At 34.3% G+C, this 55,871-nt stretch overlaps 2 protein-coding genes, 1 long non-coding RNA gene and 1 pseudogene across 4 annotated transcripts; all 4 read left to right on the top strand.

Annotated features, from left to right (window-relative positions):
* Positions 1–702: 702 nt before the first annotated feature.
* Positions 703–25,376, top strand: LOC146931001 (uncharacterized). The gene is made up of 9 exons (XR_015006554.1): positions 703–1,201; positions 1,569–1,742; positions 1,840–1,883; positions 2,556–2,750; positions 3,099–3,175; positions 3,790–3,860; positions 24,636–24,794; positions 24,900–25,004; positions 25,095–25,376. It is a non-coding gene; the product is annotated as an uncharacterized LOC146931001 (long non-coding RNA).
* Positions 11,703–18,873, top strand: LOC146931002 (uncharacterized; annotated as a pseudogene). Its single transcript, XR_015006553.1, has 2 exons — positions 11,703–13,428; positions 18,653–18,873. The product of XR_015006553.1 is annotated as an uncharacterized LOC146931002 (transcript).
* Positions 25,377–33,710: 8,334 nt separating the features above from the next.
* Positions 33,711–36,194, top strand: LOC146931000 (arabinosyltransferase RRA3-like). Its single transcript, XM_085702490.1, has 2 exons — positions 33,711–34,432; positions 35,041–36,194. The coding sequence occupies exons 1-2, from the start codon at positions 34,235–34,237 to the stop codon at positions 36,130–36,132; spliced, it is 1,290 nt and encodes a 429-aa protein (XP_085558616.1). The 5' UTR covers positions 33,711–34,234; the 3' UTR covers positions 36,133–36,194.
* Positions 36,195–42,242: 6,048 nt separating this feature from the next.
* On the top strand, positions 42,243–47,530 carry LOC146930999 (arabinosyltransferase RRA2-like). Its single transcript, XM_085702489.1, has 2 exons — positions 42,243–42,646; positions 46,370–47,530. Exons 1-2 carry the CDS (start codon positions 42,449–42,451, stop codon positions 47,471–47,473), a joined length of 1,302 nt encoding a protein of 433 aa, XP_085558615.1. The 5' UTR covers positions 42,243–42,448; the 3' UTR covers positions 47,474–47,530.
* The last annotated feature ends 8,341 nt before the right edge of the window (positions 47,531–55,871 follow it).

Raw genomic sequence — 55,871 nt, 5'->3', positions numbered from 1 at the left:
AGAATGGGTAAATTTGTGCCTGAAGGAAAGGTCATATTTCGAAGCAATACATGCAAGAAAATTTTTTATACCAAGATTATCTCTTACTCCTTCTGATGTCATGCTACCTTTCAAATTTCAGCGGAGACAGTTTCCGATAGTTGTTTCTTTCGCAATGACTATTAACAAAAGTCAAGAACAATCTCTGAAGAAAGTTGAGATATATTTGCCAAGTCATGTGTTTTCACATGGTCAGTTATATGTTGCAATATCAAGAGTTACCTCCAGAGATGGATTGAAGATGCTTACAATGGATGAAAATGTTCAAGATGCCAATGTGACTTCAAATGTAGTATATCCAAAAGTATTTCATAATGTAAGATAAGTTGTGCTAAAAATCAATGATTTTTGTACGATATTTTGATTTATTGCATTCCAATGGTAGCAACAAATTATATTACTAAAGTCACCATTATGCGACTAATATTTATCGTAATTGGAATTTTATAAAATATTACTTCCATATTGATTCAGTTATAACCAATTAATATAGGAAGAGACTAATAATCGTAACTTCAAACGCGCATGTGTAAGCTGGTAGGACCCGTGCGGAGCACGGGTCGATGGTCTAGTGTTGCTTAATTCAATTCACCAAAATGGCTCCAAGATATTTGAATTTCGAAATCAGCTATTCCCTCCATGATTAATTGAATGAAGTGTCTTGGAATGACAAAACTCTAAGCCTTCTCCCACAGAATTTATTTCGGCATGTTTTTCATGTCTCACATATCAATACACGTGTTTCCTTCTTTCTCAAAACAAGCTCACATGTTTCTTCTTCCTCTTCTCATCATCACCATCGCCAACCCTCTCCATATTTATCCTCAATAACCAGACTTTCTACCATATCTATCCTCCATCATAGTCGTATGTCTCCTCTCATCCCTCGCCGTCGTCGACTCGATCGCCACCATCCGTCGTCTACCGCCTCAGCCTAAACAGACTGCAGTCATCCGCCTCAGCCTCAACAGACCGTCGTCGTCTTTCCTTTTCTTGATACTAGGTATTTCTTTGAATTTGTTCCCGATAAATCAAATTCAAATCCCCAAAAAAGCATCACCTTTCTTCTCTTCCGCGCCGGCAAACCTGAGACGGACGGCCACGGTCCTGACCTTATCAGGAAAATTCAATCCATGGCAACACATTGAATTTTCCTCTCTAGGTAATCAATTTATTAACCCTTTTGTTTTGTTAATCAAGTGCAGTTAGTTTGTTTTATTTTTTATTGTATGCTTCTTTTTCAATTTCAAAATAAACGATAATAATTGAGTTTGGTTCTGTTCCTGTTTCATGAGTTAACATTAAACAGCAAAATTTTCATTTTTTTGTGTGTAATGTGTAACCATTGTTGTTGTTCAGAATGAAAAGTGGTGTGCGGCTCTACTACCATTTTCTTTGATCAATTTTCAAGAAAAAATTCATCTTTAACCTTCTCTTTTGTTTACCTTAAATGATTCTGGTATACATCGTTTATACTTCTCCTATTCTTCTGCTCCTACTTATTGTCTGTTTGGTTTACTGTTGGGAAGCAAAACACACATTTGTGCCGATGCTGGAATTCTCAGCTTCTAATTCCACGGCCAAAAAGTGAATTGGACGCGATTTTTTTAGTTGCCGCAGTTTCAAACTCCACCCCAGACACACGCCTAATATTTAAGATCGTTTTCATCATTGGAATTTGAAAACCTATCCCAACTATTAAGGTACTTTTTGTTCTTTGTTCTGATCCATTTCCAAAAAATAAAAAGCCCTGATTTTATTATATGAAGAAACTAATAAATTGGACTTTTATTTTTGTAGTTATCAGCAAATTAGATTGGAGCCATATCAGGAGTAAATTAAAGGTGAGTTATTATTTTAATGGCCTTTACTTTGATGGTTTTCTGAGCCATAATCCATAAAAAAGTTACTTGGGATATTACCATTTATTTCAAAGTGACTCGCACCTAATAGTTATTGTTGTGTTCAGGGTTTTGGTTATTTGAAGGAGTCGTTTACTTTTTATCTTTTTTTTTTGTTGCTGTTTAGCATAAGGCAGTTTAAGTTTTTAGTTTGTCTACTTTGATCGTTTTCATTATGTTTTTGTGTGTTTTGGTGTTGTTGGTCGAATTTTCCCTTCAATTATTATGAATGATGTTTGTTGTCAGTTCTTAGACAAAATCCATTTGCAATTTATTAAAATATGTGTCGTTTCAAGTATTCTATATTGACCGTGTACTACTCTGGTGGATGACAATTTTCCATTTGGAGACTTTGTTGATAAACATTTCAATGCAAAAAAGGTAGAGCAAGCATTTAAGGCGTGGGGATTAGAAAATTGTGCCCAAGTTATGTTAGAAGATTATGTTCGATGGGTCTGTTCCAATTTGGTCGAATTATGTGTTTTAGTGTTTGTTTAATTATCTGTGGTTTGACTGATGTTGAATATCATTCTGACACTGTTCATGTTCCATCACTTTATCTAACAAGGTTAGAACAGAAAACACACTAACACATTCTCCTTTAACTTTTTTCAGGTGGCCATGCTCTTGGTTCTTTTTATTGAATAGCATTGAGCAACAAAATTGAAAAATAACACTTGCTTATGCCTTGATTTCGACGACTGATGTTGAGCCTCTCAAGCGAGCTGGCTTAATGAAAAGGCAGCCCCTGAGATTCTTCGTTTTGAATCTGATTTGATCAACCGCGTCAAAGGACAGATTGAATTGATGGTAATGTTTCAAAAACTGATTACCTTTTACTTTTTGTGATTTCTTATGATAGCTTGCCAACTGAAATGAATTTCAGTTTTGAACAATTCTAAACTCAATTATATTATTTTCTGAAAGGATTCTTCATAAAATCTTTAGGCATGAACCAAAAATGTATGACACATTTGGATCTTAAAGCAACCTATAACTCAAAAAGTTATTTAGCATGATATTTTATGTTGAGAATGTGTCTTGGCAGATGGTGTTATGTATCTCATTTTCAAATTGCTATATAGTGTTGGTAGTTAATGTGTTTTTAGATCGTATTTGAATTAAGAATACTTAAGTTTATATGTTCGGACATGATAGGTTGAGGACCACTTCAACAATTTTGGAATGGACATTTGCAGAGATCTCGAAGGTCAAGATGAAATAAGAATTTTCAGGTATGAAATGGAAGTAGATAAAATATTGTGAATGAAATGAACTACTTGAATTGTGTACAATCAAAGAAACTTAAAGATTACTACTCTTCTTTGAATTCATGTGTAACCACTCCCTTTTGAGTTCCAACCCCTCCAATTATATAATTTAAATAATATCATTACCTTTGATTGCTGTCAAAAAACATGAGGATCATTTAAGATTTCAATAGAGTAAAATATATGTAATAATGAAATTATTGAAGATCAATATTAGTAAATTTTGACCACTATTGGAAACTCTGACATACGCCTATTCCATGATCATTGATTGTTGTCAACAACATGAGAATCATTTAAGATTCTAATTCTACTGTTAATTTTCAAAAAAATTAAAATAAAGTTGGAAACTTGGGATGCTTAGGCTGAGAGAAATTGTTTTTCTTGGTTCATGTATATATTTCTTATTAGTTTTATTTGTCTTCCCTTGAATCCTTTCCAAACTTTGCCTTCTTTTTCTTCTGTGTGTTTCATATCTGCAAATATTCATCTACATATTGCTTACTCTTTGTTACTTCTTCATCTTTGTTTTTTTTTATTCATTGCTACTGGAATAAAATGGTTATCTAATGAATTAGGATACGAGTGACAATGAGCTGGGAGGAGAGTTCATACATTGATAAAGTTGGGAGAACAATTATTAATGCTGGTAAACTCTTCTGACTTGGCCTCTTTTATACGTAACTCTAATGATTATCATAAATTACTGTGGTGAACATGGACTAATGATTTAGAACGCATTAAGTTTATGTATGCTTATTCTGTAATGCGAAAAAAAAACTGAATGCTAGCTTATTTTCTAATAATTCAGAATGCATTAAGTTTTTGCAGGTTTATGTTAAGTATGTTGAGATAAAATCCAAAAATCCCTTTTAAATTGTTTTAATGATAACAAAACATTTAAATTATATTAAATGAATTCTGAGATTATTTGTTATTTAACATGTGTTCTTGAGTGATTTAAAAGATAGGTTGCAAAACAAGCAAATATTTTCAAGAACATTCTAAGAACAAAGCTCATCACAACTCTCTTACTATGCCACGCCAAAGTCAGCCCAAGCAAAGACAAATAAGAAGATTTTGGTATTTAAGAAGAATTTATGTGTCAAGGATCTTTGTGGAAAGAAGGAACAAAAAGAACAAAAAGTTCTATGCTACAAAAGGAGCATATTTATTATAATATACCTTCAAGGGAATGAAGAGAAAATAAATAAATATAGATCCTATGATAAAACAAAATGGAACCCATGAGAATTAGACAACACATCAAGAATGAAGTTCCAAGCCAATAAGAAAGAGACAACACATCAAGCTAAAGTATGGGTTAATGTCAAATCTCCTTGTACTTGTTTCTTTACCTCCAAGGCGTGAGAAGTGGTTACAGCAAAACAAAAGAAAGCTTGTGGGCCAGCTAACAAACATATTTCTGCAGAGTACTATTCACTTTGTTGCAAGCTGTCCAAGCAAATTTGTGAGAACGTTCTCAGAATGAACCAGAACTTCAGCAAAACATTTTTCTTTCACAAGAGTTTCTTACGTAAGTGAGTTGGCAAACTTTTCTCTTCCTCTTTTACCCTCAAGAGCGTGTTTTTATTACTGCAGCAAGGGACTCTCTCTATCTATAAATACAAGGGCTTGCAAAGAGGAATTCATTGAGTCATTCAAGCAAATACAACATACTTGATTTTCAAAGCATCAAGAACACTTCAAAGACTCTTTCATTGTGAGCAATAGCAAAATCCAGCAGCAACTCTTTTTCTCTGAGTTCTTTACAAAGGCAAAAACATTTGTATATCAAAAGCAAAGAAATTTAGGAAAATCACTAAAAGTGTCTAGTGATTTTTGTTTGTAAAAATCTAGTGAGTGAAACTAGTGAAAATCCCCAAGGGATGAAAAGAAAGAAATTGTATAGATCAAGGAAGTGATCTAAAAGAAAAGAAGGAATTGAGGTTAAGTTATAACTCAATTACCTAGTGGATAATCTCACAAGTATTGTGGGGACTGGACTAACCCACATTAGGTGAACCAGGATAACTTCTCGTGTGTGATTTTCTCTTTCTCTATCTCTTTTACTTTAAACAATATCACACACCTCACAATATTATTGTATTATTTACTAACGCACTAACCTAATCCAAGTATACACTTGAGGTTTTTATTTGGTAATTTTTATTAGATCACAATTCAAACCCCCCCCCCCCCCCCTTTCTTGTGATATTATTTTACTTCAATTGGCATCAGAGCACTGCCTCTAAGATTCGAGCACTTAACAGTGTACGAGGAAAAATCCAGGAAAAACAAAAATGTCTAAAGTCAAGTTCATGTCTGAAGGAGGATCCTCAACCAGACCACCTCTCTTTGAGGGAACTGATTATTATTACTGGAAAGACAAAATGGAACTATTTCTACGATCACAAGACAATAATATGTGGCCTGTATTAGAAGATGGAAATTACATTCCATATGATGAAGATCTAAACGTCAAGAAAAAGGAAGACTGGTCAGAAGAGGAAGGTAAACGCGTTCTATTAAACTTTAAAGCTAAATTATTTCTAACCATGGCTTTAAGCAGGGAAGAATTTGATAGAATACAAGAATGCAATACTGCCAAAGAAATCTGGGAGACACTAAAAATACATCATGAAGGAACCAGTCATGTGAAAGAAACAAGAATTGACATAGGTGTACGCAAATTTGAATTATTCGAAATGAAGGAAACCGAAACAATAGATGAAATGTTTGGAAGGTTTACCATCATAACAAATGAGTTACGATCCCTTGAAAAGAGTTTTTCTGTTCATGACAGAGTCAGAAAAATTCTAAGATGTCTTCCAAAATCTTGGAGACACATTGTAACTGCTATAACAGAAGCAAAAGATCTGACTAAACTCAGATTAGAAGATCTCATTGGATCTCTAAAAGCTCATGAAGTTCTGTTACAAGAGGACAAATCCTCAAACAAAAGCAAAATGATTGCACTCAAAACAGATCAAGAATCACAAAATCAAGAAACAGAAACAATTTTTGAAAATCAACAACAGGAGTTTGATGAAGAAGACCATCAAGATCAAATCATTCTTCTCACCAGAAAACTTCAAAGAATGATACAAAGAAGCAATCAAAATAGAAGAAATTTCCCAGCTAGAAAAGAAAACATGAAAACAGAAATTGACAAAAGTCAAGTCACTTGCTACGGGTGCAACAGACTGGGACACTACAAAAATGAATGTCCACAAAACAAAAGAAAATCAAACAACTACCAGTCAAATCAAAAATCATTTCTAACCACGTGGGATGATCCAGATGAACCAACAAATGAAGATGAACAAGCTAATCTTTGTCTAATGGCAATAACAGATAACGAAGAGGTAAATACTGAACCTTGCTCATCTTGCGAAAAAACTGAATATCTGTTTGATAATCTTTTTCATAGTTCTCAAATTCTTGAACAAACATGTGAAAAACTAAGAAATGAGAATAATCAACTTAAAAAGGAAAAAGAAGACTTGGAAAATCTTCTTAAAACCTTTCAACAAAAAAATGCTTTTGATAAAATAGAAAAAACAAAAGAAGAAAACAATATTTCAAAAGAAAATGTTCATCAGTTAAAAAATGACATCACAAACTTTGTTAAATCCACTGAAACTTTTCAAAATATCATAGGAGCGCAAAAAAAAATGCTTCTGATAAAAGTTGCATAAGTTTTAATAAAACTAATCATAAAATCAAGCTATATGAAAATCTTTTTATTCCAAAAAAGGGGACGGAAAGATATAAATGTACATATTGTGAAAAGTATGGACATCTTGAACCCTTTTGCTTTAAGAAAAAGAAAGAACAAGCCTTTAAAAAAACAAGAAGTGTTTACAAACCAAACTCTGTTAAAACCTACAAAAGAGGATATCCTAACACTAACAATCAAGGACCCAAAAAGATATGGGTACCTAAGACACTACTAACATCTACTGCAGGAATGTCTCATGACAGTCAAGAAAAAGCCCTGGTACTTGGACAGTGGATGCTCCAGACATATGACTGGAGACAAACAAAGCTTCCTATCCTTCGTTGAAAAAGAAGGAGGATTGGTGACTTTTGGTAACAATGAACAATCTCGTATTAAAGGTAAAGGTGTTATTGGTAAGATAAACTCTGCAAAAATTGAAAATGTCCAATATGTAGAAGGATTAAAACACAACTTGATCAGCATCAGTCAATTGTGTGATAGTGGCTTTGAAGTAACATTCAAACCTCACACATGCGAAGTAAGACAAGAATCTTCAGGAAAAATCTTGTTTACTGGATCAAGAAATAAAAATGTTTATGTTTTATACTTAGATGAACTCCCTGTTGCATCCTGCTTTATATCTCTTGAAAAAGACAAATGGATTTGGCACAAAAGGGCTGGACACATAAGTATGGAAACCATTTCAAAAATTTCAAAACTTGATCTAGTAAGAGGACTTCCTAAGATAAATTTTGAGAAGGACAAAATACGTGAAGCATGTGTCAAGGGAAAACAAGTCAAAAGTAGTTTTCCTCCAAAAGAGTTTATTTTAACAAAAAGACCCCTTGAACTGCTACACATAGATTTATTTGGACCTATCTCAATAGAAAGTCTTGGTGGAAAAAGATATGGTTTTGTAATCGTTGATGATTTGTCCAGATTCACTTGGGTTTTATTTTTAAAACACAAATACGATTCTTATGAAGCTTTCAAAACTTTTTAAAAACAAGTCCAAAATGAGAAAGAAACCAATATCATTTCTGTAAGAAGTGATCATGGGGGAGAATTTGAAAACTCCTCTTTTGAACAATTTTTCAATGAGAATGGAATTTCTCATAACTTTTCTTGTCCTAGAACACCTCAACAAAATGGTGTTGTAGAAAGAAAAAATAGGACATTACAAGAAATGGCAAGAACTATTTTAAATGAATCAAATGTTGAAAAATATTTTTGGGCAGAAGCCATAAATACGTCTTGCTATATCTTAAACAGAGTTTCAATAAGAAAAGTTTTAAACAAAACCCCGTATGAACTTTGGAAAGGAAGAAAGCCAAACATTTCATATTTTCACATCTTTGGATGTTATTGCTACATTCTAAACAACAAAGATAGTCTGGGAAAGTTTGACTCAAAATCAGACAAAGGAATATTTTTGGGATATTCGTCCACATCAAAAGCTTATAGGATCTACAATTTAAGAACAAGAGTTCTTGAAGAAAGCATGCACATCAAATTTGATGAATTTGAAGAAATAGAAACTCAAAGAAAAATCCTGGAAGAAGAAGAAGATGAAGCTCAAAATATTTCAAATCCTGAAAATTCAAATCAAACGTCTTCAAATGAAGAAACTCCTCAAAGTCCTCCAAGATCTTGGAGAACCGTTGATTATCATCCGCAAGATCAAATAATTGGTCAAACAACAGATGGAGTAAGAACAAGAAGATCTTTTCAAAATAATGACATGGCAATGATCTCTCAAATAGAACCAAAATCCATAAAAGAAGCAATCATTGATAACTCATGGATAGAAGCTATGAAAGAGGAATTATCACAATTTGATAAAAATGAAGTATGGACACTCGTCCCAGCTCCTCAAGATCAATCAGTCATTGGAACGAGATGGGTCTTTAGAAACAAACTAGATGAAGAAGGCAAAGTTATTCAAAACAAAGCCAGATTAGTGGCACAAGGATATAATCAACAAGAAGGGATTGATTATGATGAAACTTATGCCCCAGTCGCTAGATTAGAGGCCATAAGAATCTTACTTGCATATGCATCTCATAAATGTTTTAAACTTTTTCAAATGGATGTCAAAAGTGCTTTTTTAAATGGTTATCTAAATGAGGAGGTGTATGTTCATCAACCTCCTGGTTTTGAAAACTCCGAAAAACCAAATCATGTTTTTAAGCTCACTAAAGCACTTTATGGACTCAAACAAGCTCCAAGAGCTTGGTATGAAAAATTGAGCACTTTTTTAATTAAAAATGGTTTTTCAAGAGGAAAAATTGACACCACACTTTTTCGAAAATTAGACAAAGATGATTTACTAATTGTTCAAGTGTATGTTGATGATATTATTTTTGGAGCCACAAATGAAAAAATGTGTGAAGAATTCTCAAATCTCATGCAAAGTGAATTTGAAATGAGCATGATGGGAGAGCTCAGATTCTTTTTAGGTTTGCAGATCAAAAAAAATGAAGATGGCATCTTCATATGTCAAGAAAAATATATCAAAGATCTTTTAAAGAAATACAAAATGAATGAAGCAAAAATGATGTCGACGCCAATGCATCCTTCATCAAGCCTAGACAAAGATGAAACAGGAAATCCTATATCTGAAAAGGAATATAGAGGAATGATTGGATCACTTCTATACTTAACAGCAAGTAGACCTGATATTGTCTTCGCAGTGGGATTATGTGCTAGATTCCAAACTGCTCCTAAAGAATCTCATCTCACAGCAGTCAAAAGAATTTTTAGATACCTTGTTGGTACTACTGACATTGGTCTCTGGTACAAAAAGGGTTCATACTTTGATCTTATAGCATATTGTGATGCTGACTATGCCGGTGATAAAATTGAAAGAAAAAGTACATCTGGAGCATGTCAACTTTTAGGAGAAGCACTTGTCAGTTGGTCGTGCAGAAAACAAAACACAATTGCTTTGTCCACAACTGAAGCTGAATATGTCTCAGCCGCAAGCTGTTGTTCTCAGGTATTATGGATAAGAAATCAACTTGAGGATTTCTCTTTAAGGTACACAAATATTCAAATACTCTGTGATAATACTAGTGCAATTAATCTGTCAAAAAATCCCATTTAATGTAACGCCCCATTTTTATTCTAATATTTTGGTAGATGTGTGAATATTTTATATATGACTTTAATTGCTATATAAATGATTTTATGTGAAATATATGTTTTATATGATTTTTATATGAAATAGGTTATGATGCAATTTTATTATATGAATATTGGGATTGTGTACTATTTAAATGAATGTTGTTATTATTTGATAGAAATAATATGAGAAATAGAAATATTATAGAAATAGTATTTATTTTTGGTTAATGGGAATTAAGTGAAAATTAATAGAAATTAAGGGAGTTGGGTGAGAAAAGAAAAGAGAGATATTTTTGAAGTAAAAAGAAAGAAAAAGGGAGAGAAACATTTTCACGTGAAAACATTAGAAGAAAACTGCTTTTGGAGAGAAAACCTAGAAGAGGCAAAGAGAGAGCTAGGAAGGAATCGATTGCGGTAGCTTGTCGTTTGGTGTTGCTGAATTAAGGTAAGGGTGGGATTCCTTTCAATAATCTTGATATATAATTTGAAAATTGATGAAATTGTTGTTCTTGAGTTTAGGGTTGGAGAGATTATGTTAGATGATAATTTATAATAAAACATGTTTAATTGTATGAATATAGGTTGTTTTACCCCTATGATGTATACTAAACCTGTAAACATGTCTGTAAACCAATTTGGGTGATTAAGGGATCAAAGCTAGGATTTTTGGGGTGAAACTATGTTGAAATCGCAGCATTTTTCTGAAATCAGAAGCAGGACGCGAAAGCGTCGCATTAGCGTCCAGAAAGCGTCCACACCTTGTAGCTGCCCAGAAATTTTTGTAGAGGACGCGAAAGCGTCGCATTAGCGTCCAGAAAGCGTCCACACCTTGTAGCTGCCCAGAAATTTTTGTAGAGGACGCGAAAGCGTCCCAAAAGCGTCCAGAAAGCGTCCCTCACCTGAGTTACGACATTTTGGACGCGAAAGCGTGCGTTGCTCGCGAAAGCGTCCTACCCCCTTTTTGCAGAGGACGCGAAAGCGTCCAAAAAGCGTCCAGAAAGCGTCCCTGTTCTGTACTACCATTTTTTGAATTTTGTTTAGTGCACCAAATGTCTATTCTGATCATTTTAATATGTTCCCTTGATTTATTAAGGATTGTTTATGAGGTAAAAATTATATATGGAAGTAGAATGATGTGAACTCTTGAATAAAATGCATTCTAATATGCTATATTGATTCCTTTTTGTCGTTGACGTTGTTGTATCATCTGATGTCGAAGTTGGGGAGTGTGTCATAATAGTTTAGGCACATAAGTTGTTGTTGTAGTCGTTGTTGAAGTTGTATGTTGATATACACAAGTTGAGTCCATTTGCATACTCACATCTGTTGGGGGCTTATGCCCTGGAATGTTCATCATTCAACCCGTTGGGGGCTTATGCCCTGGAATGTTTATCATTCACCTGTTGGGGGCTTATGCCCTGGGATGCTTTAACCATCCAATTTGTTGGGGGCTTATGCCCTGGAATGCTTAGCATTCAACGCGCGTAGATTGGTACCACCTGCATGATGCATTAGTTGTTGTTGTCGTAGCATTGTTGGGTTGTTGTTGTCGTTGTAACATTGTCGGGTTGTTGTCGTTGTCGAATTGTCGAGTTATCGGTGTCGTTGTGGATAATGTTGTTGTTGTTGTTGTTGTTGTACCTTGTTGCTGAAAATGATTATGTTGTTGTTATATGTATTCTTTATATACATTATTAATGATGCATGTTGTGATATATTGTTATTTTCATTAATTTGATGAATTATATATTATTATTATTGGATAAGTTTCTCACCCCTTCTGCGTATATGTTGCCTCGACCGTGGGTAATGTGCAGGTAATGATGGCTTGTAGGTTGATTGGCTCAAGTGTCTAGGGCTCTGATACATATTAGGATGGGGATCGTCGCGAGTGTCTTCTCATTTCTTTTATGTATCACATATTTTGGAAAAGACTTGCTATTAGAATAAAGCTGAATTATGTTGTGGCCTTTGTGCCAAGATTTTTATTGATGTTGAATTTGGTTGAATTTATATTTTAAAGAATTATTCCGCTGCAGTTTGTAAGATAATGTAAATGTTGGTATTTAAATAAATAGACAATTTTCTATTATGAAATTTTGATTAGCAGTGTGACACTCCGTTGTGTGATTACTCTGATTTTATTTATTAATATTACGTTGTTGGGAGAACGGGGTGTTACAATTGGTATCAGAGCAGGTCGGTCCGTCCGGCCAATTAGTAGAGTCGTGTCGAGCCATGTAGAGTTGTTTGACAATTTATATTGTCTCAGTTGTGCTGATTTTTGTTGTTATGTAGATTAGAGCGCTGGAGGCTGCGAATATTATCTGTTACAAGAGAAATAGAATGGCTGGAAGAAACGATGCTGCGGTGGCTGCTGCATTGGAAGCTGTGGCCCAAGCTATAGGACAACAACAGAATGCTGGTGCTGGTGTTAATGCTGATGTAAGAATGTTGGAAGCCTTTCTGAGGAATCATCCTCCTACTTTCAAAGGAAGGTACGACCCTGATGGAGCACAGACATGGCTCAAAGAGGTTGAAAGAGTTTTCAGGGTTATGCAATGCACTGATGACCAGAAGGTGCGTTTTGGTACGCACATGCTAGCTGAGGAAGCTGATGACTGGTGGGTGAGTCTCTTACCTGAATTAGAGCAAGGTGATGCAGTTGTGACTTGGGCTGTGTTTAGGAGGGAGTTCCTAAACAGATATTTCCCTGAGGATGTTCGTGGAAGGAAAGAGATTGAGTTTCTTGAGCTAAAGCAAGGAAACATGTCGGTGACTGAGTATGCAGCCAAGTTTGTGGAGTTGGCTCAGTTCTATCCACATTATACTGGAGACAATGCTGAATTTTCTAAGTGCATAAAGTTTGAGAATGGTTTGCGTGCTGATATTAAGCGAGCCATTGGTTACCAACAGATCCGTGACTTTTCTGCTTTGGTGAGCAGATGCAGAATCTATGAAGATGATACGAAAGCTCACTACAAGGTGATGAGTGACCGTAGGGGTAAAGGACAACAGAGTCGTCCGAAGCCTTACAGTGCCCCTGCTGACAAGGGCAAATAGAGGATGCCTGAGGAAAGGAGACCCAAAGGAAGAAATGTTCAGGCTGAGATAGTTTGTTACAAGTGTGGTGAGAAAGGCCACAAGAGTAATGCATGTACTCAACAGGATGAGAAGAAGTGTTACCGTTGTGGCAAGAAAGGGCATACGATGGCTGAGTGCAAGCGTGGTGACATGGTTTGCTTCAATTGTGATGAAGAGGGTCATCTTAGTTCTCAGTGTAAGAATCCTAAGAAGACTCAGACTAGTGGGAAGGTGTTTGCATTGGCCGGTACACAAACAGCTAATGAAGATCGACTTATCAGAGGTACTTGTTTCTTTAATGGTACTCCTTTAATTGCTATTATTGATACTGGTGCTACACATTGTTTCATTGCTGTTGATTGTGCAAATAAGTTGGGTTTAGTTATGTCAAGTATGCCTGTGGAAATGGTTGTTGAAACTCCAGCTAAGGGTTCAGTAACCACTTCGTTTGTTTGTCAGAGTTGCCCTATATCCATGTATGGTAGGGATTTTGAAGTTGATCTTGTATGTTTGCCGTTGACGGGTATGGATGTGATTCTTGGTATGAACTGGTTGGAATACAACCATGTGCATATTAATTGTTTTAGGAAGACGGTGTACTTTTCTTCTGCTGAAGAAGAGGGTGGAGCGGAATTTTTATCTACCAAGCAACTGAAACAGTTAGAACATGATGGAGACTTGATGTTTTCCTTGATGGCGTATCTGTCTGTAGAGAACCAGTCGATAATTGATAGATTGCCCGTTGTGAATGAATTTCCTGAAGTTTTTCCTGATGAGATTCCAGATGTGCCACCAGAGAGGGAGGTTGAATTTTCGATTGATCTTGTGCCGGGTACGAAGCCTGTGTCGATGGCTCCTTACCGTATGTCAGCCTCCGAGTTGGTAGAATTGAAGAAGCAGTTGGAAGAATTGCTTGATAAGAAGTTTGTAAGACCGAGTGTCTCACCTTGGGGAGCGCCGGTATTGTTGGTGAAGAAGAAGGATGGTAGCATGAGATTGTGCATAGATTACCGTCAGCTGAATAAAGTGACGATAAAGAACAGGTATCCACTTCCGAGAATTGACGACTTGATGGATCAATTAGTGGGTGCTCGTGTGTTTAGTAAAATTGATTTGAGGTCAGGTTACCATCAGATTAAGGTGAAGGATGAAGATATGCAAAAGACGGCATTTAGGACACGGTATGGACACTATGAATATAAAGTGATGCCTTTCGGTGTTACTAATGCGCCTGGAGTGTTCATGGAGTATATGAACAGAATTTTTCATGTTTTTCTAGATAAATTTGTTGTTGTGTTTATTGACGATATTTTGATTTATTCTAAGACTGAAGAAGAGCATGCAGAACATTTGAAGATTGTTTTACAGGTGCTGAAAGAAAAGAAATTGTATGCAAAACTGTCAAAGTGCGAGTTCTGGTTAAGTGAAGTAAGTTTCCTTGGCCATATTATTTCTGGTAGTGGTATTGCAGTTGACCCGTTGAAAGTTGAAGCGGTATCGCAATGGGAGACTCCTAAGTCAGTTACGGAGATCAGAAGTTTTCTTGGTTTGGCTGGTTATTACAGAAGATTTATCGAAGGATTTTCGAAGTTGGCACTTCCATTGACTCAGTTGACCTGTAAAGGTAAAGCTTTTGTGTGGGATGCTCAGTGTGAGAATAATTTCAATGAGTTGAAGCGAAGATTGACGACGGCTCCAATTTTGATTTTACCAGAGCCGGATAAACCTTTTGTGGTATATTGTGATGCGTCCAAGTTGGGCTTAGGTGGTGTGCTTATGCAAGATGGCAAGGTAGTAGCTTATGCTTCGAGACAATTGAGAATACATGAGAAGAATTATCCTACACATGATTTAGAGTTGGCTGCTGTGGTTTTTGTGTTGAAAATTTGGAGACACTATTTGTACGGTTCCAGATTTGAAGTGTTTAGTGATCATAAGAGTCTGAAATATTTATTTGATCAAAAAGAGTTGAATATGAGGCAGAGAAGGTGGCTAGAGTTGTTGAAGGATTATGATTTTGGTTTGAATTATCATCCGGGTAAAGCCAATGTGGTTGCAGATGCCTTGAGTAGGAAAACGTTGCACATGTCGGCAATGATGGTGAAAGAATTTGAATTACTGGAACAGTTTAGAGACTTGAGTCTTGTTTGTGAATTGGCACCTCAGAGTGTGCAGTTGGGTATGTTAAAAATTAATAGTGATTTCTTGAAGAGTATCAAGGAAGCACAGGAAGTTGATGTGAAATTTGTAGATTTGATGACTGCTAGTAATCAGAATGCAGATGGTGATTTTCAGGTTGATGATCAAGGAGTGTTGAGATTCCGAGGCAGGATTTGTATCCCTGATAATGATGAATTGAAAAAGTTAATTTTAGGAGAGAGTCACAGAAGTAGCTTGAGTATTCATCCGGGAGCTACAAAGATGTATCATGACTTGAAGAAACTGTTTTGGTGGTCTGGATTGAAGCGTGATGTCGCACAATTTGTTTATGCATGTTTGACTTGTCAGAAATCGAAAGTTGAACATCAGAAGCATGCTGGTTTGTTGACACCATTAGATGTGCCGGGATGGAAATGGGATAGCATCTCCATGGACTTTGTGACGGGTTTACCAAACACTCAAAGAGGGCATGATGCCATTTGGGTTATTGTCGATAGATTGACGAAGTCGGGACACTTTATTCTGATTAATATCACCTATTCAGTAGCTCAGTTGGCGGAGATCTATATCCATAATATTGTGAAGTTGCATGGTGTCCCATCGAGTATTGTGTCGGATAGAGATCCGAGGTTCACTTCGAGATTTTGGAAGAGCTTGCAAGAAGCTTTGGGCTCTCAGTTGAAGTTGAGTTCAGCGTATCATCCGCAAACGGATGGTCAGTCAGAAAGAACGATCCAATCATTAGAAGACTTGTTGAGGGTGTGTGTACTTGAGCAAGGTGGAGCTTGGGACAGTCACCTACCATTGATAGAGTTCACGTACAACAATAGTTACCATTCGAGTATTGGTATGGCACCTTTCGAAGCTATATATGGTCGAAGGTGTAGAACTCCTTTATGTTGGTTTGAGTCGGGTGAAAGTGTTGTGTTAGGGCCTGAAATAGTTCAACAGACTACGGAGAAGGTCAAGATGATAAGAGAGCATATGAAAGCGTCGCAGAGTCGACAGAAGAGTTATCATGACAAGCGTAGGAAGGACCTTGAGTTTCAAGAGGGTGACCATGTGTTCTTGAGAGTCACTCCTATGACTGGTGTGGGTCGTGCATTGAAGTCCAAGAAGCTGACTCCAAAGTTTATTGGTCCTTATCAGATATCTGAGAAAATTGGCACGGTGGCTTATAGAGTTGGTTTGCACCACATCTTTCGAACTTGCATGATGTGTTTCATGTGTCGCAACTTCGGAAGTATGTAGCGGATTCTTCACATGTCATTCCTAGAGATGATGTGCAAGTTAGAGACAACCTTACGGTAGAAACTTTAACTTTGAGGATCGATGATCGTAAGGTGAAGACGTTGAGAGGCAAGGAGATACCTCTAGTGAGAGTTGTTTGGGGAGGAGCAGCTGGTGAAAGTCTTACTTGGGAGTTGGAGAGTAAGATGCAGGAGTCTTATCCTGAGTTGTTTACTTGAGGTAATATTTCGAGGACGAAATTCTATAAGTTGGGGAGAGTTGTAACGCCCCATTTTTATTCTAATATTTTGGTAGATGTGTGAATATTTTATATATGACTTTAATTGCTATATAAATGATTTTATGTGAAATATATGTTTTATATGATTTTTATATGAAATAGGTTATGATGCAATTTTATTATATGAATATTGGGATTGTGTACTATTTAAATGAATGTTGTTATTATTTGATAGAAATAATATGAGAAATAGAAATATTATAGAAATAGTATTTATTTTTGGTTAATGGGAATTAAGTGAAAATTAATAGAAATTAAGGGAGTTGGGTGAGAAAAGAAAAGAGAGATATTTTTGAAGTAAAAAGAAAGAAAAAGGGAGAGAAACATTTTCACGTGAAAACATTAGAAGAAAACTGCTTTTGGAGAGAAAACCTAGAAGAGGCAAAGAGAGAGCTAGGAAGGAATCGATTGCGGTAGCTTGTCGTTTGGTGTTGCTGAATTAAGGTAAGGGTGGGATTCCTTTCAATAATCTTGATATATAATTTGAAAATTGATGAAATTGTTGTTCTTGAGTTTAGGGTTGGAGAGATTATGTTAGATGATAATTTATAATAAAACATGTTTAATTGTATGAATATAGGTTGTTTTACCCCTATGATGTATACTAAACCTGTAAACATGTCTGTAAACCAATTTGGGTGATTAAGGGATCAAAGCTAGGATTTTTGGGGTGAAACTATGTTGAAATCGCAGCATTTTTCTGAAATCAGAAGCAGGACGCGAAAGCGTCGCATTAGCGTCCAGAAAGCGTCCACACCTTGTAGCTGCCCAGAAATTTTTGTAGAGGACGCGAAAGCGTCGCATTAGCGTCCAGAAAGCGTCCACACCTTGTAGCTGCCCAGAAATTTTTGTAGAGGACGCGAAAGCGTCCCAAAAGCGTCCAGAAAGCGTCCCTCACCTGAGTTACGACATTTTGGACGCGAAAGCGTGCGTTGCTCGCGAAAGCGTCCTACCCCCTTTTTGCAGAGGACGCGAAAGCGTCCAAAAAGCGTCCAGAAAGCGTCCCTGTTCTGTACTACCATTTTTTGAATTTTGTTTAGTGCACCAAATGTCTATTCTGATCATTTTAATATGTTCCCTTGATTTATTAAGGATTGTTTATGAGGTAAAAATTATATATGGAAGTAGAATGATGTGAACTCTTGAATAAAATGCATTCTAATATGCTATATTGATTCCTTTTTGTCGTTGACGTTGTTGTATCATCTGATGTCGAAGTTGGGGAGTGTGTCATAATAGTTTAGGCACATAAGTTGTTGTTGTAGTCGTTGTTGAAGTTGTATGTTGATATACACAAGTTGAGTCCATTTGCATACTCACATCTGTTGGGGGCTTATGCCCTGGAATGTTCATCATTCAACCCGTTGGGGGCTTATGCCCTGGAATGTTTATCATTCACCTGTTGGGGGCTTATGCCCTGGGATGCTTTAACCATCCAATTTGTTGGGGGCTTATGCCCTGGAATGCTTAGCATTCAACGCGCGTAGATTGGTACCACCTGCATGATGCATTAGTTGTTGTTGTCGTAGCATTGTTGGGTTGTTGTTGTCGTTGTAACATTGTCGGGTTGTTGTCGTTGTCGAATTGTCGAGTTATCGGTGTCGTTGTGGATAATGTTGTTGTTGTTGTTGTTGTTGTACCTTGTTGCTGAAAATGATTATGTTGTTGTTATATGTATTCTTTATATACATTATTAATGATGCATGTTGTGATATATTGTTATTTTCATTAATTTGATGAATTATATATTATTATTATTGGATAAGTTTCTCACCCCTTCTGCGTATATGTTGCCTCGACCGTGGGTAATGTGCAGGTAATGATGGCTTGTAGGTTGATTGGCTCAAGTGTCTAGGGCTCTGATACATATTAGGATGGGGATCGTCGCGAGTGTCTTCTCATTTCTTTTATGTATCACATATTTTGGAAAAGACTTGCTATTAGAATAAAGCTGAATTATGTTGTGGCCTTTGTGCCAAGATTTTTATTGATGTTGAATTTGGTTGAATTTATATTTTAAAGAATTATTCCGCTGCAGTTTGTAAGATAATGTAAATGTTGGTATTTAAATAAATAGACAATTTTCTATTATGAAATTTTGATTAGCAGTGTGACACTCCGTTGTGTGATTACTCTGATTTTATTTATTAATATTACGTTGTTGGGAGAACGGGGTGTTACATTTAACATTCTCGTTCAAAACACATTGAGATTAAACATCACTTTTTAAGAGATCATGTGAACAAAAAGGATGTCGAGTTAACTTTTATTGACACTGAAAATCAACTCGCAGACATTTTCACTAAACCAATGGTTGAAGACCGTTTTATTTTTATCAAAGAAAAATTGCATATTATAAAAAATCCTAGTTAAAAGTTAATCTTCATAGAAATCGTTTTTTTTTTTAAAAAAAAATAAATAAATAATTGATTTCTTGATTTTTTGAATTCTTTATTTCCTTTTTGTTTTCCACAAAATCCTCCAACCTTTTCCCTTCTCCTCAAAAAACGAAACAACTCTGCATTTATCCTCTTTACTGCGCGCGTGTGGCACCTCACGGCTTGTATCCACCAGTTTTCTGATACATCTGTTGGATATCCAAGAGTTAATCATTCCTACTCTAGTTTCCAGCAATCTTTTCATCTTTCCCAATGCCAATTCTTCTCAAGTCTATTCTCTTTCTTTCTTATTTCACTTTCTTCTTTCCCAGACAACACTCTTCTCTCACTCTCGTCGCCCTCCATCCTCTCTATTTAAACCTTCATCTTCTACCAGAAAAAACCATGCCTTCCAAATCAAAAATGGCTAGAAGCAAAACAACTCCTGCATGTCCTGATGATGTTCTTGCCTACCCTCAACCTCGATCACACCCACCATCTCCACCTTCACCAAAAAACTCTGATGTTTCAACACCTTCTCCTAGGAAATCATCTGATTCACGTGAACCTTACTCTCTTTCACCTCCAAAAAGCACTACGACATCAGCCCCTTTCAAACCCTTTAAGAAAACTTACAAACCCAGAAAAGCCAAATCAGTTGATATCCCAAACATTCGCAAATCCACAAGAATTTCTAAAAAATACAAACCTCGAAATCAAGAACCAGCCTTTGTCAACCTTGATGATGTCGATTTAGATAAACCTAGCCCTCAACCAAAAGAGAAAACCGCTTCCTTATCTCAAAAGATGACCTCTGAATCCAAAAAACCAGCCAAAGGAAAAGAGCTTCTGAAAGATTATCTCATCAAAAGTAAAAAGAAGGCAACTTCTGTACCTGCTTTCTCTCCTCACTTGGATTCAATCTTTGCTGAAAGTTGGGCCTTTCGACCAGTTGCCGTAGGAAAAATCTATGACTTTGAAGATCTGCTCGCAGGAGGTTTCAACATTCTCAATCCAGTGAAGCATCAAGGATGGATCGATTTCCTGCGTATGAAAGATGTCTACTTTCCAAAACTGGTTCGTGCTTTCTACTTTAAAGCTAAAGGGTATCCTGATAAAAGCATCATTGTATCCAATCTCAAAGGAATTGAGATAAGACTCGAGCCTGATATTCTTGCTGATATCATTGGTATTCCCAAAGGGGGAATGCAAGTTATGGGTCCAAACTGGTATACAAAGGTTATGACATGCAAAACCGACCTAATAAGAAAAATGTTCAACGTTGGTGAAGAAAGAATCACTGAAATTCCTTCCTCTTCTCAACTGAAACCTGAGTTCAAAATTCTTCACAGTCTCTGCTTGTTCAATCTTCTTCCTCACACAGGTAACAAAAACAAGGTTTCAGATAATGATCTTCTCATCATGCATTGTTTATCTAGTCCACCCTCTGAGCAAAACCGCCTTGATCTTGCTTATTTAATCATTCAGCATATGATCATCGCTTCGAATTCCAAATACAAAAATTTCACTGTTCCTTATGGTATGCTGCTGACACGAGTATTCGATCATTTCAAGATCGATCTCTCAAATGAACACTGTGAATCTGCTGTCAAGACTTACAATCTCAAAAATGTCAAACATATGAAAAACCTGCCTGAAAATGACAACCCTGTTTCTCCTGCTGTGTCTGCCGATGTTCCTAGCCCTAAAAGGCAAAAAATTGAAGAAAATCCTCCTATATTTCAGACCGAATTCTTTCCACAAGCTCCACCAAGTCCTCCACTTGTCAATCACAATATTGACCTCAACAAAAATCTAAACTTCAACAGTTTCTTTCCTGACTTTGAAAGTCCTACCCGTGACGCTGCACACATTCTTGAAGGAATGCACGCTCAAAACACAACAACTTCTGTTCCTCTGTTTTCATCAAATCAAAACTTTTCCACCTCAAGTTTTAGCTCTGATTTTCTGAATAATCTTCTCAAAAATCCAACTCCAGGCTATTTTGCTTCTGGTCCAAAAGCTAACTTTGACACCTCTCTTCCATCCTTTCAATCGAACTTTGGTTCATTTGAATCCTTCAGTTCTACTGGTGCCTCTCTCAATCCACCACTGACTCAACCACAATTTTTACCAACAATTCAATTCCAAGCTTCTTCTAATGCTCGTGAATCCAACGCTTCTGGTACCAACAATTCTGTCCCAACTCTGTCTATGCTTTTGGAGCAAATTCAAGTTTTGCAGAACAATGTTCAGACTCTGCAAACTATGGTGTCCTATCAGATGTTTGACTATGCGAAGTTTCGCAAGTGGCTGGCTGAAGAGTATTGTCCTAAAACACTCTATGGTCTTGTTCCTCCTCCTGCCTCCATTGCTGAAGATCTTCCAGATTTCAGGGCTCCAGCCGATCATGGCTAACTTGTGTCTCCTCTGCTGCACTTTAGGCCAACCCCCTTCTTTTTGATGCGACAAAGGGGGAGAATTGAAATGATATTTTGTGTCTGGCTGTTTTTGAAAATGCATCTTCTATTTTATGTTTTATGTGTGAAGGCTCTGACCTCACTTATCTTCTATTTTATGTTTTATGTGTGAAGGCTCTGACCTCACTTTCATTTTCATGTTTTTTTTAGGTTTAAGTTTTTTTTGTTGAACCAGTGAAATATCAATCATGTACCTTCAATGTTAAATGAATGAAAAATATTTTGGTTCAAACAAACTTATTTTGTTTCCTTTTAACTCTGACATCAATTTCGAAAATTAAGGGGGAGAAATTAATTATCTCTCATAATTTTTCTCAAAAATTCTTAAGTGAAAATGAATGTTAATTTGAGGGGGAGCTCATCATAAATATTGCACTAGTCATAAAAATCTAAACACTCAGAATTCAAAACAAATCCAAAATATAATTCAAATTTTTGTCATCATCAAAAAGGGGGAGATTGTTGAGATAAAATCCAAAAATCCCTTTTAAATTGTTTTAATGATAACAAAACATTTAAATTATATTAAATGAATTCTGAGATTATTTGTTATTTAACATGTGTTCTTGAGTGATTTAAAAGATAGGTTGCAAAACAAGCAAATATTTTCAAGAACATTCTAAGAACAAAGCTCATCACAACTCTCTTACTATGCCACGCCAAAGTCAGCCCAAGCAAAGACAAATAAGAAGATTTTGGTATTTAAGAAGAATTTATGTGTCAAGGATCTTTGTGGAAAGAAGGAACAAAAAGAACAAAAAGTTCTATGCTACAAAAGGAGCATATTTATTATAATATACCTTCAAGGGAATGAAGAGAAAATAAATAAATATAGATCCTATGATAAAACAAAATGGAACCCATGAGAATTAGACAACACATCAAGAATGAAGTTCCAAGCCAATAAGAAAGAGACAACACATCAAGCTAAAGTATGGGTTAATGTCAAATCTCCTTGTACTTGTTTCTTTACCTCCAAGGCGTGAGAAGTGGTTACAGCAAAACAAAAGAAAGCTTGTGGGCCAGCTAACAAACATATTTCTGCAGAGTACTATTCACTTTGTTGCAAGCTGTCCAAGCAAATTTGTGAGAACGTTCTCAGAATGAACCAGAACTTCAGCAAAACATTTTTCTTTCACAAGAGTTTCTTATGTAAATGAGTTGGCAAACTTTTCTCTTCCTCTTTTACCCTCAAGAGCGTGTTTTTATCACTGCAGCAAGGGACTCTCTCTATCTATAAATACAAGGGCTTGCAAAGAGGAATTCATTGAGTCATTCAAGCAAATACAACATACTTGATTTTCAAAGCATCAAGAACACTTCAAAGACTCTTTCATTGTGAGCAATAGCAAAATCCAGCAGCAACTCTTTTTCTCTGAGTTCTTTACAAAGGCAAAAACATTTGTATATCAAAAGCAAAGAAATTTAGGAAAATCACTAAAAGTGTCTAGTGATTTTTGTTTGTAAAAATCTAGTGAGTGAAACTAGTGAAAATCCCCAAGGGGTGAAAAGAAAGAAATTGTATAGATCAAGGAAGTGATCTAAAAGAAAAGAAGGAATTGAGGTTAAGTTATAACTCAATTACCTAGTGGATAATCTCACAAGTATTGTGGGGACTGGACTAACCCACATTGGGTGAACCAGGATAACTTCTCGTGTGTGATTTTCTCTTTCTCTATCTCTTTTACTTTAAACAACATCACACACCTCACAATATTATTGTATTATTTACTAACGCACTAACCTAATCCAAGTATACACTTGAGGTTTTTATTTGGTAATTTTTATTAGATCACAATTCAAACCCCCCCCCCCCCCCCCTTTCTTGTGATATTATTTTACTTCAAAGTAGTGTTGACTACCCCATTGCACACCCTAGCTCGCCAAAATGACCTCTTGCTTATGGAAAAACCCTAACCATCCCACTACGCATTCTGTCATCCACCAATAAATGACACAAACTTACTCTCATATTTTTCTTAGAAAAAGCAGCCAACTGCAGTTAAGTTGGCATAGTTTAAGTTTGCTACATTGTAAATGACATAAAATTATCCTTATGTATTCCATAGAAAAAGCTACACTACCAATGTTTATCTAATACAATTTCATAAACAATGTGGTGTGCGCCTGTTGTGATAGAGTTTGTATTTGTTAAAGCATTGTTTGTTTTCCTGAGAATGAGCAATCGCATGTTCATACTTTCATTAGAATAGCTCTAAACGACCCATATCCACATCGTAGCTTCTTCCAGGTGTTCACTTCATTGGCAGAAAATGAATATTTAGTAGTTCTTCTGGAGAATCTGATTAAGTTATTGTCATTTGGCAAGTGCAAATGAATGTGTTGTATATATCTGACTATTTTTTTTTCCCGGTTTAGGCATCTATCTTCAGACCTTTCTAACATTTATCATCTTCCTACTCATTCACCCTCAAAGAAAAGGTCTTTAACGAATGTGTAAATTTAATGTTTGTTTTAGTTTACTGTAATGAATTGAAATGTTTTTACCAAATATTCATTCAATTAATCATGACTTCTCAAAAGGTAGAATTAGAAAGTGAATAAGTCAGTTGAAATTACATTCAGTTGCATTTAGATAAACATTGTTTATGAAATTGTATTAGCAAACATGCTAATACACTCATATGCTCATACTAATACAATCAGTTGCATTCAGTTGCATTCAGTTGCATTTAGTTGCTTTTGGTTAATTGATTATACTAACTCACTAATTTGTTTCTATTTATTAACATTAGTTTGTTTTGGTTTGTTGTGTACTTTGCTTTTGGTTATATTGAAGTCTCAACATAAATCTTTCATTGCCATTTTTTGTTTGATGATTACCTCGCTTTGTTGCTTCTAATTTATTCCAAATTACTTTTGTTATCTTTCTATTTTCGCTCCTTTTTCCCTCATTTTTATAACAAGAATATTTGCTTAGGTGCATTTGTGACAATTCCTCTTTCAAAGCTTAGTTTTCAAACGGAGCATCTCAGATCTATACAAGTGATTAGCAGAGTAATACTATTTGTAAGTTCTCAAATCTGAAGCGAAATTGAAGTTGCTGCTTGGCTGATAGATTCAACTGTGAATCATGCGGGTTAGTGCTTATCTGATATTCAACATACTTTAACAGTATCATTTTTAGGGATGGAGTGTAGCTTATTTTTTTCCGATTCTAAGTTATTTTTTGAAGTTATTTTAGGTGCGTACGTGTTGTTGTTAGCGGTATTCTCAACGATTCATATAATTTTTGAACAATAATGGCAGCTCAATTCTGTTGTCGATCTACATGAAGTTATCCCAATTGGTATGTTCAGTTGTTTATGGTTATTTCAGATCTTAGCATGTCAAAAACAATGATACCTATTAAAATTCCTGCATTTTATATTGTTTTCAGGTTTTTGTGAAGACACTTCCGCATGTTGTTTTATACGCTTGCATAGCTGGAACAACCATCAATTGATAATTTGATACATTGTGATGTTACATTTTTGCTCAATTATTGTATGCTCTCATTGAAACTGCGTATATCGAATAGTTTTGAACCCGTCATCAATTGTGACTAATAGCAACTAATATTGTTACAATAACTATCCAACTATAAGTCTTTTGATTGTATTTGTTACGACATTGTGAATGCTTTGTTATATTATCCATTTGTGGTTACGTTTTGTTGCTATGGCCAAGACAAATGTCTTCGATTCCATAAAAATTTCACCCGTTCGTAGTATATTATTTTAAACCGAGACAACGTGATAGACGATTATATTTAACTCGATCAACGTACCTTATGAAATAATTTATCTATATTATATAGATCAATGTGTTATATTTAAAAATTATATGACCCGTGCGGCAGCACGGGTAGACGATCTAGTGTAGAACAATGTTCATTACATATGGGCATTTCTGAATCCACCTGATCCAACCCGCCTGAACCAAGGCTTTTTTGTGCTACGAATCGTTTTGGTCAAGTTCTTGGGTCGCTCGGGTGGTTTTATCGGCCAGTAATGAGTTACTTTGGTTTAGGTGGTCACCTTGGACACATTACAACCCTAACCCGACCGAACTTAACACACTTAAATATTTTCTACACAGATCATGTCGCAAACCAAGCACACCCATTTCATAACAACCGAAACCACAACTTCTGCATATCTCCCGCAGTTCATACACTTACATCGACACACTCCTCTCTTTCACTGTCGCCATTTTCAGTCCTTATTATTTCAATTTCTTCTTCTTCTAGATGTATGAATTTAGCACCTGTCGAAAACCGACCCAATTGAACCAATCCTAAAAAAAAATCCAAACCTGAAAAACAGATAAGAAATATGGTTTAGACCGCAAAAAAGATTCCCATCAGCACACAATTTTACAACCAGACACGAACTAAGAAAAAACTAAAGAAACAACCCATTAGGCCGCAACCCAAAATAACAAGGATTCTTAGCTTTCAACCACCAGTAAGACAATAATTTAACTCTATCTATTAGTTGACCAATTGACTCGTCCTCCTCATTATTAAAATAATTGTTGTTCATTTCCTTTTAAATTATCCACACACAAGCAAGCCACACCACATGTATCTTTTTTTGAGATGACTTTGAAAAACCACCAAAATTACTAAAATGAAGAATGTGATAAGACATACCAGAGGGATTCACTTAATTAGTAGATACCAAACCATTGGCTCACGAACATCCTAAGATTTCCAACAAAACTCACATCCAAAAAATAAATGATTCACATATTTTGAATTGTCATTTCTATGAATAATACCATGATGAACTAAATTATCTTTCGTCGGAAGCCTATTCTGAAGAAGCCGCCACACAAAAATAAAGACCTGCAAGAGAACTGTTTTGTTCTAAATTGTTTCTTGCATTTCTTGTCGAGTATTTAACTCTGCAATAATTAACATATGACAAACATCACTAGTTGTATAACCTTGTTCTGGCTTCATCATGCACAAAATGTTAGATAACACCCGACAACACTCCTCCCAAGAAAATAAACAATGATGTCAATTCTAAGCCCCTCCCAAGCACTCATCTTTGTTACCGTGTTGTCTCAGATTAGTTGCTAAATCGAACAACCGCCTATGGGTCTTAATTGACCATCGTGGGTTGTCTCAGATTGGGGGTTCAGGCCCGGACCCGATCCAATGTCCACCGCTATTGTTCATTATGCATATTATAACTGATTATGATTTGTATTTGTGCTCATCACGTGAGATTTATTGATTTTCCCTTCTTGGTTATACTTGTTTGGTGTTTTTATATTGTTTTTTTATTTTTTTTTACTTTCAATTTTTTTATTGTTTTATATTAGATTCTTCCAAAAACAAAACTAAAGTTCTTTTTACAGTATAGATTTTCTTTTAGTCCCAAAACAAATGCTATTGTTAGTAAACATGGCATCCATGGAAAGGAGAGAAAACTAACAAACTCTTTTGTATTGATTGAAAATGGAATATTACAAAGAGGAATGATATTTTGACAACCAATTTTCAACAACTTTTGTGACAACTCTCTTTCATACTCTCATTATACCTTTATTCTCTCTCTTCCTTTTTCTCTCTCTATTGTTATTGTCCAATAAGAATGGAGGAAAAAGGTTGTCCCTAAAAAGTTGTTGAAAATTGGATGTCAAAATATCATTCCTCTATTACAAATGATAAGAAATACCTTCTAATGAGGTGGTTACATCTATATATACTACTATAGACTAATGCTAACTTGTAACTAACATATATCTCTAATAGTCCCCCGCAAGTTGGAAGGTGTTCACAACACTTCCAACTTGGGATGAGAAATACAAAAGTACATCGAACAAAAGAAATAACAAGAAGAGATGCCGGAAACACATCGGCCAAAAGCATAGTCAACAACCAAATGCTTATCCAACAAGAGAAAACCACAACTCAAGGTTTAACCGCTTGGAGGAAGAAGCAACAAATCAACGCTTAACCACCATCCGGTAGAAGCAAACATCAACAAAGCCTTAAAAGGCACAAAGCTTAACCATCAAGAGTTCTCAATCACTCAAGATAAAAGCACAAGACAAGAAGAACAAGGATATCCAAAATCAATGATGATATCCAAAAGAAAAAGAAGTGCAAGGAAGGGCCAAAATCTACAATTGAAGGAGGTCGTATGTTCAACAAACTTCACACCAAATAAGGTACCATGAAGCAACAAGACCAAGGTTCCAAGAGATATAAAAAGAGATGCCCTCCAATGCCAAGCCGAGACAAAAAGAACAAATGCAACCAGTAAAAGGATTGCCCAAAATTTGACAACCAAATTTTCTCTTCAAAGGGTGCTGCCACTTGCATAATGCAATCAAAAGTAGCACAGAACAGAGAGATAACAAGTAGGTACCAAACTCCAATAGTACATAGTCAATGAACAAATGAGCAGTAGGAAAAACTTCATGAACGATCCAGGAAGAAATAAATGGCAATCAATCAAAGGCTTCCAACTAAGAACCCATCTCTGTCTTCACAATATCCACAATTGTAGACAACCAAGGAAGGAACTAAGTGCAACCTTGTCCAAATCACCAAACCAAGAAACCTCCAAACCATAATCCAAGTCACAAAATTAACCAAAGAATTCAAGGAAGTCATCAAACCAAACAACAAATTCTTCTGATCCTCCATTCCATAGACAAGAGGATTCCAATACATGGTTGAATGTGACAAATAGTTGTTGCAATACACACCACTAACAGGGAGGAAATAAGAACTCCAATCACTATAGAAGTCCATTCAAAATGCCGAGATGAAGTTAGGAATCACAAGAGATGAATATGTTTCCAATCCCACACTTTTCAATCTCAAAGCTATCTTTAAGTAAAACTTATACAAGCAGTATTAAGAAATGAACATCAAAACTAATGAAAATGCACAAAACAGATGGATAAGTGCAGCTTCAGATGAAATCAGAGTGGTTCCAAGAAGAATTCAATGCAAGCAAGAACACCTCTCATGAAAAATTGTGAGAATCAAAAAAATCTAAACCAATAAATCGCAACTGCAACGAGCCAGAGACAATCACTTTGAGAATGCACCAGAAGAATGAAACTTAGCAGCAAGAATACCATACCAGAGGAAGTTTCATAAACTCCATGCAGTTACACATATTCAATGCAAAGGTGAACTAAAACAGAGGAATGTTCACATAACAACTCTACAGGAACTTCACCAATTTTACCACCAATCTATTTTCAATGAAGACTTTTAACAAACACCTTGTGTTCACAATAATCAAAGACCACAAGAATCAAAGCACAACCTAAAATCTCAAGGCACATAAATAACTAACCAAAAACTAAATTCAGGATCTCAGTCGAACCTTCTGAAACATGATTCGAAACATAAATTAGGTTAAAATATCAGAATTTTGAAACCCTAGAATTTGGAATTAAGAAGACAATAAGAACAAAGTCACCATGAAAATGGAATCGCAACTTAGAATTGATTCAACAGAAAAATAAGATCGAATTGGAATTGCAAAACCCGAAAATTGTGGAAAATAGTGAGAACAGAAAATTGCGTCGAAAATAGAACCATAATCGCAATCGCAAGAATTCAAACAAGAAAATCGAATTGAGCATGAAATTGACCCTAAAATTGAATCGCAGTCAAGAAATGGAGGCAGAGTCGAACAAGAGTTGTGAAATGTAATTACGCTAGAGAATCGAAACACAAAAGATGAATTGATGTAGGAAATTGGGAAAAAGGTGATGATGAATGTTGAGAATCAAGAACGAATCAGAAATGAATTGATTGAGAAAACGAACAGTGAAAAGGAATCGAAAACAGAGAGAACACGAAGGAAAAAAACGATCAGAAAGTTGGAATGAGGAAGAAAAGGAAAGTGAGAAAATTGTATTTTCTCGAGAAAATGCAGCGGAAAATATCCTTCAAGTTGGATACCAGATTAGTTCTGATACCATGTTAGTAAACATGGCATCCATGGAAAGGAGAGAAAACTAACAAACTCTTTTGTATTGATTGAAAATGGAATATTACAAATGATAAGAGATACCTTCTAATGAGGTGGTTACATCTATATATACAACTATAAGACTAATGCTAACTTGTAACTAACATATATCTCTAATAGCTATTGTATGTCCCTCTCCTAGAAGTAGGCATGTACTATCAAAGGTGGCTAGCATACTGCAATGGTTCCTCTCCAGTTTTCTCTCATGTATCTCGTTTGTTATCAATCTTATCATTAAATAGAAAAAGATGAGATCAATTTTTAACATAAAAAAATTCCTATAAAGGACAGTTTAATGCGTAGAGGTGTGATTCTAACTGATTTTACATTATGCTCAGGCGGGTGCGGGGAAGTGGAAATGATTAATTCTCTGCTGAATCGATGGTTGGGTTTCTCTGCAATAGTCCTAGCAGATATGAGTTGTCACGCGCAACAATATTCTGGGGTACATGCTTTTAAATTGGAAATTTCGTTCTTGCATTCAGGTTGTGTGCGGATGACTTGTCTTTGGGTCATCTAAAAGAACGTAATTCGAGAATTTTTAATAACAAAGCATCATCTCAAGACCTGCTTCTTAATAATATTAAGTTTCATTCGTGGTGGGTGGAGGTTGAAGCCACATAAACTAAAATTTTCATTGTTGATACTCTTCGGCGTGTCTCTCTTGTGTAATTGTGGTTCATGGTTCGACGGGGTTTGTTGTATTTTGGATTCTTTATTTTACTTTCATTTCAGCACATTTGTAGTTCATCGGATTGGTTCTTTTAATATATATATATATTTTTTTTGAAGGAAGTATATTTCTTGATTGCATTTTTAAAAAAATAAAAAATAAAAAATCATGGGGTAGCTGCTGCAGGTTACTATCCGTAGCTATACCTAATTATTCATACATGCACATGTTAGGAGTAGGAAAATGTTAGACCGGAATTACCCAAAAAGAATAATGTTAGCCCAATTGACAGAGTTTTTTTGGTAATCATTCAACATCACTAAAAACATAAAGGTTGAATCAGCGAACAAACTCACAACATTCAAGTTAATAGCATTCAACGACAATATGTCTACAAATAATATAATAAAATTAAAGTGATTGGAATACTCATGCCTCCGGATCGGCAACATTGATGCACAAATCATTGATTGAATAGCCGATCTTTCAATAAAAATCAAATGAACGCTACAGCAAGCAGCAAATCAAACAACACCGCACAAGATGACGAACAACATAAAGTCATGCTCAAACGACAAAATCATAAAGAAAAAATCTAGGTCTATGAAAAACTCTATTTAGATTGAAATCGAGAAAAAAATATGATGAGAGATGATTTTTTTGGTTCAAAAGTTGATCCAAAACTGTCCTCAATTAAAAAAATGAAAGAGAAAACCTAGAAATAACAATTCACAAATACTTATTATTCAATAAATGTCGACAACTCATTAATTTGACAATTGTTAGCTCTAACAAACTTCTAACTAACTTTTAACAAATTCAACTAGTTAGTTTATTGCTAACTTCAATTACATACTCTATTAGAGCCTTAACCTAGCTACAACATCTCCATACGCTAACAAGAGGAAAGAAACTATTTATGAGTTTTATCACAAAATATCAGTTATTCAACGTAGTTGACTATTAGTGGTTATAGAAAAATCAATTGTTATTACGGGAAGATTCGAAAACATATATTTTAAAAGGAAAATTAACAAATTTGTATTGATTGTGATCCGAATGATTGAAAAGGAAGGCCAGACTAGTGCAGAGTTCCATTGATCTTAAAAGTGGAAGATGGATTCATAAAACAAAATAGGGGAAATAAAATTGTATTTAAGTCTAAAATATAATATATTAAAAATTAATATTATGAAAGAAGAGTAATCGATTACGTTCAAAAGATATAAAATAGCAACAAAAGTATATTAAGTTAAACTATTAAGTATTATTTTTTTAAGGGATTAAGTATTATTTAAAATCCCTCAAAAGAAATATTTTAATGTAATATTTCATAGTTGTAAAAAAGAAAGAAATTTTGTATATATGTTGTTTGGTTTGGTTTGAAAAATGAAGCAGGTATTTGATTTGAACGGTTTTCACAAAATATGACCAAACAATAATTTTGGTCCTTGTATGTTTATAGTTCCTCATTGTATTGAACAGCAAAAGAAATCAAGTGCCTAACAACGAAAAATACATTTGATTCCTTAAAAAAGAAAACGAAAAAAAAAATTGATGATTAAATTGACTATTTAAAAACAAGGCTTAATTGCAGTTTTTGTCCCCCTATTTTCATCTTTTTGCAAAATTGGTCCCTCTATTTTAAATTTCGACAGTTTTAATCCCTCTATCATATTTTTTAACTAAAAAAAGGTGATGTGATAGATTTTAAATATCATGGTATATGATCTAAAGACGACAAAATATCAACATCGATGAAATCGTAAAAAAATTCCCTTGAAAATATCATTTAAAACATATTATATCACCATATTTTTGACAAAATTTTAAATAGAGGGACCAAAACTGTCGAATTTTAAAATAAAGAGACCAATTTTGCAAAAAGATAAAAATAGGGGGATCAAAACTGCAATTAAGCCTAAAAACAAATTATATGACCAAAATGACTCTCATAATAGAGATATACGTGGATGTATTTTTTTTGAGGGAATATACGTGGATGTATTTATAATTTTGATACATATAGAGACTATAATAACAGTGCCTCACACATCTAAAAAGATTATATACCCTTCCATTTTGTGCAGTTTTAATTTAGATTTTTTTTTATATCGTTTTGTGATTTTGACTTCGATCAATTTAAATGCAAACGCCCCTGCTCATTGACACGTATTACCTTGTAATATTCATCTAAGGTAAAGGTCATTTGATCAAACGATTTGGATTTTTTTTTTTGTTTAGAAAAGAAGTATGCTTATAACAGCACATTAATAATAAAATAGTTTATTCAACGAGATACATATAATAAATAGTGGAATTAGCGGATAATGCGGCAACCCCAACAAAGGTATGAGTTTTCTCATTTTCTTGTCGTCTGTTGAATTCAACCTTAAAGTTTGAGAAGTGTGTGTTGAAGAGATTTTGATATGTTGAAAGCACTTGTCCAAAATTTCGCAACATCGACCTGGTGATAGTGGGAGACGTCTGTTGTAATCTTTTAATCTAATGTGAAATCTCCGCTGTCAAATTGCATATCACTTAGCCTTTGTAAGACGTGGAATAAGCCCAGAGCTTATCTCATGGCAACAAAACACATAGGTGACGACCTCATTGTGGACGCTGCTTCCTGACCGAAGCCATATCACTTGTTGTTGTAGTAAAAGAATTTTAAGTATTACTTGAATCGCCTTGTTTTAAAGGTGTTGTTGTTGCCGTATGATTATTACGAACTGAATATAATAGAAAAAATATTCTCTATATAGTAATTTCTTCTATAAATTTAATTCTTATAATTTTATTACTTTTTTTATCAAATACTCTAGTGGTTAGAAATTCAGTTTTTTAAAGTGAATAATAGTTGTGTGTTTAGGGTTCGAACCACAACCCTAACATATATAAGGCAATGTCCCTATCAACTGAGTTAAACTCACGTGAACTTGTAATTTTAGTATTATTCACTCAATCAGGTGATTTATTTTTTTATACAACTTTTTCCTTTTAACTCTTCACTTAATCTATTTTATTTATATCTTTGGACTTTTTTTTTTATCCATTCAAATAACTGAAATTTGGCAACTTAGATTGGTCCAAAACGATTCAACCTATATACCACAAAAAAATCTGATTTCAAATTCAATTGGCAATGTGAGATATAATTCAAGATGCCTAATTTTAGGTTTAATCACTCTTGAGAAGGTTTTGGTATGGTCCCTCCCTTTTTTTTAACAATTTTTTTTGTTGAACATATTTAGGGCTGCTAGCACCTTGCTACAATCCTAGCTTAATATATAGATAGATAGATAGATAGAGGAGGGATTAAATTACACCGATTAAATGTTACACCGCTTAATATCGATTTACTCGATGTATATTTTTCAAATTTGATCGTTGGATTGTATGTTTATATCATATAGATAATTCACGTAAATTTTTTCGAAAATCTAAAATCGTTTCGAATGTTATTGATATACATCAAGATTTACGGTGTTCTACAAAAGTGCATAAACCGTAAATCTTTTATAGAAAAAATTACACTTGTGGTCCCTTAACTTAATTTCAAATAACCATGTGGTCATTTAACTTTTTTTCACGTCGTTTTTAATATTTTAATCCATTTGTATATAAATTTTCAAGTTTCAATAAAGTATAGAATAGTTTAATGATGGATAAATTTGAAAACGAAAAAACCACTCAAAAATCATATATGCCTGTATATATAGGTATAAATGTATTATGATATTCCCATCAAGAATATATGAGAGGCTTGTAGTTCAATCAAACCCTACATAACCAGAACAAAACAAAACTACCATCTCAATCTCAGTCTTTGAGGTGGTGGTGGATACAATGATTGGGCTTAGAGAAAGAGAAGGACGCTTGATGAAGAACAACTCTCATTCTCTACTCATATCAAGGATCGTTACCGCTGTAGTAATTGGAGTTCTTATTGGATGCATCTTACTTTTCTATTTTCCTAATGACTTCTTTGTTTCTCAATATATTACCTCAATTCGTCTCCTCCCTTTTGCTGGACCCAAGACTCAGGTTTCATTTTCACCAAAGATTATATCTTTCATTTTTAAAATTTGGGTCTTCTCTTAAATTTTAAGGTCTTGCATGATTTATGTTGACTCGAAATTTATATCTTCTGACTTTACTGTTTTTGTTTTGTGGTCATTGTGATATTATGTTTGATCTTGTTGCTTTTGTGGGTCATTGTGGAATTGTGTTTGATCTTACCGATTTTAGTTGACTCAAAATTTCAGAATTTGATAGTCATATATTAAGTTTCAGACTTTCAGAATTGTGGGATATCTATTTTTGAGATGTTATTGTTCATTGCCAACTTTAACCCCAATTCTTCAAAACGCCATAATCAGAGGAACACCTCACTCTCAAAGTTTGAGATGGTGGTGTATTATTCAATGGTTGGGCGCAAAGAGATAGAAGGACCCTTAATGCGAAACAATCCTTATTCTCTACGCAAATCAAGGATCGTTACCGCTGTAGTAATCGGAGTTCTTATTGTCCTCGTGAGCTTAGCTCAGTTGGTAGGGGGTTCAAACCCCGGCCACCACCAAAAAATCGGAGTTCTTATTGGATGCTCGTAGCTTTCTTCTTTCACAAACATGATTTTCTATTTTCATTTGCAGGAAAATTCAACCGAATGTGACTCAAAATTTGTGGCACTCTTGTCAGATAAAAATGCAGAGCTAAAAAAACGGTTGAGTGAGTTGACGGAAAGGCTTCGGCTTGCGGAGCAAGGGAAAGACCAAACAGAAAAGGAGTTTCTTGCATTAGTTAAACAGGAAAAAGCTGGACCTTTCGGTACTGTCAAGGCCTTAAGAACCAATCCTACTGTTGCTCCTGATGAATCCGTGAACCCGAGATTGGCAAAGATATTAGAGGATATTTCAGTTAACCGCGAGATCATAGTTACCCTTGCAAACTCATATGCGAAGGAAGTGCTCGAGGTATGGTTCACCAATATCAAGAGAGTTGGTATATCTAATTATCTAGTTGTTGCCTTAGACAATGAGATTGCAAAGTTTTGTGAATCGAATAAAGTCCCATTTTACCAAAGAGACCCGGATAATGGTATTGATACTGTTGGAAAAATTGCAAACGGCGAGGCTGTCTCCAGTCTTAAATTCCGTATTCTAAGAGAATTTTTGCAGTTGGGATATAGTGTTCTTCTATCAGACATCGACATTGTATATTTGCAGAATCCTTTTGATCATCTATACCGTGATTCGGATGTTGAATCCATGAGCGATGGTCATAATAACATGACAGCTTATGGCTACAACGATGTCTTTGATGACCCTGGGATGGGTTGGTCTAGTGGTGTTTTTACCAGGAGGATATTTGTTTACAATGCTGGTTTCTTCTATATCAGACCAACCATCCCTTCAATTGAGCTTTTGGACCGTGTGGCAGCACGACTTTCGAAGGAAAAAGCATGGGACCAAGTCGTTTTCAACGAGGAACTCTTTCATCCATCACATCCTGGTTATGACGGGCTTCATGCTGCTAAAAGAACTATGGATATATATCTTTTTATGAACAGCAGAGTTCTTTTCAAGACAGTGAGGAACGATGCTAACCTCAGTAAATTGAAACCGGTAATTATTCACTTGAATTACCACCGTGATAAGCTTCTGCGAATGAAAGCAATTGTTGAATATTATGTTAATGGGAACCAAGATGCTCTCAAACCTTTTCCCGATGGCACACCTCGATAACCTTGTTTCTGTGTCTTAGTTGTTGTTCGAAAACTTAACGAGCACCTATACTTATGCTTTTACCCTCATTTTAAAATTTGCCAACTATTTCTTGAAAAATTCTTGAAGCTATTTTTCTTGAGAAGTAGCATTTTCCTAGGAAAATATGTCAATTTTGGCGTTTTTGTTTATTAATTGAGTGTTTTACGTCCATGATATGTTTTTGGGACTTGGTACATAAATTACCCATCATGTATTGTCTTCATAAACCTTCTCAAATTTCATTGTTCTTTATTCTCTTTCTTCCATAAAATGTCTTGATTTGTCGAATTATATGATTTATCAATAAAAATACTCAAAACACCTATGAAGTTGACTCAAAACACCTATGAAGTTGTCGGTTTTGGGAAGAAATAGAATTACGATGACTCAAATGAAAACCATACAAAATGACTCTTAAGCCATGATCAACTCCTCAAAAACATCTAAAAAAATAACCTCAACTACTAATAAATGACTGAAAAATATAGCTAAAATATCATCAAATAAACTGTGCACACACCCTGAAACATTTTCAATTACTCTTTCGCATGCATTTATTTTTTATGGCAGGTTGAACAGGATTTCATTTCCTTTTATATTATTTTATGTCTTTCAGTTATTAGTTAATGCTTTCAATTACTAAAATCTAGCAAGTAGCAAAATTAAACAACCAGGTCTCGAACCAGGATGGTTAGGTTGAAGGAAATGGTTTCAACCACTAAGCTAGAATGAGAGATGGTTTTGTAATATATATTACAAAATGCTAAACCCGTTTCACAATATTCAGCACATTTTACACAATTTTTTTTTTGGTTACCACATTTTACACAATTTAAGAAGAAAAGATAATGATGATTTTATCCAATTACACATATTAATTGTTTGTGCATTTCCATTATCATAAATAAAAAGTGGAAAATAATAGTAAATAGATATATTTATATTATTAATTGGGGTTTTAAAATTTGCACCCCCTGACTCAGGGTCCTGGATACGCCACTGATCATAACCCCACACTTAAATTGTTTTTTTTTGTTGAAGATGACCCAAACTTAAACTGTTGTTTATCCTTAATTAACAAAATAGCAATAAGTCATAATTTGAACAAATTTTTAGATGATTTACCTTTTCGGAATGGGTGCTAAAATCATTATTCGTTTCACTTCCGACTTTGACTAACTTATCACTTTTGCTCAAGCAGGACAAACTTAAAGAAGATAATCATACTCTCAACTTCAATCATGTATCTTACTAAATGTAGTAGGGCTGGTCATGACATTTTCCCACTCCAATCGACATGTTAATGCATTGTGCTATGAACTTGAAGCAATTCTAAAGAGTCTTTTAAAGGTTATAGTGTGGTTGAACTTAAGATGAGATATATTTGGGAAAGTAGACTAACAAAAGATTTGGACTTAGGTTCAGACTACGGGTAGTAGAACTACTTATTCTTTTTTCCTTCTTTGAAGAGACCAAACTTTTGATTTTTGGCTCGTTATCTTTTTTTTTTATTATGTAGACTAATTTTCGATGATTTTGTCTACATTTTTCTTTTCTCTATTTTCTTTTTCATTTTTTTATAACCAGATTCTGATAGTATCCAACCTCAAATTTAAGATGTTGCTTAATTCAAAGAGCAACCCTAAACATAGTTTCAAATCATACCAAGAACTTAAGATTCTATCTAAATTCAAAAAAAATTAAATAGATATAGCATTTTGGGTTCAAAACTTGTGACATGATTCGTCACAAGGACAACAAAAAAATTATTGCACCGAGACTCAAAGGGGTTTAACATATACTCCCTCCGTTTCACAATACTTGTCTATTTTGGAGAATAATTTTGTTTCACTTTACTTGTCACTTTCAAGTTTCAATGCAACATTAATTATTTGTCTATCAATAATACCCTTACCTATTTATTGTAGAGAGAGAAATAATAGAATGAAATAATAAATGAGTAAGGGTATTATAGTAAAAACACAAAGAATTTCATCAAAAATGACAACATTTATTTGATTCCTTGGTATGTGTAATTTCTTCAAAATGGACAAGTATTGTGAAACGGAGGGAGTATATGATAACAATAAATAAGGGTGTCTTGAAAAAGGCTCAGAGTAACAAACAAGTGTCTTGTGTATGTGATAATACGACCAATAAAATGTAGAGAACAACTGAAATCTCCAAGAAAATAACATTTAAACATGTGGATACACTCAAATATGAAATGTTTTAGTAAAAATTGAAAAATATTTGGCTCAAAATCTCACCAGTTATGATATAAATAAATATATGGTGATTATGGTGAGTATCTTCCATAATAGAGCCAAGTAGTTATCATGCTCTTGAACTTTTGAGGTAAGCTAGCCCTCTGCCTTAGTGGTACGAACAATTTTGTATGACAAAAATAATTTATGAAACTTTTGGATATGAAAAGTTTATGCAATTCATGCAAATAAAATTTACATAGGTAGAAATAGAAAATAGTAAGTTATATGATGAATTTAGTTAGAAATTAAAATTATGCAAGAAAATAAAATAAAAACACAATGGGTTGCCTCCCATTCAACGCCCATTTAACGTCAATAGCTTTACAGATGAGTCTATGTTGTTCCCTTTTAACCTCTTCTCCATAGGTTCATCATCTTGAGTAACTGATGGTCAGATTAGGCAAGTGTACCAAATTATTTACCAAGTAATAAAGTGTAAGTAGAGTATTGTATCCACAGGGATTGTCGTTTCTTCCAAACAATTCACTTTACTTATTTTTAAAAAAAAAAATATAAAAGAGTTAAGGGTTAAAAGATTTACAATTTTTATCTGTTTGCAACAGAGCAAGTTACCTGTTTTGGTTGCAGAAATGTTAGCAGCGGTTAGGATTCTTCATATCCCCCTATTCATTTGTTTGAATTAAATAATAGTCAAGTCGCGTTCAGTTATTCTAAGTAGACTATCTAAGAGATGAGTCCGTCGGGACGTGATAACCTAATCAATTTGTCGAGTTGAACCTGTTAGTTGCACGGCGATCCTTACATGCAGGGTCTTACTCTCTCCGTTGATTTCGGTTTATCCCTCCGCCTGTTTAGCGGTGATCCTTACATGTGGGGACTTACTCCATCAGGGGTAATTGAAACATAGACTTAAGTTGGCGTTCCTAAATTTCCAAAGGTATGGTGGTCAATGTTTCTAAAGGTTTTCCCATCTAGGAATCTTAGGAGTACATAGCACACTCTCCCTCTCCGTAGTTCTACAAACGGGAAGCGCTATCAGCGTCTACCTTATCAAGGTGTGAGGAGAATGGAGTTACTGGGATGATTTAAGTCATGATGTCACTTGTTTCCTTAATTACTAACTAGTTACATCCTAGGTTCAGTAGATTTTACTCAATATTCGTAATGTCACCTCCTAAGTACCTTTTATTAGGGTCAACTCACTTTCGGTATCTTTCACTAGTAATTAATTACTTCCTAGATAGACAGATATAAATATCAATATTAGGTCATGTAACTATCTAAGTGCCTAAACTATGGTTGCGCTCAAGAGGAGACAAATCTTACACACTACAGTAAAAGTAAATAGCGAACATAAAATAACTGAATAAACGACTATAAGTTAAATAATTATCCATCAAATAAAATAAAGGTTTATCTTAGAACCCTAGCCTAAAAAGATTTAGTTACCCATGGTAACTAAAAACTAATTACAAAAGAAATAAAACCTTACCCTAGAAATACTTGAAGAGAAGAGAGAGAAACTCCTCCTGAAAGCTCCTATTGGCCGCCTTCCTCTTGAACTGCTCCAATTCTGAACGAGAAATAATGAATGAGGAAGGTGGTATTTACAGGGAAAGTTTCCACCTGAACTTGGGCTAAAATCGCAAGCTTTCTTCACAAAAAAGTCACAAAATAGTGACTTGACCCGCATGTCTTGGGCGCCTAGCGCCTATACCCATGTGCCACCCATGTGCCTTGCATGTCAGGTACCTGGCACCACTTTCCATGCGGATGGGCGCTTTCCTGCGGACTTTAGGTTCTTAGGCGCCCCGTTATGTGCGCCTAGGCGTTTCTGAGTGCGTTCTTTGGTGAAAAGGCATGTTTCCTTCGCCGTTTTAGGTGTTTGCTTCTGTGTAATATGTCTTGGAACTAGGGAACAAAATTCCTCCATTTGTAAAGTCTTTTGAGACCTCTTGAATCTTCATTCTTCATCTTTCCAAGGACCACATAAATCTTCAGATGTTTTGCTTTGCCGATTTACATGATTTCTTCGTGAATTACATCAAAAACATCCTAAAGAACCACATAAATCTTATGTTGGTATTTCTTTTCTAGTAAGGTTTTATTAAGGCATGTACCTGTTGGACATCCAAGAGACAATGTTACGAATATTATGTCATATTAATTTTTACGTGTCTATTCATTTTTGGATTATTGGGTCATACTACAACTTTATGTTATATTATTGTATTACTCTATAAATAAAACTCACATGTAACATACATATACACTCAGGGGCGGATCTTCCCAGGGACCCCTGGGAGCCATGGTACCCCCCTAGCTTTTCTATATTTATCCGATTAGGCATAATTTGAACACTAGTACTCAGCAGGCGCAGTGGAAATGATGTTTGGTTATCCTTCAGAGGTCGTGAGTTCGACCCTTACAACTGCTTTCTTTTAGCTTAGCTTTCTTTTATATTTCTGTTCAATTTTTACTATTTTGTTCAAAAAAATGGCACTTATAGGGAGTCAAACCGGCACCCCTGCTCTGCATTCAAACAAAACAAACCACTGGACAAGTTAACAATTATATTTAACAATTATATTCTTTTCATCAAACAACTTTATATATATTTCATACATTTCTGGCACCCCCAAGAAAATATTTCAAGATCCGCAATTGTATACACTAAAGAGAATAGAATACTCTTCTCCTCTCTTCCTCTCTCCTTCTCTCTATTCTTGTTCTAGTAATCTTGTTCTATTCTCTTCCTTTCTCCTTCTCTATTCTTGTACTTGTTTTATTCATCAAAGAGTTTCATAACAAAAAATTATAAATTGCAGTGTGTGGTGGATACATCATGTATATGTGCGTTAAAGGAAAAATTATGATGGTAACCAGAAATAAAAAGGGAAGAATTATGAGTCGTGAAGTTTTTTTTTTTCTTCAGGTAGTCTAGTGGCTAGAATTCACCTTATAAGGTGAATAAGTGGGGTGTCCGAAGTTCGAACCCTGACCCCTACATATAATAATGCATTGTCCTACCAACTGAGCTATGCTCACGGGACTGAGTCGTGAAGTTATATGGTAATGAACCCGTGACAATCAGATTGACATATACAATTAATTTCATACTGACTGCCTTTAGAAAGAATTTTTTGGACATATATATCTTTTAATAATTCATCATGCTCATGAATTTTCACATGCTAGTAGTTGACAATAATGCAAAGGTAAATATGCAGCTAATTTTTTTTTTTTTTTTTTAAAAAAAGTAGCTAGTAAACTAGCAGTATGAGTATGAGTATAGGAATAGCATAAGTATTAAAATGCAGATGTCACCTGACGATATCCTGTTAGTTTCTTTAGTGTCACTCAACTGATTTTAAAATTCCCGTAATACTAGGTTTTATGAACCATAGAGTTCGATATCTTGCAGAAATAGTCGTAAAGATGACTATTCTAATAGAATCAACTGAATAGTCGTAAAGCCCCCACTGTGAATTTCCATAACAGTTGAAAATATGGTGATTAAAATTAAAGACCTTCATGTATAATTGCAGCATGTATATTTTTTTAATAATTAAAAAATTGTTTGCCTAATCAATTAATGGTGACGTGTTGAGATGTGCACATGTCCAATTATCGTATAATGGACTCAAGTGAAATTTTTTCATTGGTATGCGGGAAGAAGCAGCTGTTATGCGTACTAGTGATATTTGTTTTTGGTTTGGGATTTGGATTCTCTCCATACGATTAATAATTTAATAAAAGGGCTATGATTGTAAATATAATAATTTAAATGAAGGATAAATTTGAAAGTGAAAATATCAATCCAAAATCACATATTCCTTTATCTATATATAGGTATAGATGGATTCTCATATTCCCATCAAGAATATTTGAGAGGCTAGTAGTTCAATCAAATTCAGTTTCAAAGTGAATGTCTGTGCTCAAACTAACCACCCAATTCTTCATTTCTTAATTAACCCTCCTAAGTTTCAGAACCCTATATAACCAGAAGAACTAAACAAAACTACCATTTCAATCTCAGTCTTTGAGTTGGTGGTGGATACAATATGATTGAGCGCAGAGAAAGAGAAGGACCTTTGATTAAGAACAACCCTCAATCTCTACTCATATCAAGGATCATTACCGCTGTAATCATTGGAGTTCTTACTGGATGCATCATAGTTTTCTTTTTTCCTAATGACTTCTTTGTTTCTCATTCTATTACCTCAAATCATAACCTACCTGTTGCTGTACCCAAGACCCAGGTTTCATTTTCATCAATGATTAACTATCATCTTTCGTGTTTTTCTTTCACTTTAAATTGTGTCTTCTCTTAACTTCTTGCATGTTGCATGATTTTTGTTTGACTCGAAATTTAACTGTCTTCTGACTTTGCTGTTTTTGTTGTGTCATTGTGATAGTGTTTGATTTTGCTGCTTTTACTACTTGTGGTTCATTGTGGAATTGTGTTTGATACTTACTGATTTAGTCGACTCAATCGAATTTAAGCACATTTAATTAATTGGATAAATCATCATATTCTATTAAGACTAATATATTATAAGAGAGTCATCCAAACGTGGAATTGGGTGAATCATGAATCGTCGAATGGTATAAAAAATTCTATTAATACTATAAATATTATTACCCGGGTTCAGACTATGTGTTCAATTGTTCGCTCTTTTTATTTGTAATGCGAACAATAGTTTTTATGAATTTGATTTTTATTACAATTATTTTTTATTTTAATTAAAATTATATATATATATATATATATATATATATATATATATATATATATATTTACAATTTCATACTGTAACAAACTATATTTATCTTTTTCAATAACACCAATATAGTAAATATAATATAAATTCTTATATTTTTTTAATGACATCAACAAATAGCATTTTTAGAGTCAAACTTGTTTAATGATATAATTGGAAGTGAAAAACTCAAAGGATTCGTCATTTGATTGAGTTCATTAACACCAAAAATATTATGAAGTCATGGTAAAATAACACATTTGATATTGCACTCATATTTTTACTTGTTCGCGGGATTGGTTCCCCCATTTCTCGTGATTATTCAATCTTTAAATTTAGGGTTAATTATGTTCTAGGTCCCTATAAATAGGCGTGTTTCCAACATTAGTCCCTACTTAAATTTTATTAAATTTTTGGTCCCCAACGTTTTTTTCCGTTAGCAAAATAGGTCCTCGCTGTTAATTGTTGCTGATTGAGCAAACGGTGAAGCACACGTGGATGCCACATCTGACTTTTTTTGTTGGGTTAACTATTAAAATTAAGTAAGGACTAAACTTAAAATGCCTCGATTTTATAGGGACTAAAAACATATTTAACCCAACAAAAAAAAGTCAGATGTGGCATCCACGTGTGCTTCACCGTTTGCTCAATCAACAACAATTAACAGCGAGGACCTATTTTGCTAACGAAAAAAACGTTGGGGACCAAAAATTTAATAAAATTTAAGTAGGAACTAATGTTGGAAACGCGCCTATTTATAGGGACCTAAAACATAATTAACCCTTAAATTTATAATTGACAAATGATGATATATAACATATTTTAAATGACGAGATATACGACGAGATGATATAAAATCATCCAAATGAATTAATTATTACATGACATTAATTGAATTACAAAATGTGAATAATTTTTTAAGTTGAAACTCAAGTTTTTACGGTATTTTCTTGCAACTTAATGAGTGTTAATCATTCACTGTCATCAGTGAATGATGACATTTCTCAACAATTTAAACAACATTGGAAATATTATTAGCGACAAAATATTGTTTAAATATTTGAATTACTTTTAAAAAAAAATATTATTATATTCACAATTTTGCAACTTAAAGTGTTTTATTGTTATATCAATAAAACAACATTCCGCAAGAAATATTTAGCGACAAAGTAATTCAAATATTTAAATATTGTTTTATTGTGAATACAATAAAACATTATTATATTCACAATATTGTTTAATTTTACTTTTAAAAAAATATTATTATATTCACAATTTTACCCTTTTACTTTATTTTAAAATAGGAACAACACCGCTATAATGGGAATTTAAATTATTAATTAAAAATTTAGTTTAAATTCATTAAAATAGGAGGAACACCACTACAATAGAAACAATATATGACCATATTTAAAATGCTTATATATCTGTTTATATACAATTAAGTGCAGTAGAAAAACAGATAAACAGTGCACATTAGTGTTCGTTTATTTACTGAATATTTTTCCCAGTTTTAACCTTTATTTAAACCATTTGACCATTTTTATAATATTAATTAAATTATCAATTAAAAATTAAGTAAGTCCCATTAAAATATGAACAATCCCCAACAATAGGAACAAAATTGGACATTATAAAACAACCTTATTTTAACCTTGTATAAAAATATATTGTGTGTTAGTGTAACCATTTTTCTGTCAATTTTACCCTAGAATTAATTACTTTTTACCATTTTAATGTGCATGTCTTGATGGTAGTAGTATATTGTAAAGAGGATATTATTTTCACAATATTATTTAGATTATCAATTAAAAAACTATTTAAATCTCCTTTGAAATAGGAACATTCCGCAACAATTTAAACAACATTGGACACTTTAAAAATGTTTATTTTGATCTTATTTGTGAAAATTATTTTATATTTGTATATGTCAAAATGAGTATCTCTTTTCATATAAGCACAGTAAAAAGCACATAAATTGACACACTAATTAGTTTCCATCTTTCAACCAATTATAAATAAATTACCTATCAAATTTTAGTGCAACATATAAAGAGATGCATGATTTTAGTGTAGTACTTTTCTTCCAATTATGCCATTTATTTAAACAATTAAAATTACAATTTTTTCTTTCATATAATATTTGTTGAAGAGGCCAAATGCAAAACATATTAACAAACCTCCCCCTCGAAGCACAATGAGTATCTAGAAAGGATTTTGTCAAAAAAAAAAAAGAGTATCTAGAAAGGATTAAGAAATGTTAAGTTGTCGATAAAAAAAAGTGTTAAGTTAAAAAAGATTTAAAACGATTAAAAAGTTAAGCAAAATTACATAGTAAATAAACCAAAGCAGAGCAGCTGATTAAGCCACCCATAATGAAAATCGACAACAATATCAAGTTTGTTGGTCTTCAACCATCACCAAAGGTTAAGCATTATATGATAAAGTAAATGATTCAAAGATGACTCTTTATTACGGAAAATTTATAGCACTATGGAGAGGATCCTCTCCAGTGAAATTCTCTGCAGTTTTCTGCAGTCTTTGATCTCAGCCATTAATTATACTCTCTCTCCATTTTTAATATTAAAACAGATTCTCTCACTTCTTTAATAAAGAGTCATCTTTGTTTCTCAATGAAAAAAAAGCACCGGAGAGGATCCCCTCCCGTTATTTCCACATAACCTAGATACATGATATCCAACTTACGTGAGGGAAAGAGTGAATATCCATCACGAACATATGCACACCACAGAACTACAAAGCTTGGTCATCGATGTCAGTTGCAATAACAAAAGAGATTCCCACCGATCAAAAGACAAGATTCTATATGCTACAAAAGAAGTCACATCCGAAAAATAGATGGTTAATTGTAAAAGTAAAATGACAGAATGAAAATGTTGATATTTTTAACTTTAGTCAAAAAAACAAAGGGAATGATATTTTAATTGGAAAATAAATTCTAATAAGGAATTATTATTTCAATTTTTTTACTGAAATTCTGATTTCAACTTGTAATTTTATAACACCTTTCTTCATCATTATCAAGATTATGTGAGAGGCTTGTAACTCAATCAAAATAAGAGTCGTAATGGAAGTACTTAATCTCTGTTCTCAAATTCCTAAATCAGAGTTCTTATAGGATGCATCTTAGCTTTTTTTTTTCCTTCCCAACAATGACTTCTTTGTTTCTCAATGATTTTTTATCTTCTTTTCTTTTGGCAGGAAAATTCAGCTGAATCTGAATCATCAGATAGAGTTAACATGTTAAAATCAGAATTTGTGGCACTCTTATCAGATAAAAATGCAGAGCTAAAAAAACAGTTGAGGGAGATGACGGAAAGGCTTCGGCTTGCAGAGCAAGGGAAAGACCATATTGCATCAATTAAAGAGGAAAAAGCTGGACCTTTTGGTACTGTCAAGGCAATAAGAACCAGTCCTAATGTTGCTCCCGATGAATCCGTGAACCCGAGATTGGCAAATTTATTAGAGAAAATAGCAGTTAAACGAGAGATCATAGTTACCCTTGCAAACTCAAATGTGAAAGAGATCCTCGAGGTCTGGTTCACCAGTATTAAGAGAGTTGGTATATCTAATTATCTAGTTGTTGCCTTAGACGACGAGATTGCAAAGTTTTGTGAATCGAATAAAGTCCCATTTTACCAAAGAGACCCGGATAATGGTTTTGATACTGTTGGAAAAATTGCAAACGGCGCAGCTGTCTCCACGCTTAAATTTCGTATTCTAAGAGAATTTTTGCAGTTGGGATATAGTGTTCTTCTATCAGACATCGACATTGTATATTTGCAGAATCCTTTTGATCATCTATACCGTGATTCGGATGTTGAGTCCATGAGCGATGGTCATAATAACATGACAGCTTATGGCTACAACGATGTTTTCGAAGACCCTGGGATGGGTTGGTCTAGTGGCGTTTTTACCAGGAGGATATTTGTTTACAATTGTGGTTTTTTCTATATCAGACCAACCATCCCTTCAATTGAGCTTTTGGACCGTGTGGCAGCACGACTTTCGAAGGAGAATGCATGGGACCAAGTCGTTTTCAACGAGGAACTCTTTCATCCATCACATCCTGGTTATGATGGGCTTCATGCTGCTAAAAGAACTATGGATATATATCTTTTTATGAATAGCAGAGTTCTTTTTAAGACCGTGAGGAACGATGCTAATCTCAGTAAATTGAAACCGGTAATTATTCACTTGAATTACCACCGTGATAAGCTTCGGCGAATGAAAGCAATTGTTGAATATTATGTTAATGGGAACCAAGACGCTCTCAAACCTTTTCCTAATGGTACACCTCGATAACCTTGTTTGTGTCTAAGTTGTTGTTCAAAAACTTAACGAGCACGGAGCACCTATACTTATGCTTTTACCCTCATTTTCACACTATAATGTTTGTTGTATTTTTTTTTTACCAACACACTATAATGTTTGTTGTATTTTTTTTTTACCAATGTTTGTTGTATGCTAATTTAATTTTTTAAGGTGTTTTTATCTCATCTTCATAAACACATTGTTAGCAAGCCCACTACCACATAATTGAGATCTAGTAACAATTCAGGAGATGAAGTTTCCATGGATCCAGAATTGACCGTGACATTGAGACGAGTTATCTCTCCGTGAACAAGTGAAAGAGACTTCTAAAATGTAAAACTTGATTTGATTGTAGGAAACAAGGTAATTAACTTTCGGATATCAAAAACTTGTAACACGCAACAACTTTTTTTATATAACAAATGCAACACCTTTTATACTGTTTAAATGAATTAAAAAGTGTAATGGTGCCTTTTTTGAAAAATGTTTTAAAAATATCTAAAAAGTGACATTTTTAAGTATGTTACCGACCAAATGTTGCTGAATGTTATATATGTAGTAGTGGCTTTTGTTCAATGTTTGGGGTTTGGAGGCATTAGAAAATACATGAAGGTGAAGCCTAGATTGCCTTTAAAAAATGGTGGGTAATTTACCCACATTGTAAAATCACTAATTAACCCTAATTACTTAAAGATAATTAAGCAAAGTTTATATTGTTCTTGTTTGGGTTAAAGCAAGATCGTCATTCTTATACCTTAACTTAGAAGACATAAATAGATATTTAGGGTTGCCAAACCTAGAGTCTAGAAGAATTATAACGATCAGAACAATTGAAAATAAAATATGATTTTGTTCATAACTGAATAAAGAAATTGCATTAATTTTACCCGACAAATAAATAGAGGTTCATCTTAGAACCTTAACCTTAAGTGTTTAACTACTCATGGTAACTGAATACATCAGTAAAGAAAAAGTACAAAACATACTCTAGAAATAAAGGAGAGGATGAAACAAACTCTTGATGCTCTTTGATGTTGGCCTTCACCTTGCACTGCCAAGTTTTTGAATGAATAATAGTGTGTTCAAGGCTCTTTATTTATAGGCATAATTCCATAAATGTTTGCACAAGAATTATTGGCTTTATCCACCGACCCAACATCTAAAACATCTAAAATATGACCTCAACAACTAATAAATGACTGAAAAAATATAGCTTAAATATCATCAAATAAGTTGTCATCACAACCCCAAACTTAAATTGTTGCTTGTCATCAAGCAAAAAAATAACAATAAGTCATAATTTGCACAATTTTTTAGATGATATACCTTTTCGAAATGGGTGCCCAAATCATTATTTCTTCCACTATCGACTTTGACTAACTTACCACTTTCGCTCAAGCAGGACAAACTTAGAGAAGATAATCATACTCTTAACCATACTTTATTCCATCATGTATCTTACTAAATCTAGTAGGGTTGGTCATGACATTTCCCACTCCAATCGGCGTGTTAATGCATTTTGCTATGAACTTAAAGCAATTCTAAACAGTCATTCAAAGTCAAGCATTACCGCACACACTTTTAGAGGTCTTTTAAAGGTTATAATGTGGCTGAACTTAAGATGAGATATATTTGAGAAACTTGGACTTAGGTTCAAACTACGGGTAGTAGTAGAACCACTTATTCTTTTTTCTTTTTTTGAAGAGACCAAACTTTTTGTTTTTGGCTCTTGTTTATTTTTTTTTTATGCAGACCAGTTTTCGATAATTTTGTCTACATTTTTCTTTTTCTTTTTTTCTTTTTCATTTTTTTTATAACCAATTATGATAGTATCTAACCTCAAACTTAAGATGTTGTTAAATTCAAAGAGCAACCTTAAACATAGTTTCAAATCATACCAAGTACTTATGATGCTATCAAAATTCAAAGAGATTATATATATATATATATATATATATATATAAATTTTGGTTTCAAAAATTGTGAAATGATTCATCACAAGGAAAACAAAGAAATTATTGCACGGAGACTCAATGGGGTTTAACATAGGGTCACAATATATAAGATTCGGAGTACCAATTTGAGTTGGCTAATTTAACTTCTTCAAAAAAGATTCAGAGTACCAAACAAGTGTCTTGTGCGCACCAACTGCATGGATACACACAAATATGAAATAATTTAGTAAAAATTGGAAAATATTTGGCTCAAATTCTCACCGGTTATGATATAAATAAATATACGGTGATTATGGAGAGTGTTTTATCTTGGTTTTTGGGTGTCAAACATTGATTACGTTTGAACCTTTTTAACCTTTGATATCTCATTTTTTCTTGGGAAGGGAAAAAATAAGCAAAACCCTTGAGAATCGAGGTCCGGGAGTTGTTTTCGCTACGGGAAGGTGTTAGGCACCCATAACGACTATAGTATCCTATAGGAACCGTCTTTATTTTCTACGCGCGCGCTTTATTTTTAAATGCTATTTGGAAAATGATATTTACACCTAAGAGTTTACTAAGTCAAGAATTGGAGGGAGAAGAAAGCGTTTGAATTTTTATTTTATTTGAATTGAAGGAATATTGTTTCCTTGCCTACGTACCCTTTTAAGGGATCAAATCCACCGTAGTTCTCTTCCAAAAAAATGTTTTTGTTTTTGTTGATTGATTTTAAGTTTGAAAATGGGATTTTGAAGAATGAGAGAGAGGCCTCCAAGGACATGAGATTGAGGAAAAAAATGAGGTTTGATTAGTTAATTTGGAAAAAAAAAAGTCACATATGATTAATTTTCATTGAAATTTGATTAAGAAAATAAAAGAGGAAATCAATGGGATTTTGGATCCCAAGGTTTATTGTGAAAATGATTTGAGTGATATTGTTCATATTTGTTTAAAAAAAGATTTTTTCTAAGTGTAAATCCTAAGCATTCATCTAAACATTCAATCCTAAACATACATCTAAACATGCATATCCTAGCCATACATCTAAAAATATCTATGTGATATGTGTGCGTGTGTCGGTGCTTGTGTCGGTGTACATCATTAGAGTCCATTGTCCTTTACATCATTGGCCTAGATACATTCTATGGTCTTTGTGAGAACTTAATCCCACACAAATGAATTAAAAGCAAAAGAAATGTAAAGAGATGGGATGAGAAAGTGTGATGGAGAATATGCTTATGATGTATGAAACATGGAACAAGAAAATGTTAGTAGCATAGGGTGATATTTAGAGAAAATAAAGCAAGTAAAATATTAGGACAAAAGCATAGAAAACTTCACAAAATAAAGCCAAACAATGCAAAAATATGGCTAAAATTTACTCACAAAATGCAAGAATCCTATTGCCTAAAATTCTCACATTCTCATACATTTCCCAGAGGCTTAGAATCAAGTCTTAAAGTGAGAATTAGGGCAATATGATGAACTTGACATTTTTAAAGTGAACTTAGACATATATGCATTATTTATTCCCACATGTAACTTGTAAAACAAGCAACTAATCAAGACTCACACACAAGCATCACAATTATGTACAAACAGTAGCTAAAGATTCATAGAATCATATAACATGTACATCAAATAGTCATCAAGAACATAGAATGGAATTGAGCAATTTTTTTAGAGGTTTTTTCACATAAAATCAAGAAATAATGCAAGAAAATGTGTTAATATTTTTTGACAAAATTTTCAATGAACAAAATGCATAGAAATGTCACAAAAATAACAAGAAATATACATGAAATTTTTTTAGAATTTTAAAAGGGTTTTTAAAGCTCAAGGACATATAAAACTTCACAAATTTTAACTAAAATAGTAAACAATTAACAAGAAAAATACCTCACATTTTTAATCAAGACTTAACACATAACAACACCACAAAAAATGTCAAAGAAATGATTAAGAACACATAGGAAATTTTTTAGGATTTTTATAGAACAAAAATAAGCATGCAGGGGTGTAACTAACAATTAACAGTGTAGAAATAGCAAAAAAAAGGAAGCAAAACGAAAATCAGTGCAAACACCAGGCCCAAACCCATATACCCATGGATCTTGGATCACAGGGAAGATCCTGGAGCGTAGGATTGATCCAGGGGCGCTAAACCTAGATCTAACGGCAGAGATGCTGGTCCAAGGGTGAACCAGGCTGGTTCAAGTGAACCGGTCTTGTTTAATCACCCTATATAAACGAAAGGGACCGGTCCAGACTCATTCCCCACTTCTCTTTCTCTCTCTTCACTCGTTCTTCTCTCTTCTTCTCTCTAAAACTCAGCCTTGCCGTAAACTGGGGAGGACGGAGGAGAAAGATGAAGATTCGTCGGAATCTTCATCTTCTCCGACGAACTGATGCTAACTCTTGAATTAAATACCCAAAAATGTTCGTCTTCCTCCCTAGTTTACGGATCTACAATTGTTTTTGTGAAACTGTGATGAAAACGTAGTAGATCGGAGTTTGAACCTACGGTTTCTAGGGTTTCAAACTTTTTCTGATCCTCTCGAAACTAAACCCTAATCTAACCTATTTTCTATGCTGATTACGAATTTGAACTCTGATTTGAAAAATAAACGGTGAATCTTCATGATTTTACATTTTAGGGTTTCGGTTTCGATTTTCTTCAAATCTTTTCAAGGTTTTCACTTCGATTCACCGTTTATTTTCCATTACGAACCTTCGATGATGATTATAAGCAACAACGAGAAGGTTTTTATGTGTTTACCTAAATTTGATTGGAGATTCGAACAAATAGATCCTTGCGAAGGCTTCTGGTGAGTTCTTGAACTGAAAATAAATCAGTTATCTTCTTCTTCTCCTTCACTGATGTGATTTTGCTTCGATCCTCTCTTCTTCTCACTCTTCTCAAACCCTCTGTGATCGTACCAGATGAATTGGTGCTGGAATTGCAGAGGTCGTAGTTCAATGATGAAGATTCATCTTCGAATCTCTGAGAACTGCGAAGAAATTGCTTCAATTTTGACTTAACTCTGATTCTGGAAAAACTAGGGTTTCGTTGAGTTCTTCATTGTTCTTGGTGATTTCTGAATTTTGATCTAACTGTCAAGAGAGAGAAAATTTTGATTCTGTTTCTGTGATTTGATGTGTGCAATCAGTGATGTGGCCTTTATATAGGTGACATGTGTGCTTAATAACCAATGGAATGTTGACACCTGTATTTGGACTGAAATGGCTCGGCCTTGAACTTGAAATTCTGACTTGGACCTTTCTGCAATTTTTGAAAGTTTGGGACCAAAATGTAAATTTAAAAAAAGGACTACTCTGTAATTTTTTAAGACTTTGGGACTGAAATGGAATTGACCTAAAAAGGGCTTAAAACGAAAATTAACTTAAAGGACTAAAAATTAAAATAAAAAAACCTTAAAAGAAATAAAATGACATAAAAGGACCAAAGTGCAATTTCTAAAAGTTTTGGGGACTAAAATGAAAATAACAATAAAATTGGAATAAAATTGGTAAATTGGAAAAAACGTAAAGTGAAACCAATAAAAAACACAAAATGGACTAAAATGAACCAACTACTTAAATGAGGTACTTCAAAGTAACCTCTCTCTGCCAAAATTTTGTGTGAAATGACCAAAATGCCCCTGGGGACTAAAACGACTCAAAACGACTCAAATGCAATTTTAAAATGGTTTTTTGATAGAGAACTAAAGCAAGAATTTATACAAGCAAATTAAAAGACTCAGAGACAATTTTAAGAGATTAAACAGGGCTTTAACACATGAAATGACTAAAATGCCCCTAGGGGCTAAACTGACTCAAAATGACTTCAAATGCAATTTGTGAAATGGATTTTGACATAGAATTGAAATAAGGACTTATTCAAACCATTTGAAAAGACTCACAATTTTTAAAGGACTAAAATGAGTTTGGATACAGGAAATGACTAAAATACCCTTTTTCATGAATTTTTGCAAATAACATTGAAATAAAATGCAGAGAAAGATGCAATTGATCAGAGACAGATTCAAATGACTTAAAATGTAAGAAAGATGTTTTGGATGACTTGGAATGCAAGAAAACATGGACAAATACACAGTTAAAGATTTTTAAAGCTAAGTTGAGAGATAAAGCAGAGTAAAATGTCAGTGTGAATAATAGCAAATTGGCAATTCTTCAAGAGTAATAAGCATAGATCAAAGATGAAAGAAAGTTTTGAACAAGTATTTTTAGGTCCAAAATTAGGGTATAACAGAGAGTATCTTCCACAATAGAGCCCAGTAGTTATCGTGGTCTTGAACTTTGAGGTAAGCTATCCCTCTGCCTTAGTGGTACGAACAATTTTGTGTGACAAAAATAATTTTTGAAACTTTTGGAAATGAAAATGTTATGCAATTCATGTGAATAAAATTTACATAGTTACGAGTGGAAAATAGTAAGTTATATGATGAATTTAGCTAGAAATTAAAAAATTTCAAGAAAATGAAATAATAACCCAATGGGTTGCCTCCCATTCAACGCTCATTTAAAGTCAATAGCTTGACGGGTGAGTCTATGTTGTGCCCTTTAACCTCTTCTGCATAGGTTCATCATCTTGAGTAAACTCCACCTCTTTTGACTCTTCTACTAACTTCAACTATGACTGGATTACCCTAGTTATTTTCTTCTTTAATTAGACATTCAAATGTGTGTTTCTTACCTTATCCATGCAACATTCAGTAGCAGAGAATTGTGCTCGAATTTGATCAGCAATACTCGTAAAATTATCTCATCTCCATCACTGTTTTGTCTGTTGGGAATGCGACCTTGTCCATTGTAACTATCACATTTTCCACCTTGCCTTCTACATTAGCTAGTGAAACATCTGCCAGTCCAACCTCCACCATGCTCGATGTAATATTTGACAGTAAAGAACAATGATAATTGCAAGAATAATAGAAATTGGATTGAAGGTTTCTCTATTTATTGATTCACTCTAAGCAATCACTTAGTAGTTTCAGTTACAAGTGATGAATGATATGAAGTAGTGAGGAGAGAACTTAGAATCAGGGAAAGAAGAGAAAACGAGTTCTACTCAATTCATCCATAATTCTGGATCTCAATCCCCACTGTTTTTATACCACTCTTAGCCTAATCACTACCACTCTGGTATAGAGAATACAGGGCACGTGTCCTCATCATATAAAATCCTTCAATCTGATATTTGGGGTACGTGTCCTCTTTCCTTGCCTAGCCACTTCTCTTGCTTCTTTTCCTCTAGTGCTGACCTGGCCTTCTTTCATTGGTTCTCTTACAATACCTCCCCCTTTAATTTCAATCTTGTCCTCAAGATTGCTGTTGGGAAATTGTTTCTTAATTTCATCATAATCTTCCCAAGTTGCTTCATCCTCACTCAATTGTTCCCATTTCACCAAGACTTGAGGAATGATTTGCTGACCTTGCCTAATGTTTCTAACTTTCAATATGGCAGTAGGTTGTAGCACAGGACCCATCTCATGAGTTGTAATAGGTAATGGAATGTAGGGTTGAGAACAATTTCCTTTGAACAACTTTAATTGTGACACATGAAAAACGGAGTGTATCTTTGCTTCTGGGGGTAGCTGCAACTTGTAAGCTACCACACCAATCCTGCTCATAACAGTAAAAGGGCCAAAATATCGCATGCCTAGCTTTTGATTTTTCCTTAAAGCTACAAAGTGTTGCCTGTAAGGTTGCAGCTTCACTAAGACATTATCACCCACCTGAAATTGCACATCATGTCTGTGTTTGTCAGCTTGTGCCTTCATGTATTGCTGAGACTTTGTCAGGTTTGCTTTTGCTTGAGCTAGAATAGTGTCCCTCTCATGTAATTGGGTTTGAGCCAAAGTCTCCCCACCTACAGAATCAGCCTGTCGTAACAATGTTGGTGGGTCCCTGCCATACACCAGTTTAAAAGGAGTCATGCCCAAACTTGTGTGAAATGAGGTGTTGTACCAATACTATGCCCAATCTAAAACTTTGACCCAAGCTCTTGGATTCTGAGAAATTAAACATCTCAAGTACATCTCTAAACACTTGTTGACTGCCTCAGATTGACCATCACTTTGTGGGTGATAAGCAGATGACATTGCTAAAGTAGTGCCTTGCAATTGGAACAAGTCTTTCCAGAATTTACTCATAAACACTTTGTCACGATCTGATACAATGGACTTTGGAATGCCATGATGCGTAACCACATTTTTCATAAATGTTTCAGCAACTGATTTACTAGAGTAATCAGTTTTTAGTGGTAAGAAATGACTATACTTGCTTAATCTGTCAACCACCACCATAATCACAGTATAACCAAATGAATTAGGGAGACCCGTTATGAAATCCATGCTGATGTCTTCCCAAATTTGTTGAGGGATGGGTAAAGGTTGTAACAAGCCAGCAGGATTCTTGGTTTCATGTTTAGC

Source organism: Medicago sativa, chromosome 4 (assembly GCF_051527215.1).
Source record: "Medicago sativa cultivar Bolivia chromosome 4, Bolivia_mono, whole genome shotgun sequence".
Classification (NCBI taxonomy): domain Eukaryota; kingdom Viridiplantae; phylum Streptophyta; class Magnoliopsida; order Fabales; family Fabaceae; genus Medicago; species Medicago sativa.
The sequence above is the reverse complement of the archived record's forward strand: the minus strand, read 5'-3'. Positions and strand labels throughout refer to the sequence as shown.

What these genes read in the sequence shown, in the direction of transcription:
- LOC146931000 (XM_085702490.1), top strand. Translation starts at nt 34,235, where the DNA reads ATGATTGGGCTTAGAGAAAGAGAAGGACGCTTGATGAAGAACAACTCT. An exon ending in TTGCTGGACCCAAGACTCAG is followed by an intron (nt 34,433 to 35,040) that starts GTTTCATTTTCA and finishes TTTCATTTGCAG; the next exon opens with GAAAATTCAACCGAATGTGA.
- LOC146930999 (XM_085702489.1), top strand. Translation starts at nt 42,449, where the DNA reads ATGATTGAGCGCAGAGAAAGAGAAGGACCTTTGATTAAGAACAACCCT. An exon ending in TTGCTGTACCCAAGACCCAG is followed by an intron (nt 42,647 to 46,369) that starts GTTTCATTTTCA and finishes TTCTTTTGGCAG; the next exon opens with GAAAATTCAGCTGAATCTGA.